Source organism: Oncorhynchus masou, chromosome 18, assembly GCF_036934945.1.
Source record: "Oncorhynchus masou masou isolate Uvic2021 chromosome 18, UVic_Omas_1.1, whole genome shotgun sequence".
In the NCBI taxonomy this organism is placed as follows: Eukaryota; Metazoa; Chordata; class Actinopteri; order Salmoniformes; family Salmonidae; genus Oncorhynchus; species Oncorhynchus masou.
Window position 1 is genome coordinate 70,172,018 of NC_088229.1, and position 63,620 is coordinate 70,235,637.

At 49.7% G+C, this 63,620-nt stretch overlaps 1 long non-coding RNA gene across 3 annotated transcripts; it reads right to left on the bottom strand.

The window, feature by feature from the left end:
* Positions 1-4,303: 4,303 nt before the first annotated feature.
* LOC135505213 (uncharacterized) lies at positions 4,304-45,373 on the bottom strand. Of its 3 annotated transcripts, none has more exons than XR_010450235.1 (4): positions 44,730-45,373; positions 37,111-37,330; positions 6,504-6,597; positions 4,304-5,257 (listed from the first exon to the last, which is right to left on the bottom strand). It is a non-coding gene; the product is annotated as an uncharacterized LOC135505213 (long non-coding RNA). The 3 variants fall into 3 exon arrangements; XR_010450234.1 differs by having other exon boundaries at positions 4,304-6,384; XR_010450233.1 differs by having other exon boundaries at positions 4,304-6,597; positions 44,730-45,371.
* Between the last annotated feature and the right edge of the window lie 18,247 nt (positions 45,374-63,620).

Below are 63,620 nucleotides of genomic sequence, written 5' to 3' on the forward strand. Positions count from 1 at the left end.
CAATTGAGATGTACAAACTATGGCATAAGGGGATGATGAGCGGATAAGAGGCAATCCGTAATTTCGATTAAGACATTAATGAGCAAGCTAGGATGGACGTAGTCAATATAACTATTTGTTTAGCACTTTTGAAATGTACAGCGACAGAATTCAGAACATTAGCCGTTCTTACAGTATTTTCCCTGTACAACAAGTCAGAACCGCAGGATAAATAAAGGGGGCATATAAGCAGACAATGAAATCTCTTAAAATATGATTTTCTTAATTTTTATTTAACCTTTATTTAACCAGGTAGGCTAGTTGAGAAATTATTATTCAATGATCACATTATAGTGCACCACCAAGTCAGAACTGTAGGCTAAGTTATGGGACCAAATTATTAGGGTGAGGCACAGGGACTACTAACTGCTTACTACACTACATAAACATAGTGTTACTTTCTTAGCTACAGTAAACATATCTCCCTGGCATATTACATCATTTATGCAGCACCATACAAGACATTTTTGGACTCACCTTGTTGTGCTGTGCTCATTTGAACAGGAAGGTGGCGGTGGCGGTCCTTGTGGGCAAATTCTGTCATCAAGCTTTGTCATCAAAGTCTGTCATTCTCTGGATTTATGGTGCTTTCAAAACCACTGGGAACTCTGGAAAATAAACAAGGTTGAATCATGACGTCAGTGATCTTCAGGTCAGAGCTCCAGAAACAAGTTCAAGTTTCCGACTTGGAATTCCGAGTTAGATGACCGTTCACAACTTATTTTCCTAATCGGAGCTTGTTTTTTTTCCAGAGTTTCTAGTTGTTTTGAACGCGGCAGAAGTCATGCTGGATTGACAGCATGGCCAATGTATTCAACCTTTTAAGCTTGGAAAAGAGACTTAAACACAGACATGGACCACACATCCACTCCACTGAATAGCAGGCTAGTGATTGCTTTGCAACGCTTGCAGTTAGCCACTGATTCCATCCAAACCAATCATTGTTGAATTTGCTATTTCCAACTTGTTGTGTAATGTTTATGTCCAATGTCCGATGAGCACCAATACATTTTTATCTGTAATTTCTCTTAAAATGACAAGGATTGAAAAGGACTTGCCAGAAGATTGTCGTCGTGATTCATGTTGATGACTGCTTGTCTAGCTTCCTAGCTAAGATTTTGAAAGTATGATGCTGACATGATCAGTCCAATCAAAGTTATGGGAGATATAACTTGATTTAACGTCATTTTATATGTGGCCAATGACCTTGAGACTTCTTGGATGGGCACTTCTAATGTAACTCTATGGCAGCACCCAAGGGGCTTGAATTTACGAGCTCTCCCCGTAGATTTTGCGGTGGTATAGTATTCCCATTAGTGACAGAACACTGAGCCAATCACAGCTCAACTAGAGTACATTACCAACCTCTACGCTGGCTGCCCCACCACCACTACAGAAAGCACTGAGCTTGGCTGAAATGGCTGCATTTTGGAGCTGCCTTACTCAAGAAAACAAAAAAGGAGACAATGTTTGTATGAGGCTTTATTAACAAAATGTTTTTTTAAATTGTTTTTTACAAAGTGATATGTGACACGTATTAATGACAAAATAACATGAAAACAGGCAAAACATTTCATGTTTTTTAATGTAAATTTTTTTGCTAAACAGGTCGGCCTCAGAACAAATCAAGTTCTTCCACACCGATCTCAACAAATAATTGCTTTGTGAAAGGGGGCATTGTCATGCTGAAACAGGAAAGGGCCTTCCCCAAACTGTTGCCATAAAGTTGGAAGCACAGAATTGTCTAGAATGTCAGTATTTGCTGTAGCATTAAGATTTCCCTTCACTGGAACTAAGAGCCTTGCCCGAACCATGAAAAACAGCCCCAGACCATTATTCCTCCTCCACCAAACTTTACAGTGGCACTATGCACTCGGGCAGGTAGTGTTCCCCTGGCATCCGCCAAACCAACATTTGTCCATCGGACTGCCAGCTGGTGAAGAGTGATTCATCACTCCAGAGAACCTGTTTCCACTGCTCCAGAATCTGAGGCTTGGAATTGCATACGGTGATCTTAGGCTTGTGTGCAGCTATTCGGCCAAGAAAACCCATTTCATGAAGCTCCAGACGAACAGTTCTTGTGCTGACGTTGCTTCCAGAGGAAGTTTGGATCTCAGTAGTGAGTGTTGCAACCGAGGACAGACGATTTTTACACGCTGCGTGCTTCAACACTCGGCGGTACCATTCTGTGAGCTTATGTGGCTAACTACTTTGCGGCTGAGCAGTTGTTGCTCCCAGACGTTTCCACTTCACAATAACAGCACTTACAGTTGACCGGGGCAGCTCTAGCAGGGCATACATTTGTTGGAAAGGTGGCATCCTATGACGGTGCCACTAATATTTAAGGAGTGTCCACATGCTTTTGTGTGTATATATAGTGTAATTTAGCTGTTTGAAAACCAAATGTACCAGAATTTTGCTTAAGATGTTGGAGATTGTCAGAAAATTGTTAAGAGCTGAAGATTCTGGATTACTTTCCGTCAGAAGGGGTTTCACCATAGCAGTTTTTAGTGCAGTGGGGCAAGTGCCTTAACAATATGCAATTAAAACTGTTTTGGAGAAGGTGGTGGGGATAGGATCGAGAAGGCAGGTAGGGGAAAGAAAATGGAGGATACCTAGTCAGTTGTATAGCTGAATGCCTTCAACTGGAATGAATCAGAGAGGTGTGGGGGGGGGGGGGGCTGCCTTAATCGACATCCATGTCTTTGCCGCCTGGGGAACAGCGGGTTAACTTCTTTGCTCGGGCAGAACGACAGATTTGTACCTTGTCAGCTCTAACCACTAGGCTACCTGCCGCCCCTGAGGTAGGCTTAAATTGTGATTTCACTTTCCTGAGCATGTCTGTGTCAACCAGGGAAAATAAATATTTTGTGCCTTCACGTGGTAGGCTAGGTCACATACAGTATTAGACTTCTCATCAGGTCTTGCTTGACTGATAACCAACATTATGCTGGGTATCTTATCTCTGAGACATGCCACAATCTTATCACATTTAGATGTGGAGGAAAGTTCACATACTGTAGGTTTGTCTGGGTAGGATTTAATCAGGCCATCAATGGCCGAGAAGAGCACTCTCAATCTAATCTGATTAATAGTGATCAAGTTGGTAAAATGAACCCATATAGCATTTCTTGGGCTCCCGCGTGGCGCTGCGGTCTAAGGCAATGCATCTCACTGCAAGAGGTGTCACTACAGTTCCGGGTTTGAATCCAGGCTGTATCACATCCGGCCGTGATTTGGAGTCCCATAGGGCGGCACACAATTGGCCCAGCGTCGTCGTCCGGGTTTGGCCGTCATTGTAAATAATAATCGGTTCTTAACTGACTTGCCTAGTTAAATAAAGAAGTTCTAATTGCCTCGTTATGTATGCCAAGTTTTATCTTTCAGAATATCATAATGGACCTTTAACTTTCTGCTCTTCAGATGTCAGATAGTGTTTCTTAATAATGTGTTCAGTATTACCCTGTGCTATGGGCAACAAGGTAGTAAAACACACAGTGGTGATCAGATAAAGCAACATCAACAATAGAGGATATATCAGTAGAAAGCCCCTTGGTAATAACCAGGTCCAGAGTATGGCCGCGGTTATGGGTGAGCCCAGTAGAAAGCCCCTTGGTAATAAGCAGGTTCATAGTATGGTTGCGGTTATGGGTGGGCCCAGTAACACGTTGGACAAAGTCCATAGAGCTCAAAAGATTAATACATTCAATGGCCTTGGTGTTGGTCTCTTTGTCAACATGAATATTGAAGTTGCCAAACACAATGATTTTTCATATTTCACAAGGACAATAGTTAAGAGAAATCATTAAAGAAAGTGGGTCAGTGCTTTGGTGGCCTTTACAGGGTTATGGCCAGCACTGGTGGCTGACATTTAAACAGTATAGCATGATGCTCCCAGGGGAGGCTGTAATAAGAGCGGCACTACAGTCTGAAGTCAGTCATGATTCAGTGAGAAACATGCAATCAACTTTGCGCTCAGTGATGAGGTCATTTACGAGACATAATTTACAAATGAAACATTTGTGTTTAGTGAGACAGCCAGACCAGAGGCAGTAGGGATGATCAGGGATGTTCTCTTGATAAGTGCATGGATTGGATCATTTTCCTGTCCTGCTAAGCATTCAAAATGTAACAAGTACCTTTAGGTGTCAGGGAAAATGTACACTATTTTCTTAAGGAATGTATTGAAGTAAATGTTGTCAAAAATAGAAATACTATAGTACAGATACACCCCCCCCAAAAAAAACTACTTTAGTACTTTAAAAGTATTTTTACTTAAGTACTTTTACACAACTGACAATTTGTCTCTGAAGACAATCCCAATGCGTAAGTTTTGGGTGAATAAAATTCTCTGCTCATTATCAGTCATATCAAATAGCTGCTGGAAACTTCAATAAAAACGACTACATTCTTTACCCTGTTGTCTTAAACAATTACTCTGAGTTGTTGACCAGGGTTACTTCTCCAGCCTTCATTGCTCGTGTACAGAGAGAGATTATCACCCAGCAGAGAGTTTAAATGTCAACACAGTACATGGGTGTGCCAGGGTTTGCCACACTGAACCAGTTATGTCACATACTAATGCACACGCAAGGTTTACTCTAGGTACATGGGAATCAAAATCAAATCCGTCCAGGAAATCATGTAAATATTTGATCAGAACAAGACAGAAAAATGTCCTTGTCATTGGGACTTGGTGGGATATTCCTTAGTTGCCTAATAAAAGGTAATTGGAAACAGTTCCTCCTTCTTCCATGACCCCATTGTTGTAAAGTGAGAGCATTCCCTGCCCCAGTGTAGGTGACATACCCAGTTTAACTGGTTTCTATTGTCTGGTGAAAGCAACTGAACACTCGGATTTCACAATAGGAAAATCACCAGTGGGGGAAAACAACTTATTTCAATGTAAAGTAACAGTGCTTTTTTTTGTTAACTCTAAAAAAGTCAAATGAGATTTGTACAATTCAAATCAGCACAATCTTTTTAAAAGTGTTGTAATATTCAAATTGTAATCAACCTTAAAAAAAACATCATAAATGTGATAAACACCCCCCAAAAATTCACAGCCTCAAAAACAAAACAGTATCGACGTTATAAAAAGCCAGGGTCCCAGAACACGCGACAGTCACATGTTTAGATGCAAGTCTTCAGTCTTGTTGAGGTGTAAACATCACTCAATGATCATCATGCAGTGATGTAGTTCCAGCAAAGAAGGAATCTGAAAGAGAATAGAATACAGCTAAATATGGAAGTATTTACCAAAACAAATGTTTATACACTTCAAGGTGTTTCAGAACATTTTAGCCTTAATTTAAACCATGAAGGCCTATCGAGATATGCAGTGGTTTTCAAGTGTTTTTTTTAACCTTTATTTAACTAGGCAAGTCAGTTAAGAACAAATTCTTATTTTCAATGACAGCCTAGGAACAGCAGGTGAACTGCCTGTTCAGGGGCAGAACGACAGATTTGTACCTTGTCAGCTTGGGGATTGGAACTTGCAACATTCCAGTTACTAGACCAACGCCCTAACCACTAGGCTACCCTGCGTTTGTTACAAAGTGGGCTTAAAATGGATTTAAATGTACATTTTTGTTTGTCAACAATCCACACAAAATACTTGGTACTTTCAAAGTGGAAGAAAAATCAACACTTTAAAAAAAAAAATCACACATTTTATAACTAAAATATAGTTATTGCATAAGTTCTCAGCCCACTGAGTCAATACATGTTAGAATAAACTTTGTCAGCGATTACAGCTGGGAGTTTTCTTGGGAGGCCTAAGAGTCATTACAGCTGGGAGTCTTCCTGGGTAAGTCTCAAAGAGCTTTACACACCTGGATTGTGCAATATTAGCCAATATTATTTTCATAATTCTTCAAGCTATGTCAAGTTGTTGGGGATCATGACTAGACAGCAATGTTGAAGTCTTGCCATAGATTTTCAAGCAGATTTAAGTCAACACTGTAACTTGGCCACTCAGGAACACTGACTGTCATCTTGGTAAGCAACTCCAGTGTAGATTTGGCCTTGTGTTGTAGGTTATTGTCCTGCTGAAAGGTGAATTCATCTCCCAGTGTCTAGTGTAAAGCTCCACCCCATTTCTTTGGTGTAAAGCGCCCAGTATTTGCCGATGTCAAGCATACTCATACTATGATGCAACAACTACTTTGCTTGAAAATAAGGAGGCAGTTGCTCAGTGATATGTTGTGTTGGATTTGCTCCAAGCATTAAAAAATTACAGGTAAGACTGTTGTTTAATGCAAGAGGCAAAAGTAGTGTAGTGTACACCTGGCTTTATCAACAGCTGGAACAAGTCCTCCAGTGTAGGAAATCCTCACTGGTACCCTAGATTATAGAAAGACACAATTGATGTCCAGGGTGGATCCTCTGTCTTCAAAACATTATGTTGTAATTACTACATTTTCACTCCATGCCCATCCTAGACCCACATCACCAGTCCTCACCTCTACCTCCGTATCTCTCTAAGCCCCAGAAGTAGAGGGTCACTTGGGCAGGAAGTCGTCCACCTTCAGGTTGCCCACGTACCAGAAGTTCAGGCTGAGAAACATAGATGCACTATTGTAAAGTGGCTGTTCCACTGATGTCAGAAGGTGAATTCACCAATTTGTAAGTCGCTCTGGATAAGAGCGTCTGCTAAATGACTTAAATGTAATGTAAATGTAAATGATGACGGTTCTGGAGAAAACCAAGAGGTCCCAGAAGCTGAAGGGAGCAAAGATACCCAGGAAGAACAGAATGAGGCCTGTAGCGTCCAGGAAGATGGATGTGAAGAAGAAGAGAAGGCAGCGACCCAGCTGAGTGTCGGTACAGGTGCTGAGTGTAGGTACAGGTACAGGTGCAGAGTGTCGGTACAGGTGCAGTGTCGGTACAGGTGCAGAGTGTCGGTACAGGTGCAGAGTGTCGGTACAGGTACAGGTGCTGAGTGTCGGTACAGGTACAGGTGCTGAGTGTCGGTACAGGTACAGGTGCTGAGTGTAGGTACAGGTACAGGTGCTGAGTGTCGGTACAGGTGCTGAGTGTCGGTACAGGTGCAGAGTGTCGGTACAGGTGCAGAGTGTCGGTACAGGTGCAGAGTGTCGGTACAGGTGCAGAGTGTCGGTACAGGTGCAGAGTGTCGGTACAGGTGCAGAGTGTCGGTACAGGTGCAGAGTGTCGGTACAGGTGCAGAGTGTCGGTACAGGTGCAGAGTGTCGGTACAGGTGCAGAGTGTCGGTACAGGTGCAGAGTGTCGGTACAGGTGCAGAGTGTCGGTACAGGTGCAGAGTGTCGGTACAGGTACAAGTGCTGAGTGTCGGTACAGGTGCCGAGAGTAGGTACAGGTACAGGTGCTGAGTGTCGGTACAGGTACAGGTGCTGAGTGTAGGTACAGGTACAGGTGCTGAGTGTCGGTACAGGTGCTGAGTGTCGGTACAGGTGCAGAGTGTCGGTACAGGTGCAGAGTGTCGGTACAGGTGCAGAGTGTCGGTACAGGTGCAGAGTGTCGGTACAGGTGCAGAGTGTCGGTACAGGTGCAGAGTGTCGGTACAGGTGCAGAGTGTCGGTACAGGTGCAGAGTGTCGGTACAGGTGCAGAGTGTCGGTACAGGTGCAGAGTGTCGGTACAGGTGCAGAGTGTCGGTACAGGTGCAGAGTGTCGGTACAGGTGCAGAGTGTCGGTACAGGTGCAGAGTGTCGGTACAGGTACAAGTGCTGAGTGTCGGTACAGGTGCCGAGAGTAGGTACAGGTACAGGTGCTGAGTGTCGGTACAGGTGCAGAGTGTCGGTACAGGTGCAGAGTGTCGGTACAGGTGCAGAGTGTCGGTACAGGTGCAGAGTGTCGGTACAGGTGCAGAGTGTCGGTACAGGTGCAGAGTGTCGGTACAGGTGCCGAGAGTAGGTACAGGTACAGGTGCAGAGTGTCGGTACAGGTGCAGAGTGTCGGTACAGGTGCAGAGTGTCGGTACAGGTGCAGAGTGTCGGTACAGGTGCAGAGTGTCGGTACAGGTGCAGAGTGTCGGTACAGGTGCAGAGTGTCGGTACAGGTGCAGAGTGTCGGTACAGGTGCAGAGTGTCGGTACAGGTGCCGAGAGTAGGTACAGGTACAGGTGCTGAGTGTCGGTACAGGTGCAGAGTGTCGGTACAGGTGCAGAGTGTCGGTACAGGTGCAGAGTGTCGGTACAGGTGCAGAGTGTCGGTACAGGTGCAGAGTGTCGGTACAGGTGCAGAGTGTCGGTACAGGTGCAGAGTGTCGGTACAGGTGCAGAGTGTCGGTACAGGTGCAGAGTGTCGGTACAGGTGCAGAGTGTCGGTACAGGTGCAGAGTGTAGGTACAGGTACAAGTGCTGAGTGTCGGTACAGGTGCCGAGAGTAGGTACAGGTACAGGTGCCGAGTGTCGGTACAGGTACAGGTGCCGAGTGTCGGCACAGGTGCCGAGTGTCGGCACAGGTGCAGAGTGTCGGCACAGGTGCAGAGTGTCGGCACAGGTGCAGAGTGTCGGCACAGGTGCAGAGTGTCGGCACAGGTGCAGAGTGTCGGCACAGGTGCAGAGTGTCGGCACAGGTGCAGAGTGTCGGCACAGGTGCAGAGTGTCGGCACAGGTGCAGAGTGTCGGCACAGGTGCAGAGTGTCGGCACAGGTGCAGAGTGTCGGCACAGGTGCAGAGTGTCGGCACAGGTGCAGAGTGTCGGCACAGGTGCAGAGTGTCGGCAGAGGTGCAGAGTGTCGGCAGAGGTGCAGAGTGTCGGTACCGGTACAGGTGCTGAGTGTCGGTACAGGTGCTGAGTGTCGGTACAGGTGCTGAGTGTCGGTACAGGTGCTGAGTGTCGGTACAGGTGCTGAGTGTCGGTACAGGTGCTGAGTGTCGGTACAGGTGCTGAGTGTCGGTACAGGTGCTGAGTGTCGGTACAGGTGCTGAGTGTCGGCACAGGTGCAGAGTGTCGGCACAGGTGCAGAGTGTCGGCACAGGTGCAGAGTGTCGGCACAGGTGCAGAGTGTCGGTACAGGTGCAGAGTGTCGGTACAGGTGCAGAGTGTCGGTACAGGTGCAGAGTGTCGGTACAGGTGCAGAGTGTCGGTACAGGTGCAGAGTGTCGGTACAGGTGCCGAGAGTAGGTACAGGTACAGGTGCTGAGTGTCGGTACAGGTGCAGAGTGTCGGTACAGGTGCAGAGTGTCGGTACAGGTGCAGAGTGTCGGTACAGGTGCAGAGTGTCGGTACAGGTGCAGAGTGTCGGTACAGGTGCAGAGTGTCGGTACAGGTGCAGAGTGTCGGTACAGGTGCAGAGTGTCGGTACAGGTGCAGAGTATAGGTACAGGTACAAGTGCTGAGTGTCGGTACAGGTGCCGAGAGTAGGTACAGGTACAGGTGCCGAGTGTCGGTACAGGTACAGGTGCCGAGTGTCGGCACAGGTGCCGAGTGTCGGCACAGGTGCAGAGTGTCGGCACAGGTGCAGAGTGTCGGCACAGGTGCAGAGTGTCGGCACAGGTGCAGAGTGTCGGCACAGGTGCAGAGTGTCGGCACAGGTGCAGAGTGTCGGCACAGGTGCAGAGTGTCGGCACAGGTGCAGAGTGTCGGTAGAGGTGCAGAGTGTCGGTAGAGGTGCAGAGTGTCGGTACCGGTACAGGTGCTGAGTGTCGGTACAGGTGCTGAGTGTCGGTACAGGTGCTGAGTGTCGGTACAGGTGCTGAGTGTCGGTACAGGTGCTGAGTGTCGGTACAGGTGCTGAGTGTCGGTACAGGTGCTGAGTGTCGGTACAGGTGCTGAGTGTCGGTACAGGTGCTGAGTGTCGGTACAGGTGCTGAGTGTCGGTACAGGTGCTGAGTGTCGGTACAGGTGCTGAGTGTCGGTACAGGTGCTGAGTGTCGGTACAGGTGCTGAGTGTCGGTACAGGTGCTGAGTGTCGGTACAGGTGCAGAGTGTCGGTACAGGTGCAGAGTGTCGGTACAGGTACAGGTGCTGATTGTCGGTACAGGTGCAGAGTGTCGGTACAGGGGCAGAGTGTCGGTACAGGTGCAGAGTGTCGGTACAGGTGCAGAGTGTCGGTACAGGTGCAGAGTGTCGGTACAGGTGCTGAGTGTCGGTACAGGTACAGGTGCTGAGTGTCGGTACAGGTGCAGAGTGTCGGTACAGGTACAGAGTGTCGGTACAGGTGCAGAGTGTCGGTACAGGTGCTGAGTGTCGGTACAGGTGCTGAGTGTCGGTACAGGTACAGGTGCTGAGTGTCGGTACAGGTGCAGAGTGTCGGTACAGGTACAGGTGCTGAGTGTCGGTACAGGTGCAGAGTGTCGGTACAGGTGCTGAGTGTCGGTACAGGTGCTGAGTGTCGGTACAGGTGCTGAGTGTCGGTACAGGTGCTGAGTGTCGGTACAGGTACAGGTGCTGAGTGTCGGTACAGGTGCTGAGTGTCGGTACAGGTGCTGAGTGTCGGTACAGGTGCTGAGTGTCGGTACAGGTACAGGTGCTGAGTGTCGGTACAGGTGCTGAGTGTCGGTACAGGTGCTGAGTGTCGGTACAGGTACAGGTGCTGAGTGTCGGTACAGGTGCAGAGTGTCGGTACAGGTGCAGAGTGTCGGTACAGGTGCAGAGTGTCGGTACAGGTGCTGAGTGTCGGTACAGGTACAGGTGCTGAGTGTCGGTACAGGTGCTGAGTGTCGGTACAGGTGCTGAGTGTCGGTACAGGTGCTGAGTGTCGGTACAGGTACAGGTGCTGAGTGTCGGTACAGGTGCAGAGTGTCGGTACAGGTGCAGAGTGTCGGTACAGGTGCAGAGTGTCGGTACAGGTGCTGAGTGTCGGTACAGGTGCTGAGTGTCGGTACAGGTGCTGAGTGTCGGTACAGGTGCTGAGTGTCGGTACAGGTGCTGAGTGTCGGTACAGGTGCTGAGTGTCGGTACAGGTGCTGAGTGTCGGTACAGGTGCTGAGTGTCGGTACAGGTGCTGAGTGTCGGTACAGGTGCTGAGTGTCGGTACAGGTGCTGAGTGTCGGTACAGGTGCTGAGTGTCGGTACAGGTGCTGAGTGTCGGTACAGGTGCTGAGTGTCGGTACAGGTGCTGAGTGTCGGTACAGGTGCTGAGTGTCGGTACAGGTGCTGAGTGTCGGTACAGGTACAGGTGCTGAGTGTCGGTACAGGTGCAGAGTGTCGGTACAGGTGCAGAGTGTCGGTACAGGTGCAGAGTGTCGGTACAGGTGCTGAGTGTCGGTACAGGTGCTGAGTGTCGGTACAGGTACAGGTGCTGAGTGTCGGTACAGGTGCTGAGTGTCGGTACAGGTGCTGAGTGTCGGTACAGGTGCTGAGTGTCGGTACAGGTACAGGTGCTGAGTGTCGGTACAGGTGCAGAGTGTCGGTACAGGTGCAGAGTGTCGGTACAGGTGCAGAGTGTCGGTACAGGTGCTGAGTGTCGGTACAGGTACAGGTGCTGAGTGTCGGTACAGGTGCTGAGTGTCGGTACAGGTGCTGAGTGTCGGTACAGGTGCTGAGTGTCGGTACAGGTGCTGAGTGTCGGTACAGGTGCTGAGTGTCGGTACAGGTGCTGAGTGTCGGTACAGGTGCTGAGTGTCGGTACAGGTGCTGAGTGTCGGTACAGGTGCTGAGTGTCGGTACAGGTCCTGAGTGTCGGTACAGGTACAGATGCTGAGTGTCGGTACAGGTGCAGAGTGTCGGTACAGGTGCTGAGTGTCGGTACAGGTGCTGAGTGTCGGTACAGGTGCTGAGTGTCGGTACAGGTACAGGTGCTGAGTGTCGGTACAGGTGCAGAGTGTCGGTACAGGTACAGGTGCTGAGTGTCGGTACAGGTGCAGAGTGTCGGTACAGGTGCTGAGTGTCGGTACAGGTGCTGAGTGTCGGTACAGGTGCTGAGTGTCGGTACAGGTGCTGAGTGTCGGTACAGGTGCTGAGTGTCGGTACAGGTGCTGAGTGTCGGTACAGGTACAGGTGCTGAGTGTCGGTACAGGTGCTGAGTGTCGGTACAGGTGCTGAGTGTCGGTACAGGTGCTGAGTGTCGGTACAGGTACAGGTGCTGAGTGTCGGTACAGGTGCAGAGTGTCGGTACAGGTGCAGAGTGTCGGTACAGGTGCAGAGTGTCGGTACAGGTGCTGAGTGTCGGTACAGGTGCTGAGTGTCGGTACAGGTACAGGTGCTGAGTGTCGGTACAGGTACAGGTGCTGAGTGTCGGTACAGGTGCTGAGTGTCGGTACAGGTGCTGAGTGTCGGTACAGGTACAGGTGCTGAGTGTCGGTACAGGTGCAGAGTGTCGGTACAGGTGCAGAGTGTCGGTACAGGTGCAGAGTGTCGGTACAGGTGCAGAGTGTCGGTACAGGTGCTGAGTGTCGGTACAGGTACAGGTGCTGAGTGTCGGTACAGGTGCTGAGTGTCGGTACAGGTACAGGTGCTGAGTGTCGGTACAGGTGCTGAGTGTCGGTACAGGTGCTGAGTGTCGGTACAGGTGCTGAGTGTCGGTACAGGTGCTGAGTGTCGGTACAGGTGCTGAGTGTCGGTACAGGTGCTGAGTGTCGGTACAGGTGCTGAGTGTCGGTACAGGTGCTGAGTGTCGGTACAGGTGCTGAGTGTCGGTACAGGTACAGGTGCTGAGTGTCGGTACAGGTGCAGAGTGTCGGTACAGGTGCAGAGTGTCGGTACAGGTGCAGAGTGTCGGTACAGGTGCTGAGTGTCGGTACAGGTACAGGTGCTGAGTGTCGGTACAGGTGCTGAGTGTCGGTACAGGTGCTGAGTGTCGGTACAGGTGCTGAGTGTCGGTACAGGTGCTGAGTGTCGGTACAGGTGCTGAGTGTCGGTACAGGTGCTGAGTGTCGGTACAGGTGCTGAGTGTCGGTACAGGTGCTGAGTGTCGGTACAGGTACAGGTGCTGAGTGTCGGTACAGGTACAGGTGCTGAGTGTCGGTACAGGTGCTGAGTGTCGGTACAGGTGCTGAGTGTCGGTACAGGTGCTGAGTGTCGGTACAGGTGCTGAGTGTCGGTACAGGTGCTGAGTGTCGGTACAGGTGCTGAGTGTCGGTACAGGTGCAGAGTGTCGGTACAGGTACAGGTGCAGAGTGTCGGTACAGGTACAGGTGCAGAGTGTCGGTACAGGTGCAGAGTGTCGGTACAGGTGCAGAGTGTCGGTACAGGTGCAGAGTGTCGGTACAGGTACAGGTGCTGAGTGTCGGTACAGGTGCTGAGTGTCGGTACAGGTACAGGTGCTGAGTGTCGGTACAGGTGCTGAGTGTCGGTACAGGTGCTGAGTGTCGGTACAGGTGCTGAGTGTCGGTACAGGTGCTGAGTGTCGGTACAGGTGCTGAGTGTCGGTACAGGTGCTGAGTGTCGGTACAGGTGCTGAGTGTCGGTACAGGTGCTGAGTGTCGGTACAGGTGCTGAGTGTCGGTACAGGTACAGGTGCCGAGTGTAGGTACAGCTACAGGTGCCGAGTGTCGGTACAGGTACAGGTGCAGAGTGTCGGTACAGGTGCAGAGTGTCGGTACAGGTGCAGAGTGTCGGTACAGGTGCAGAGTGTCGGTACAGGTGCAGAGTGTCGGTACAGGTGCAGAGTGTCGGTACAGGTACAGGTGCAGAGTGTAGGTACAGGTGCAGAGTGTCGGTACAGGTACAGGTGCAGAGTGTCGGTACAGGTGCAGAGTGTAGGTACAGGTGCAGAGAGTAGGTACAGGTGCAGAGAGTAGGTACAGGTGCAGAGTGTCGGTACAGGTGCAGAGTGTCGGTACAGGTGCAGAGTGTCGGTACAGGTACAGAGTGTCGGTACAGGTGCAGAGTGTAGGTACAGGTGCAGTGTGTAGGTACAGGTGCAGAGAGTAGGTACAGGTACAGGTGCAGAGTGTCGGTACAGGTGCAGAGTGTCGGTACAGGTGCAGAGTGTCGGTACAGGTGCAGAGTGTCGGTACAGGTGCAGAGTGTCGGTACAGGTGCTGAGTGTAGGTACAGGTGCAGTGTGTAGGTACAGGTGCAGAGAGTAGGTACAGGTGCAGAGAGTAGGTACAGGTGCAGAGTGTCGGTACAGGTACAGAGTGTCGGTACAGGTGCAGAGTGTAGGTACAGGTGCAGTGTGTAGGTACAGGTGCAGAGAGTAGGTACAGGTACAGGTGCAGAGTGTCGGTACAGGTGCAGAGTGTCGGTACAGGTGCAGAGTGTCGGTACAGGTGCTGAGTGTCGGTACAGGTGCTGAGTGTCGGTACAGGTGCTGAGTGTCGGTACAGGTGCTGAGTGTCGGTACAGGTGCTGTGTGTCGGTACAGGTGCTGAGTGCCGGTACAGGTACAGGTGCAGAGTGTCGGTACAGGTGCAGAGTGTAGGTACAGGTGCAGAGAGTAGGTACAGGTGCAGAGAGTAGGTACAGGTGCAGAGTGTCGGTACAGGTGCAGAGTGTCGGTACAGGTGCAGAGTGTCGGTACAGGTACAGAGTGTCGGTACAGGTACAGAGTGTCGGTACAGGTGCAGAGTGTAGGTACAGGTGCAGAGTGTAGGTACAGGTGCAGAGAGTAGGTACAGGTGCAGAGTGTCGGTACAGGTGCAGAGTGTCGGTACAGGTGCTGAGTGTCGGTACAGGTGCTGAGTGTCGGTACAGGTGCAGAGTGTCGGTACAGGTGCAGAGTGTCGGTACAGGTGCAGAGTGTCGGTACAGGTGCAGAGTGTCGGTACAGGTGCAGAGTGTCGGTACAGGTGCAGAGTGTCGGTACAGGTACAGGTGCAGAGTGTAGGTACAGGTGCAGAGTGTCGGTACAGGTACAGGTGCAGAGTGTCGGTACAGGTGCAGAGTGTAGGTACAGGTGCAGAGAGTAGGTACAGGTGCAGAGTGTCGGTACAGGTGCAGAGTGTCGGTACAGGTGCAGAGTGTCGGTACAGGTGCAGAGTGTCGGTACAGGTACAGAGTGTCGGTACAGGTGCAGAGTGTAGGTACAGGTGCAGTGTGTAGGTACAGGTGCAGAGAGTAGGTACAGGTACAGAGTGTCGGTACAGGTGCAGAGTGTCGGTACAGGTGCAGAGTGTCGGTACAGGTGCAGAGTGTCGGTACAGGTGCAGAGTGTCGGTACAGGTGCTGAGTGTAGGTACAGGTGCAGTGTGTAGGTACAGGTGCAGAGTAGTAGGTACAGGTGCAGAGAGTAGGTACAGGTGCAGAGTGTCGGTACAGGTACAGAGTGTCGGTACAGGTGCAGAGTGTAGGTACAGGTGCAGTGTGTAGGTACAGGTGCAGAGAGTAGGTACAGGTACAGGTGCAGAGTGTCGGTACAGGTGCAGAGTGTCGGTACAGGTGCAGAGTGTCGGTACAGGTGCTGAGTGTCGGTACAGGTGCTGAGTGTCGGTACAGGTGCTGAGTGTCGGTACAGGTGCTGAGTGTCGGTACAGGTGCTGTGTGTCGGTACAGGTGCTGAGTGCCGGTACAGGTACAGGTGCAGAGTGTCGGTACAGGTGCAGAGTGTAGGTACAGGTGCAGAGAGTAGGTACAGGTGCAGAGAGTAGGTACAGGTGCAGAGTGTCGGTACAGGTGCAGAGTGTCGGTACAGGTACAGAGTGTCGGTACAGGTACAGAGTGTCGGTACAGGTGCAGAGTGTAGGTACAGGTGCAGAGTGTAGGTACAGGTGCAGAGAGTAGGTACAGGTGCAGAGTGTCGGTACAGGTGCAGAGTGTCGGTACAGGTGCTGAGTGTCGGTACAGGTGCTGAGTGTCGGTACAGGTGCAGAGTGTCGGTACAGGTACAGGTGCAGAGTGTCGGTACAGGTGCAGAGAGTAGGTACAGGTGCAGAGAGTAGGTACAGGTGCAGAGTGTCGGTACAGGTGCAGAGTGTCGGTACAGGTGCAGAGTGTCGGTACAGGTGCAGTGTCGGTACAGGTACAGGTGCAGAGTGTCGGTACAGGTACAGGTGCAGAGTGTCGGTACAGGTGCAGAGTGTAGGTACAGGTGCAGAGTGTAGGTACAGGTGCAGAGAGTAGGTACAGGTGCAGAGTGTCGGTACAGGTGCTGAGTGTCGGTACAGGTGCTGAGTGTCGGTACAGGTGCTGAGTGTCGGTACAGGTGCTGAGTGTCGGTACAGGTGCTGAGTGTCGGTACAGGTGCTGAGTGTCGGTACAGGTGCTGAGTGTCGGTACAGGTGCTGAGTGTCGGTACAGGTGCTGAGTGTCGGTACAGGTGCTGAGTGTCGGTACAGGTGCTGAGTGTCGGTACAGGTGCTGAGTGTCGGTACAGGTGCTGAGTGTCGGTACAGGTGCAGAGTGTCGGTACAGGTGCTGAGTGTCGGTACAGGTGCTGAGTGTCGGTACAGGTGCTGAGTGTCGGTACAGGTGCTGAGTGTCGGTACAGGTGCTGAGTGTCGGTACAGGTGCTGAGTGTCGGTACAGGTACAGGTGCTGAGTGTCGGTACAGGTGCTGAGTGTCGGTACAGGTGCTGAGTGTCGGTACAGGTGCAGAGTGTCGGTACAGGTGCAGAGTGTCGGTACAGGTGCAGAGTGTCGGTACAGGTGCAGAGTGTCGGTACAGGTGCTGAGTGTCGGTACAGGTGCTGAGTGTCGGTACAGGTGCTGAGTGTCGGTACAGGTGCTGAGTGTCGGTACAGGTGCTGAGTGTCGGTACAGGTGCTGAGTGTCGGTACAGGTGCTGAGTGTCGGTACAGGTGCTGAGTGTCGGTACAGGTGCTGAGTGTCGGTACAGGTGCTGAGTGTCGGTACAGGTGCTGAGTGTCGGTACAGGTGCTGAGTGTCGGTACAGGTGCTGAGTGTCGGTACAGGTGCTGAGTGTCGGTACAGGTGCTGAGTGTCGGTACAGGTGCTGAGTGTCGGTACAGGTACAGGTGCTGAGTGTCGGTACAGGTGCAGAGTGTCGGTACAGGTGCAGAGTGTCGGTACAGGTGCAGAGTGTCGGTACAGGTGCAGAGTGTCGGTACAGGTGCTGAGTGTCGGTACAGGTGCTGAGTGTCGGTACAGGTGCTGAGTGTCGGTACAGGTGCTGAGTGTCGGTACAGGTGCTGAGTGTCGGTACAGGTGCTGAGTGTCGGTACAGGTACAGAGTGTCGGTACAGGTGCAGAGTGTCGGTACAGGTGCAGAGTGTCGGTACAGGTGCAGAGTGTCGGTACAGGTGCTGAGTGTCGGTACAGGTACAGGTGCTGAGTGTCGGTACAGGTGCTGAGTGTCGGTACAGGTGCTGAGTGTCGGTACAGGTGCTGAGTGTCGGTACAGGTGCTGAGTGTCGGTACAGGTGCTGAGTGTCGGTACAGGTGCTGAGTGTCGGTACAGGTGCTGAGTGTCGGTACAGGTACAGATGCTGAGTGTCGGTACAGGTGCAGAGTGTCGGTACAGGTGCTGAGTGTCGGTACAGGTGCTGAGTGTCGGTACAGGTGCTGAGTGTCGGTACAGGTACAGGTGCTGAGTGTCGGTACAGGTGCAGAGTGTCGGTACAGGTACAGGTGCTGAGTGTCGGTACAGGTGCAGAGTGTCGGTACAGGTGCTGAGTGTCGGTACAGGTGCTGAGTGTCGGTACAGGTGCTGAGTGTCGGTACAGGTGCTGAGTGTCGGTACAGGTGCTGAGTGTCGGTACAGGTGCTGAGTGTCGGTACAGGTACAGGTGCTGAGTGTCGGTACAGGTGCTGAGTGTCGGTACAGGTGCTGAGTGTCGGTACAGGTGCTGAGTGTCGGTACAGGTACAGGTGCTGAGTGTCGGTACAGGTGCAGAGTGTCGGTACAGGTGCAGAGTGTCGGTACAGGTGCAGAGTGTCGGTACAGGTGCTGAGTGTCGGTACAGGTGCTGAGTGTCGGTACAGGTACAGGTGCTGAGTGTCGGTACAGGTACAGGTGCTGAGTGTCGGTACAGGTGCTGAGTGTCGGTACAGGTGCTGAGTGTCGGTACAGGTACAGGTGCTGAGTGTCGGTACAGGTGCAGAGTGTCGGTACAGGTGCAGAGTGTCGGTACAGGTGCAGAGTGTCGGTACAGGTGCAGAGTGTCGGTACAGGTGCTGAGTGTCGGTACAGGTACAGGTGCTGAGTGTCGGTACAGGTGCTGAGTGTCGGTACAGGTACAGGTGCTGAGTGTCGGTACAGGTGCTGAGTGTCGGTACAGGTGCTGAGTGTCGGTACAGGTGCTGAGTGTCGGTACAGGTGCTGAGTGTCGGTACAGGTGCTGAGTGTCGGTACAGGTGCTGAGTGTCGGTACAGGTGCTGAGTGTCGGTACAGGTGCTGAGTGTCGGTACAGGTACAGGTGCTGAGTGTCGGTACAGGTGCAGAGTGTCGGTACAGGTGCAGAGTGTCGGTACAGGTGCAGAGTGTCGGTACAGGTGCTGAGTGTCGGTACAGGTACAGGTGCTGAGTGTCGGTACAGGCGCTGAGTGTCGGTACAGGTGCTGAGTGTCGGTACAGGCGCTGAGTGTCGGTACAGGTGCTGAGTGTCGGTACAGGTGCTGAGTGTCGGTACAGGTGCTGAGTGTCGGTACAGGTGCTGAGTGTCGGTACAGGTGCTGAGTGTCGGTACAGGTGCTGAGTGTCGGTACAGGTACAGGTGCTGAGTGTCGGTACAGGTACAGGTGCTGAGTGTCGGTACAGGTGCTGAGTGTCGGTACAGGTGCTGAGTGTCGGTACAGGTGCTGAGTGTCGGTACAGGTGCTGAGTGTCGGTACAGGTGCTGAGTGTCGGTACAGGTGCAGAGTGTCGGTACAGGTACAGGTGCAGAGTGTCGGTACAGGTACAGGTGCAGAGTGTCGGTACAGGTGCAGAGTGTCGGTACAGGTGCAGAGTGTCGGTACAGGTGCTGAGTGTCGGTACAGGTACAGGTGCTGAGTGTCGGTACAGGTGCTGAGTGTCGGTACAGGTGCTGAGTGTCGGTACAGGTGCTGAGTGTCGGTACAGGTGCTGAGTGTCGGTACAGGTGCTGAGTGTCGGTACAGGAGCTGAGTGTCGGTACAGGTGCTGAGTGTCGGTACAGGTGCTGAGTGTCGGTACAGGTGCTGAGTGTCGGTACAGGTACAGGTGCTGAGTGTCGGTACAGGTACAGGTGCTGAGTGTCGGTACAGGTGCTGAGTGTCGGTACAGGTGCTGAGTGTCGGTACAGGTGCTGAGTGTCGGTACAGGTGCTGAGTGTCGGTACAGGTGCTGAGTGTCGGTACAGGTGCTGAGTGTCGGTACAGGTGCAGAGTGTCGGTACAGGTACAGGTGCAGAGTGTCGGTACAGGTGCAGAGTGTCGGTACAGGTGCAGAGTGTCGGTACAGGTGCAGAGTGTCGGTACAGGTACAGGTGCTGAGTGTCGGTACAGGTGCTGAGTGTCGGTACAGGTACAGGTGCTGAGTGTCGGTACAGGTGCTGAGTGTCGGTACAGGTGCTGAGTGTCGGTACAGGTGCTGAGTGTCGGTACAGGTGCTGAGTGTCGGTACAGGTGCTGAGTGTCGGTACAGGTGCTGAGTGTCGGTACAGGTGCTGAGTGTCGGTACAGGTGCTGAGTGTCGGTACAGGTGCTGAGTGTCGGTACAGGTGCTGAGTGTCGGTACAGGTACAGGTGCCGAGTGTAGGTACAGCTACAGGTGCCGAGTGTCGGTACAGGTACAGGTGCAGAGTGTCGGTACAGGTGCAGAGTGTCGGTACAGGTGCAGAGTGTCGGTACAGGTGCAGAGTGTCGGTACAGGTGCAGAGTGTCGGTACAGGTGCAGAGTGTCGGTACAGGTACAGGTGCAGAGTGTAGGTACAGGTGCAGAGTGTCGGTACAGGTACAGGTGCAGAGTGTCGGTACAGGTGCAGAGTGTAGGTACAGGTGCAGAGAGTAGGTACAGGTGCAGAGAGTAGGTACAGGTGCAGAGTGTCGGTACAGGTGCAGAGTGTCGGTACAGGTGCAGAGTGTCGGTACAGGTACAGAGTGTCGGTACAGGTGCAGAGTGTAGGTACAGGTGCAGTGTGTAGGTACAGGTGCAGAGAGTAGGTACAGGTGCAGAGTGTCGGTACAGGTGCAGAGTGTCGGTACAGGTGCAGAGTGTCGGTACAGGTGCAGAGTGTCGGTACAGGTGCAGAGTGTCGGTACAGGTGCTGAGTGTAGGTACAGGTGCAGTGTGTAGGTACAGGTGCAGAGAGTAGGTACAGGTGCAGAGAGTAGGTACAGGTGCAGAGTGTCGGTACAGGTACAGAGTGTCGGTACAGGTGCAGAGTGTAGGTACAGGTGCAGTGTGTAGGTACAGGTGCAGAGAGTAGGTACAGGTACAGGTGCAGAGTGTCGGTACAGGTGCAGAGTGTCGGTACAGGTGCAGAGTGTCGGTACAGGTGCTGAGTGTCGGTACAGGTGCTGAGTGTCGGTACAGGTGCTGAGTGTCGGTACAGGTGCTGAGTGTCGGTACAGGTGCTGTGTGTCGGTACAGGTGCTGAGTGCCGGTACAGGTACAGGTGCAGAGTGTCGGTACAGGTGCAGAGTGTAGGTACAGGTGCAGAGAGTAGGTACAGGTGCAGAGAGTAGGTACAGGTGCAGAGTGTCGGTACAGGTGCAGAGTGTCGGTACAGGTGCAGAGTGTCGGTACAGGTACAGAGTGTCGGTACAGGTACAGAGTGTCGGTACAGGTGCAGAGTGTAGGTACAGGTGCAGAGTGTAGGTACAGGTGCAGAGAGTAGGTACAGGTGCAGAGTGTCGGTACAGGTGCAGAGTGTCGGTACAGGTGCTGAGTGTCGGTACAGGTGCTGAGTGTCGGTACAGGTGCAGAGTGTCGGTACAGGTACAGGTGCAGAGTGTCGGTACAGGTGCAGAGAGTAGGTACAGGTGCAGAGAGTAGGTACAGGTGCAGAGTGTCGGTACAGGTGCAGAGTGTCGGTACAGGTGCAGAGTGTCGGTACAGGTGCAGTGTCGGTACAGGTACAGGTGCAGAGTGTCGGTACAGGTACAGGTGCAGAGTGTCGGTACAGGTGCAGAGTGTAGGTACAGGTGCAGAGTGTAGGTACAGGTGCAGAGAGTAGGTACAGGTGCAGAGTGTCGGTACAGGTGCTGAGTGTCGGTACAGGTGCTGAGTGTCGGTACAGGTGCTGAGTGTCGGTACAGGTGCTGAGTGTCGGTACAGGTGCTGAGTGTCGGTACAGGTGCTGAGTGTCGGTACAGGTGCTGAGTGTCGGTACAGGTGCTGAGTGTCGGTACAGGTGCTGAGTGTCGGTACAGGTGCTGAGTGTCGGTACAGGTGCTGAGTGTCGGTACAGGTGCTGAGTGTCGGTACAGGTGCTGAGTGTCGGTACAGGTGCTGAGTGTCGGTACAGGTGCTGAGTGTCGGTACAGGTGCTGAGTGTCAGTACAGGTGCTGAGTGTCGGTACAGGTACAGGTGCCGAGTGTAGGTACAGCTACAGGTGCCGAGTGTCGGTACAGGTACAGGTGCAGAGTGTCGGTACAGGTGCAGAGTGTCAGTACAGGTGCAGAGTGTCGGTACAGGTGCAGAGTGTCGGTACAGGTGCAGAGTGTCGGTACAGGTGCAGAGTGTCGGTACAGGTACAGGTGCAGAGTGTCGGTACAGGTGCAGAGTGTAGGTACAGGTGCAGAGTGTAGGTACAGGTGCAGAGAGTAGGTACAGGTGCAGAGAGTAGGTACAGGTGCAGAGTGTCGGTACAGGTGCAGAGTGTCGGTACAGGTGCAGAGTGTCGGTACAGGTACAGAGTGTCGGTACAGGTGCAGAGTGTAGGTACAGGTGCAGTGTGTAGGTACAGGTGCAGAGAGTAGGTACAGGTACAGGTGCAGAGTGTCGGTACAGGTGCAGAGTGTCGGTACAGGTGCAGAGTGTCGGTACAGGTGCAGAGTGTCGGTACAGGTGCTGAGTGTCGGTACAGGTGCTGAGTGTCGGTACAGGTGCTGAGTGTCGGTACAGGTGCTGTGTGTCGGTACAGGTGCTGAGTGTCGGTACAGGTACAGGTGCAGAGTGTCGGTACAGGTGCAGAGTGTAGGTACAGGTGCAGAGAGTAGGTACAGGTGCAGAGTGTCGGTACAGGTGCAGAGTGTCGGTACAGGTGCAGAGTGTCGGTACAGGTGCAGAGTGTCGGTACAGGTGCAGAGTGTCGGTACAGGTACAGGTGCTGAGTGTCGGTACAGGTACAGGTGCTGAGTGTCGGTACAGGTGCTGAGTGTCGGTACAGGTGCTGAGTGTCGGTACAGGTGCTGAGTGTCGGTACAGGTGCTGAGTGTCGGTACAGGTGCTGAGTGTCGGTACAGGTGCTGAGTGTCGGTACAGGTGCTGAGTGTCAGTACAGGTGCTGAGTGTCGGTACAGGTACAGGTGCCGAGTGTAGGTACAGCTACAGGTGCCGAGTGTCGGTACAGGTACAGGTGCAGAGTGTCGGTACAGGTGCAGAGTGTCAGTACAGGTGCAGAGTGTCGGTACAGGTGCAGAGTGTCGGTACAGGTGCAGAGTGTCGGTACAGGTGCAGAGTGTCGGTACAGGTACAGGTGCAGAGTGTAGGTACAGGTGCAGAGTGTCGGTACAGGTACAGGTGCAGAGTGTCGGTACAGGTGCAGAGTGTAGGTACAGGTGCAGAGTGTAGGTACAGGTGCAGAGAGTAGGTACAGGTGCAGAGAGTAGGTACAGGTGCAGAGTGTCGGTACAGGTGCAGAGTGTCGGTACAGGTGCAGAGTGTCGGTACAGGTACAGAGTGTCGGTACAGGTGCAGAGTGTAGGTACAGGTGCAGTGTGTAGGTACAGGTGCAGAGAGTAGGTACAGGTACAGGTGCAGAGTGTCGGTACAGGTGCAGAGTGTCGGTACAGGTGCAGAGTGTCGGTACAGGTGCAGAGTGTCGGTACAGGTGCTGAGTGTCGGTACAGGTGCTGAGTGTCGGTACAGGTGCTGAGTGTCGGTACAGGTGCTGTGTGTCGGTACAGGTGCTGAGTGTCGGTACAGGTACAGGTGCAGAGTGTCGGTACAGGTGCAGAGTGTAGGTACAGGTGCAGAGAGTAGGTACAGGTGCAGAGTGTCGGTACAGGTGCTGAGTGTCGGTACAGGTGCTGAGTGTCGGTACAGGTACAGGTGCAGAGTGTCGGTACAGGTGCAGAGAGTAGGTACAGGTGCAGAGTGTCGGTACAGGTGCAGAGTGTCGGTACAGGTGCAGAGTGTCGGTACAGGTGCAGAGTGTCGGTACAGGTGCAGAGTGTCGGTACAGGTACAGGTGCAGAGTGTCGGTACAGGTACAGGTGCAGAGTGTCGGTACAGGTGCAGAGTGTAGGTACAGGTGCAGAGTGTAGGTACAGGTGCAGAGAGTAGGTACAGGTGCAGAGTGTCGGTACAGGTGCTGAGTGTCGGTACAGGTGCTGAGTGTCGGTACAGGTGCTGAGTGTCGGTACAGGTGCTGAGTGTCGGTACAGGTGCTGAGTGTCGGTACAGGTGCTGAGTGTCGGTACAGGTGCTGAGTGTCGGTACAGGTGCTGAGTGTCGGTACAGGTGCTGAGTGTCGGTACAGGTGCAGAGTGTCGGTACAGGTACAGGTGCAGAGTGTCGGTACAGGTGCAGAGTGTAGGTACAGGTGCAGAGAGTAGGTACAGGTGCAGAGTGTAGGTACAGGTGCAGAGAGTAGGTACAGGTGCAGAGTGTCGGTACAGGTGCAGAGTGTCGGTACAGGTGCAGAGTGTCGGTACAGGTGCTGAGTGTCGGTACAGGTGCTGAGTGTCGGTACAGGTGCTGAGTGTCGGTACAGGTGCTGAGTGTCGGTACAGGTGCTGAGTGTCGGTACAGGTGCTGAGTGTCGGTACAGGTGCTGAGTGTCGGTACAGGTGCTGAGTGTCGGTACAGGTACAGGTGCAGAGTGTCGGTACAGGTGCAGAGAGTAGGTACAGGTGCAGAGAGTAGGTACAGGTGCAGAGTGTCGGTACAGGTGCTGAGTGTCGGTACAGGTGCTGAGTGTCGGTACAGGTGCTGAGTGTCGGTACAGGTGCTGAGTGTCGGTACAGGTGCTGAGTGTCGGTACAGGTGCTGAGTGTCGGTACAGGTGCTGAGTGTCGGTACAGGTGCTGAGTGTCGGTACAGGTGCTGAGTGTCGGTACAGGTACAGGTGCCGAGTGTAGGTACACAGCTACAGGTGCCGAGTGTCGGTACAGGTACAGGTGCAGAGTGTCGGTACAGGTGCAGAGTGTCGGTACAGGTGCAGAGTGTCGGTACAGGTGCAGAATGTCGGTACAGGTACAGGTGCAGAGTGTAGGTACAGGTGCAGAGTGTCGGTACAGGTACAGGTGCAGAGTGTCGGTACAGGTGCAGAGTGTAGGTACAGGTGCAGAGTGTAGGTACAGGTGCAGAGAGTAGGTACAGGTGCAGAGAGTAGGTACAGGTGCAGAGAGTAGGTACAGGTGCAGAGTGTCGGTACAGGTGCAGAGTGTCGGTACAGGTGCAGAGTGTCGGTACAGGTACAGAGTGTCGGTACAGGTGCAGAGTGTAGGTACAGGTGCAGTGTGTAGGTACAGGTGCAGTGTGTAGGTACAGGTGCAGAGAGTAGGTACAGGTACAGGTGCAGAGTGTCGGTACAGGTGCAGAGTGTCGGTACAGGTGCAGAGTGTCGGTACAGGTGCAGAGTGTCGGTACAGGTGCTGAGTGTCGGTACAGGTGCTGAGTGTCGGTACAGGTGCTGAGTGTCGGTACAGGTGCTGTGTGTCGGTACAGGTGCTGAGTGTCGGTACAGGTACAGGTGCAGAGTGTCGGTACAGGTGCAGAGTGTAGGTACAGGTGCAGAGAGTAGGTACAGGTGCAGAGTGTCGGTACAGGTGCTGAGTGTCGGTACAGGTGCTGAGTGTCGGTACAGGTACAGGTGCAGAGTGTCGGTACAGGTGCAGAGAGTAGGTACAGGTGCAGAGTGTCGGTACAGGTGCAGAGTGTCGGTACAGGTGCAGAGTGTCGGTACAGGTGCAGAGTGTCGGTACAGGTGCAGAGTGTCGGTACAGGTACAGGTGCAGAGTGTCGGTACAGGTGCAGAGTGTAGGTACAGGTGCAGAGTGTAGGTACAGGTGCAGAGAGTAGGTACAGGTGCAGAGAGTAGGTACAGGTGCAGAGTGTCGGTACAGGTGCAGAGTGTCGGTACAGGTGCAGAGTGTCGGTACAGGTACAGAGTGTCGGTACAGGTGCAGAGTGTAGGTACAGGTGCAGTGTGTAGGTACAGGTGCAGAGAGTAGGTACAGGTACAGGTGCAGAGTGTCGGTACAGGTGCAGAGTGTCGGTACAGGTGCAGAGTGTCGGTACAGGTGCAGAGTGTCGGTACAGGTGCTGAGTGTCGGTACAGGTGCTGAGTGTCGGTACAGGTGCTGAGTGTCGGTACAGGTGCTGTGTGTCGGTACAGGTGCTGAGTGTCGGTACAGGTACAGGTGCAGAGTGTCGGTACAGGTGCAGAGTGTAGGTACAGGTGCAGAGAGTAGGTACAGGTGCAGAGTGTCGGTACAGGTGCAGAGTGTCGGTACAGGTGCAGAGTGTCGGTACAGGTGCAGAGTGTCGGTACAGGTGCAGAGTGTCGGTACAGGTACAGGTGCTGAGTGTCGGTACAGGTGCTGAGTGTCGGTACAGGTGCTGAGTGTCGGTACAGGTGCTGAGTGTCGGTACAGGTGCTGAGTGTCGGTACAGGTGCTGAGTGTCGGTACAGGTGCTGAGTGTCGGTACAGGTGCTGAGTGTCGGTACAGGTGCTGAGTGTCGGTACAGGTGCTGAGTGTCGGTACAGGTGCTGAGTGTCGGTACAGGTGCTGAGTGTCGGTACAGGTACAGGTGCCGAGTGTAGGTACAGCTACAGGTGCCGAGTGTCGGTACAGGTACAGGTGCAGAGTGTCGGTACAGGTGCAGAGTGTCGGTACAGGTGCAGAGTGTCGGTACAGGTGCAGAGTGTCGGTACAGGTGCAGAGTGTCGGTACAGGTGCAGAGTGTCGGTACAGGTACAGGTGCAGAGTGTAGGTACAGGTACAGGTGCAGAGTGTAGGTACAGGTGCAGAGTGTCGGTACAGGTACAGGTGCAGAGTGTCGGTACAGGTGCAGAGTGTAGGTACAGGTGCAGAGAGTAGGTACAGGTGCAGAGAGTAGGTACAGGTGCAGAGTGTCGGTACAGGTGCAGAGTGTCGGTACAGGTGCAGAGTGTCGGTACAGGTACAGAGTGTCGGTACAGGTGCAGAGTGTAGGTACAGGTGCAGTGTGTAGGTACAGGTGCAGAGAGTAGGTACAGGTACAGGTGCAGAGTGTCGGTACAGGTGCAGAGTGTCGGTACAGGTGCAGAGTGTCGGTACAGGTGCAGAGTGTCGGTACAGGTGCAGAGTGTCGGTACAGGTGCTGAGTGTAGGTACAGGTGCAGTGTGTAGGTACAGGTGCAGAGAGTAGGTACAGGTGCAGAGAGTAGGTACAGGTGCAGAGTGTCGGTACAGGTACAGAGTGTCGGTACAGGTGCAGAGTGTAGGTACAGGTGCAGTGTGTAGGTACAGGTGCAGAGAGTAGGTACAGGTACAGGTGCAGAGTGTCGGTACAGGTGCAGAGTGTCGGTACAGGTGCAGAGTGTCGGTACAGGTGCTGAGTGTCGGTACAGGTGCTGAGTGTCGGTACAGGTGCTGAGTGTCGGTACAGGTGCTGAGTGTCGGTACAGGTGCTGTGTGTCGGTACAGGTGCTGAGTGCCGGTACAGGTACAGGTGCAGAGTGTCGGTACAGGTGCAGAGTGTAGGTACAGGTGCAGAGAGTAGGTACAGGTGCAGAGAGTAGGTACAGGTGCAGAGTGTCGGTACAGGTGCAGAGTGTCGGTACAGGTGCAGAGTGTCGGTACAGGTACAGAGTGTCGGTACAGGTACAGAGTGTCGGTACAGGTGCAGAGTGTAGGTACAGGTGCAGAGTGTAGGTACAGGTGCAGAGAGTAGGTACAGGTGCAGAGTGTCGGTACAGGTGCAGAGTGTCGGTACAGGTGCTGAGTGTCGGTACAGGTGCTGAGTGTCGGTACAGGTGCAGAGTGTCGGTACAGGTACAGGTGCAGAGTGTCGGTACAGGTGCAGAGAGTAGGTACAGGTGCAGAGTGTCGGTACAGGTGCAGAGTGTCGGTACAGGTGCAGAGTGTCGGTACAGGTGCAGTGTCGGTACAGGTACAGGTGCAGAGTGTCGGTACAGGTACAGGTGCAGAGTGTCGGTACAGGTGCAGAGTGTAGGTACAGGTGCAGAGTGTAGGTACAGGTGCAGAGAGTAGGTACAGGTGCAGAGTGTCGGTACAGGTGCTGAGTGTCGGTACAGGTGCTGAGTGTCGGTACAGGTGCTGAGTGTCGGTACAGGTGCTGAGTGTCGGTACAGGTGCTGAGTGTCGGTACAGGTGCTGAGTGTCGGTACAGGTGCTGAGTGTCGGTACAGGTGCTGAGTGTCGGTACAGGTGCTGAGTGTCGGTACAGGTGCTGAGTGTCGGTACAGGTGCTGAGTGTCGGTACAGGTGCTGAGTGTCGGTACAGGTGCTGAGTGTCGGTACAGGTGCTGAGTGTCGGTACAGGTGCCGAGTGTCAGTACAGGTGCCGAGTGTCGGTACAGGTACAGGTGCCGAGTGTAGGTACAGCTACAGGTGCCGAGTGTCGGTACAGGTACAGGTGCAGAGTGTCGGTACAGGTGCAGAGTGTCAGTACAGGTGCAGAGTGTCGGTACAGGTGCAGAGTGTCGGTACAGGTGCAGAGTGTCGGTACAGGTGCAGAGTGTCGGTACAGGTACAGGTGCAGAGTGTCGGTACAGGTGCAGAGTGTAGGTACAGGTGCAGAGTGTAGGTACAGGTGCAGAGAGTAGGTACAGGTGCAGAGAGTAGGTACAGGTGCAGAGTGTCGGTACAGGTGCAGAGTGTCGGTACAGGTGCAGAGTGTCGGTACAGGTACAGAGTGTCGGTACAGGTGCAGAGTGTAGGTACAGGTGCAGTGTGTAGGTACAGGTGCAGAGAGTAGGTACAGGTACAGGTGCAGAGTGTCGGTACAGGTGCAGAGTGTCGGTACAGGTGCAGAGTGTCGGTACAGGTGCAGAGTGTCGGTACAGGTGCTGAGTGTCGGTACAGGTGCTGAGTGTCGGTACAGGTGCTGAGTGTCGGTACAGGTGCTGTGTGTCGGTACAGGTGCTGAGTGTCGGTACAGGTACAGGTGCAGAGTGTCGGTACAGGTGCAGAGTGTAGGTACAGGTGCAGAGAGTAGGTACAGGTGCAGAGTGTCGGTACAGGTGCAGAGTGTCGGTACAGGTGCAGAGTGTCGGTACAGGTGCAGAGTGTCGGTACAGGTGCAGAGTGTCGGTACAGGTGCAGAGTGTCGGTACAGGTACAGGTGCTGAGTGTCGGTACAGGTGCTGAGTGTCGGTACAGGTGCTGAGTGTCGGTACAGGTGCTGAGTGTCGGTACAGGTGCTGAGTGTCGGTACAGGTGCTGAGTGTCGGTACAGGTGCTGAGTGTCGGTACAGGTGCTGAGTGTCAGTACAGGTGCTGAGTGTCGGTACAGGTACAGGTGCCGAGTGTAGGTACAGCTACAGGTGCCGAGTGTCGGTACAGGTACAGGTGCAGAGTGTCGGTACAGGTGCAGAGTGTCAGTACAGGTGCAGAGTGTCGGTACAGGTGCAGAGTGTCGGTACAGGTGCAGAGTGTCGGTACAGGTGCAGAGTGTCGGTACAGGTACAGGTGCAGAGTGTAGGTACAGGTGCAGAGTGTCGGTACAGGTACAGGTGCAGAGTGTCGGTACAGGTGCAGAGTGTAGGTACAGGTGCAGAGTGTAGGTACAGGTGCAGAGAGTAGGTACAGGTGCAGAGAGTAGGTACAGGTGCAGAGTGTCGGTACAGGTGCAGAGTGTCGGTACAGGTGCAGAGTGTCGGTACAGGTACAGAGTGTCGGTACAGGTGCAGAGTGTAGGTACAGGTGCAGTGTGTAGGTACAGGTGCAGAGAGTAGGTACAGGTACAGGTGCAGAGTGTCGGTACAGGTGCAGAGTGTCGGTACAGGTGCAGAGTGTCGGTACAGGTGCAGAGTGTCGGTACAGGTGCTGAGTGTCGGTACAGGTGCTGAGTGTCGGTACAGGTACAGGTGCAGAGTGTCGGTACAGGTGCAGAGTGTAGGTACAGGTGCAGAGTGTAGGTACAGGTGCAGAGAGTAGGTACAGGTGCAGAGAGTAGGTACAGGTGCAGAGTGTCGGTACAGGTGCAGAGTGTCGGTACAGGTGCAGAGTGTCGGTACAGGTACAGAGTGTCGGTACAGGTGCAGAGTGTAGGTACAGGTGCAGTGTGTAGGTACAGGTGCAGAGAGTAGGTACAGGTACAGGTGCAGAGTGTCGGTACAGGTGCAGAGTGTCGGTACAGGTGCAGAGTGTCGGTACAGGTGCAGAGTGTCGGTACAGGTGCTGAGTGTCGGTACAGGTGCTGAGTGTCGGTACAGGTGCTGAGTGTCGGTACAGGTGCTGTGTGTCGGTACAGGTGCTGAGTGTCGGTACAGGTACAGGTGCAGAGTGTCGGTACAGGTGCAGAGTGTAGGTACAGGTGCAGAGAGTAGGTACAGGTGCAGAGTGTCGGTACAGGTGCTGAGTGTCGGTACAGGTGCTGAGTGTCGGTACAGGTACAGGTGCAGAGTGTCGGTACAGGTGCAGAGAGTAGGTACAGGTGCAGAGTGTCGGTACAGGTGCAGAGTGTCGGTACAGGTGCAGAGTGTCGGTACAGGTGCAGAGTGTCGGTACAGGTGCAGAGTGTCGGTACAGGTACAGGTGCAGAGTGTCGGTACAGGTACAGGTGCAGAGTGTCGGTACAGGTGCAGAGTGTAGGTACAGGTGCAGAGTGTAGGTACAGGTGCAGAGAGTAGGTACAGGTGCAGAGTGTCGGTACAGGTGCTGAGTGTCGGTACAGGTGCTGAGTGTCGGTACAGGTGCTGAGTGTCGGTACAGGTGCTGAGTGTCGGTACAGGTGCTGAGTGTCGGTACAGGTGCTGAGTGTCGGTACAGGTGCTGAGTGTCGGTACAGGTGCTGAGTGTCGGTACAGGTGCAGAGTGTCGGTACAGGTACAGGTGCAGAGTGTCGGTACAGGTGCAGAGTGTAGGTACAGGTGCAGAGAGTAGGTACAGGTGCAGAGTGTAGGTACAGGTGCAGAGAGTAGGTACAGGTGCAGAGTGTCGGTACAGGTGCAGAGTGTCGGTACAGGTGCAGAGTGTCGGTACAGGTGCTGAGTGTCGGTACAGGTGCTGAGTGTCGGTACAGGTGCTGAGTGTCGGTACAGGTGCTGAGTGTCGGTACAGGTGCTGAGTGTCGGTACAGGTGCTGAGTGTCGGTACAGGTGCTGAGTGTCGGTACAGGTGCTGAGTGTCGGTACAGGTACAGGTGCAGAGTGTCGGTACAGGTGCAGAGAGTAGGTACAGGTGCAGAGAGTAGGTACAGGTGCAGAGTGTCGGTACAGGTGCTGAGTGTCGGTACAGGTGCTGAGTGTCGGTACAGGTGCTGAGTGTCGGTACAGGTGCTGAGTGTCGGTACAGGTGCTGAGTGTCGGTACAGGTGCTGAGTGTCGGTACAGGTACAGGTGCCGAGTGTAGGTACAGCTACAGGTGCCGAGTGTCGGTACAGGTACAGGTGCAGAGTGTCGGTACAGGTGCAGAGTGTCGGTACAGGTGCAGAGTGTCGGTACAGGTGCAGAGTGTCGGTACAGGTACAGGTGCAGAGTGTAGGTACAGGTGCAGAGTGTCGGTACAGGTACAGGTGCAGAGTGTCGGTACAGGTGCAGAGTGTAGGTACAGGTGCAGAGTGTAGGTACAGGTGCAGAGAGTAGGTACAGGTGCAGAGAGTAGGTACAGGTGCAGAGTGTCGGTACAGGTGCAGAGTGTCGGTACAGGTGCAGAGTGTCGGTACAGGTACAGAGTGTCGGTACAGGTGCAGAGTGTAGGTACAGGTGCAGTGTGTAGGTACAGGTGCAGAGAGTAGGTACAGGTACAGGTGCAGAGTGTCGGTACAGGTGCAGAGTGTCGGTACAGGTGCAGAGTGTCGGTACAGGTGCAGAGTGTCGGTACAGGTGCTGAGTGTCGGTACAGGTGCTGAGTGTCGGTACAGGTGCTGAGTGTCGGTACAGGTGCTGTGTGTCGGTACAGGTGCTGAGTGTCGGTACAGGTACAGGTGCAGAGTGTCGGTACAGGTGCAGAGTGTAGGTACAGGTGCAGAGAGTAGGTACAGGTGCAGAGTGTCGGTACAGGTGCTGAGTGTCGGTACAGGTGCTGAGTGTCGGTACAGGTACAGGTGCAGAGTGTCGGTACAGGTGCAGAGAGTAGGTACAGGTGCAGAGTGTCGGTACAGGTGCAGAGTGTCGGTACAGGTGCAGAGTGTCGGTACAGGTGCAGAGTGTCGGTACAGGTGCAGAGTGTCGGTACAGGTACAGGTGCAGAGTGTCGGTACAGGTGCAGAGTGTAGGTACAGGTGCAGAGAGTAGGTACAGGTGCAGAGTGTAGGTACAGGTGCAGAGAGTAGGTACAGGTGCAGAGTGTCGGTACAGGTGCAGAGTGTCGGTACAGGTGCAGAGTGTCGGTACAGGTGCTGAGTGTCGGTACAGGTGCTGAGTGTCGGTACAGGTGCTGAGTGTCGGTACAGGTGCTGAGTGTCGGTACAGGTGCTGAGTGTCGGTACAGGTGCTGAGTGTCGGTACAGGTGCTGAGTGTCGGTACAGGTGCTGAGTGTCGGTACAGGTACAGGTGCAGAGTGTCGGTACAGGTGCAGAGAGTAGGTACAGGTGCAGAGAGTAGGTACAGGTGCAGAGTGTCGGTACAGGTGCAGAGTGTAGGTACAGGTGCAGAGTGTCGGTACAGGTGCAGAGTGTCGGTACAGGTGCAGAGTGTCGGTACAGGTACAGGTGCAGAGTGTCGGTACAGGTGCAGAGTGTAGGTACAGGTGCAGAGTGTCGGTACAGGTGCAGAGTGTCGGTACAGGTACAGGTGCAGAGTGTCGGTACAGGTACAGGTGCAGAGTGTCGGTACAGGTGCAGAGTGTAGGTACAGGTGCAGAGTGTAGGTACAGGTGCAGAGTGTAGGTACAGGTGCAGAGAGTAGGTACAGGTGCTGAGTGTCGGTACAGGTGCTGAGTGTCGGTACAAGTACAGGTGCTGAGTGTCGGTACAGGTACAGGTGCTGAGTGTCGGTACAGGTACAGGTGCTGAGTGTCGGTACAGGTACAGGTGCTGAGTGTCGGTACAAGTACAGGTGCTGAGTGTCGGTACAGGTACAGGTGCTGAGTGTCGGTACAGGTACAGGTGCTGAGTGTAGGTACAGGTGCTGAGTGTAGGTACAGGTGCAGAGTGTAGGTACAGGTACAGGTGCTGAGTGTCGGTACAGGTACAGGTGCTGAGTGTAGGTACAGGTGCTGAGTGTAGGTACAGGTGCTGAGTGTCGGTACAGGTGCTGAGTGTAGGTACAGGTGCTGAGTGTCGGTACAGGTGCTGAGTGTCGGTACAGGTGCTGAGTGTCGGTACAGGTGCTGAGTGTCGGTACAGGTGCTGAGTGTCGGTACAGGTGCTGAGTGTCGGTACAGGTGCTGAGTGTCGGTACAGTTGCTGAGTGTCGGTACAGGTACAGGTGCTGAGTGTCGGTACAAGTACAGGTGCTGAGTGTCGGTACAGGTACAGGTGCTGAGTGTCGGTACAGGTACAGGTGCTGAGTGTCGGTACAAGTACAGGTGCTGAGTGTCGGTACAGGTACAGGTGCTGAGTGTCGGTACAGGTACAGGTGCTGAGTGTAGGTACAGGTGCTGAGTGTAGGTACAGGTACAGGTGCTGAGTGTAGGTACAGGTACAGGTGCTGAGTGTAGGTACAGGTGCTGAGTGTAGGTACAGGTGCTGAGTGTAGGTACAGGTACAGGTGCTGAGTGTAGGTAGAGGTGCTGAGTGTCGGTACAGGTACAGGTGCTGAGTGTAGGTACAGGTGCTGAGTGTAGGTACAGGTACAGGTGCTGAGTGTAGGTACAGGTACAGGTGCTGAGTGTAGGTACAGGTACAGGTGCTGAGTGTAGGTACAGGTACAGGTGCTGAGTGTAGGTACAGGTACAGGTGCTGAGTGTAGGTACAGGTGCTGAGTGTAGGTACAGGTACAGGTGCTGAGTGTAGGTACAGGTACAGGTGCTGAGTGTAGGTACAGGTACAGGTGCTGAGTGTCGGTACAGGTGCTGAGTGTAGGTACAGGTGCTGAGTGTCGGTACAGGTGCTGAGTGTCGGTACAGGTGCTGAGTGTCGGTACAGGTGCTGAGTGTAGGTACAGGTGCTGAGTGTAGGTACAGGTGCTGAGTGTCGGTACAGGTGCTGAGTGTAGGTACAGGTACAGGTGCTGAGTGTAGGTACAGGTGCTGAGTGTAGGTACAGGTACAGGTGCTGAGTGTAGGTACAGGTACAGGTGCTGAGTGTAGGTACAGGTACAGGTGCTGAGTGTCGGTACAGGTGCTGAGTGTAGGTACAGGTGCTGAGTGTCGGTACAGGTGCTGAGTGTCGGTACAGGTGCTGAGTGTCGGTACAGGTGCAGAGTGTCGGTACAGGTACAGAGTGTCGGTACAGGTGCAGAGTGTAGGTACAGGTGCAGTGTGTAGGTACAGGTGCAGAGAGTAGGTACAGGTACAGGTGCAGAGTGTCGGTACAGGTGCAGAGTGTCGGTACAGGTGCAGAGTGTCGGTACAGGTGCAGAGTGTCGGTACAGGTGCAGAGTGTCGGTACAGGTGCTGAGTGTCGGTACAGGTGCTGAGTGTCGGTACAGGTGCTGAGTGTCGGTACAGGTGCTGTGTGTCGGTACAGGTGCTGAGTGTCGGTACAGGTACAGGTGCAGAGTGTCGGTACAGGTGCAGAGTGTAGGTACAGGTGCAGAGAGTAGGTACAGGTGCAGAGTGTCGGTACAGGTGCTGAGTGTCGGTACAGGTGCTGAGTGTCGGTACAGGTACAGGTGCAGAGTGTCGGTACAGGTGCAGAGAGTAGGTACAGGTGCAGAGTGTCGGTACAGGTGCAGAGTGTCGGTACAGGTGCAGAGTGTCGGTACAGGTGCAGAGTGTCGGTACAGGTGCAGAGTGTCGGTACAGGTGCAGAGTGTCGGTACAGGTACAGGTGCAGAGTGTCGGTACAGGTACAGGTGCAGAGTGTCGGTACAGGTGCAGAGTGTAGGTACAGGTGCAGAGTGTAGGTACAGGTGCAGAGAGTAGGTACAGGTGCAGAGAGTAGGTACAGGTGCAGAGTGTCGGTACAGGTGCTGAGTGTCGGTACAGGTGCTGAGTGTCGGTACAGGTGCTGAGTGTCGGTACAGGTGCTGAGTGTCGGTACAGGTGCTGAGTGTCGGTACAGGTGCTGAGTGTCGGTACAGGTGCTGAGTGTCGGTACAGGTGCTGAGTGTCGGTACAGGTGCTGAGTGTCGGTACAGGTACAGAGTGTCGGTACAGGTGCAGAGAGTAGGTACAGGTGCAGAGAGTAGGTACAGGTGCAGAGTGTCGGTACAGGTGCAGAGTGTAGGTACAGGTGCAGAGTGTCGGTACAGGTGCAGAGTGTCGGTACAGGTACAGGTGCAGAGTGTCGGTACAGGTGCAGAGTGTAGGTACAGGTGCAGAGTGTCGGTACAGGTGCAGAGTGTCGGTACAGGTGCAGAGTGTCGGTACAGGTACAGGTGCAGAGTGTCGGTACAGGTACAGGTGCAGAGTGTCGGTACAGGTACAGGTGCAGAGTGTCGGTACAGGTGCAGAGTGTAGGTACAGGTGCAGAGTGTAGGTACAGGTGCAGAGTGTAGGTACAGGTGCAGAGAGTAGGTACAGGTGCTGAGTGTCGGTACAGGTGCTGAGTGTCGGTACAAGTACAGGTGCTGAGTGTCGGTACAGGTACAGGTGCTGAGTGTCGGTACAGGTACAGGTGCTGAGTGTCGGTACAGGTACAGGTGCTGAGTGTCGGTACAAGTACAGGTGCTGAGTGTCGGTACAGGTACAGGTGCTGAGTGTCGGTACAGGTACAGGTGCTGAGTGTAGGTACAGGTGCTGAGTGTAGGTACAGGTGCAGAGTGTAGGTACAGGTACAGGTGCTGAGTGTCGGTACAGGTACAGGTGCTGAGTGTAGGTACAGGTGCTGAGTGTAGGTACAGGTGCTGAGTGTCGGTACAGGTGCTGAGTGTAGGTACAGGTGCTGAGTGTCGGTACAGGTGCTGAGTGTCGGTACAGGTGCTGAGTGTCGGTACAGGTGCTGAGTGTCGGTACAGGTGCTGAGTGTCGGTACAGGTGCTGAGTGTCGGTACAGTTGCTGAGTGTCGGTACAGGTACAGGTGCTGAGTGTCGGTACAGGTGCTGAGTGTCGGTACAAGTACAGGTGCTGAGTGTCGGTACAGGTACAGGTGCTGAGTGTCGGTACAGGTACAGGTGCTGAGTGTCGGTACAAGTACAGGTGCTGAGTGTCGGTACAGGTACAGGTGCTGAGTGTCGGTACAGGTACAGGTGCTGAGTGTAGGTACAGGTGCTGAGTGTAGGTACAGGTACAGGTGCTGAGTGTAGGTACAGGTACAGGTGCTGAGTGTAGGTACAGGTACAGGTGCTGAGTGTAGGTACAGGTACAGGTGCTGAGTGTAGGTACAGGTACAGGTGCTGAGTGTCGGTACAGGTACAGGTGCTGAGTGTAGGTACAGGTGCTGAGTGTAGGTACAGGTGCTGAGTGTAGGTACAGGTACAGGTGCTGAGTGTAGGTACAGGTGCTGAGTGTCGGTACAGGTACAGGTGCTGAGTGTAGGTACAGGTGCTGAGTGTAGGTACAGGTACAGGTGCTGAGTGTAGGTACAGGTACAGGTGCTGAGTGTAGGTACAGGTACAGGTGCTGAGTGTAGGTACAGGTGCTGAGTGTAGGTACAGGTACAGGTGCTGAGTGTAGGTACAGGTACAGGTGCTGAGTGTAGGTACAGGTACAGGTGCTGAGTGTCGGTACAGGTGCTGAGTGTAGGTACAGGTGCTGAGTGTCGGTACAGGTGCTGAGTGTCGGTACAGGTGCTGAGTGTAGGTACAGGTGCTGAGTGTAGGTACAGGTGCTGAGTGTCGGTACAGGTGCTGAGTGTAGGTACAGGTACAGGTGCTGAGTGTAGGTACAGGTACAGGTGCTGAGTGTCGGTACAGGTACAGGTGCTGAGTGTAGGTACAGGTGCTGAGTGTCGGTACAGGTGCTGAGTGTAGGTACAGGTGCTGAGTGTCGGTACAGGTACAGGTGCTGAGTGTCGGTACAGGTACAGAGTGTTGGTACAGGTGCTGAGTGTAGGTTGTTCAGGTAATCTACCATACACTACGCACTGTAGTGTATGGTAGATTAGACTGAATTAAGAGGAAGCAAGGAACAGGATGCGTTTTAAAGACCCTGGTACATTCCGATGAGCTGGAGCTATCAAACATCACATAGTTCCTATAGCAGGACTGCAGTCAAGGGGAGACGTGTTTATGTCTCACTAATGATGACAAGACAAGAAGTGAAACGTTCTTCTACCTCCTTACCGTGGGGTTTTGGACATCTGTCCTTAACATAACCACATTAGGTGTTTATCCTAGACCCTTACAGGTGGATTTAAATGTTGGCGAGTGTTCATGTTTGGTAGAGGCATGAGAATGTTTGTAAAGATGTATTTATTTATTTTTTACAGGTGACAAGGAAGTTTCTGGAATGGAGATAGTCCTTGTGTCGGTGTGTATTCAGCTAGGTTCAGGATGTTGCATATAGAAATATAATGAATAGAACAGACAATCTGTTCTACATGATACATTCTATACCGTCTCAGTGTGTGTGTGTAGGGAATATGTCATCAGTATAACCAGTGGCAGACAGACAGCTTAGTGCAATCAACACACCCCAAACAGACCAGTCAGATAGGTATGTAGCATTGATCTGCTAACCAGACACAAACACAAACATGAATAAAGGATCTGAGCTTTGGAAGTTGTTTTGATTTGTTGATGTCCCTCAAATGGATTTTGAATATTATATTTATCTAATTAATTATCTCTTTCTGGAACCTCAATTTGTTCGAATAACACCTACTTCTAGCAGAAGTGGAATCCAATATCTTTGTTGTTGTGTGAGCTATCCAGTCACAGATGTCTGATTAAGAACCCAGAGAAATGGCGTTATTATTTTCTAAAAAAACATCTTCAAAACAGACCATGTATAATTCAGGATATAAAATAATCTAGTTATTTATCCATTTACAAGTAAAATTCACAGACATTTCTATCCTTTGTGCAGGGCCCGGTGATTGCTTCAGCGCGGGGCCTCTCCCTGAATGAAAGTAGTCTTCTATATTTAAAGTGTCTTTAGTTCATATAGGCGAAAAGGTTTACAGTCTTGTATGGATTTAAAAAGCAGCTCTTGGGGAGGAACGAGGCATACTTTCTTCACAACCGGAGAACCAGAGATCACCTGCAACAGAGGAAAACCAGAGATCACCTGCAACAGAAGAAAAGAGCGAGTGAGAATGAGAACACCAAGAAGACAAAAACATCTGACAGAAAATGGTTTTAGTCACCTTTATTTCCTAGCACTGTGTTATTTCGCAACGTCCCTTCTGGGACAATAAAGATTTATTGATTCAAATGTTTCAGTCACCATGTTATATCACATGGACAGATGAGAGATGGTAGGAGTGTCTACATGTTCCTAAACGAGATGAAGAAATAGTATGTGCCTACATGACCCGTATCCTAAAGCTACTGTATGTAACGCTATAGAATGCCTCAAAAAGTGATGAGGTAACAGGACTCACTGTTCTTTTCTGTCTACATGACTCAGAGGATCGCATGAGAACATTTCAATACAATCTCACTGGACACATGCACAGGACAATGAATGATACAGACTGTCAAGTACACTGAAATAAATATAAAAATGCAACAATTTCAAAGATTTTACTGAGTTACAGTTCATATAAGGAAATCAGATAATTTAAATAAAATCTTTAAGCCCTAATCTATGTATTTCACATGACTGGGAATACAGCTATGCATGTTGGTCAAATACTGTATACCTTTTTTTTAAGATAAGGGCATGGATCAGAAAACCAGTCAGTTTCTGGTGTGACCAGCATTTGCCTCATGCAGTGTGACATCTCCTTCACGAAGAGCAGATCAGGCCATTGATTGTGACCTGTGGAATGTTGTCTCAACTCCTCTTCAATGGCTGTGAGAAGTTGCTGGATATTTGCGGAAACTGGAACACGCTGTCGTACACGTCGATCCGGAGCATCCCAAACATACTCAAATGGGTGACATGTCTGGTGAGTATGCAGGCCATGGAACAACTGGGACATTTTCAGCTTCCAGGAATTGTGTACAGATCCTTGCGACATGAGGCTGTGCATTATCATGTTGAAACATGAGGTGATGGAGGCGGATGAATGACACGACAATGGGCCTCAGGATCTTGTCACGGTATCTCTGCATTCAAATTGCCATCGATAAAATGCAATTGTGTTCATTTTCCGTAGCTTATGCCTGCCCATACCATAACTCCACCATCCCCGCGCTGTCTGCCATCAGCCCGGCACAGTTGAAACCCGTGATTAATCTGTGAAGAGCACACTTCTCCAGCGTGCCAGTGGCCATTGAAAGTGAGCATTTGCCCACTGAAGTTGGTTACGACGCCGAACTGCAGTCAGATCAAGACCCGGTGAGGACAACGAGCACAAAGATGAGCTTCCCTGAGACAGTTTGTGCTGAAATTCTTCAGTTGCGCAAACAAACAGTTTCATCATCTGTCCGGGTGGCTGATCTCAGATGATCCCGTAGGTGAAGAAGCTGGATGTGGAGGTCCTGGGCTGGCCTGCAAAATTTTCTAAAATGACTTTGCAAGTGGCTTATGGTGGAGAAATTAACATTCAATTCTCTGACAACAGCTCTTGTGGACATTCCTGCAGTCAACGTGCCAATTGCACGCTCCCTCAAAACTTGAGACATATATGGCATTGTGTTGTGTGACAAAACTGCACATTTTAAAGTGTCCTTTAAGTCCCAAGTACAAGGTGCACCTGTGTAATGATCATGCTGTTTAATCAGCTACTTGATAATCCATCCACCTGACAGGTGTGGCATATCTTGGCAAAGGAGAAATGCTCTATAACAGGGATGTAAACAAATTTGTGCACAAAATGTGAGAGAAATAAGCTTTTTGTGCATCTGGAATATTTCTGGGATCTTATTTCAGCTCATGAAACTTGGGACCAACTAATAGGCCCATTGGCAAACATTACATATTGGTTGATATTGTTCACTACTGTCTGGAATCACTGAACGTACACTGAGAAAAATGTTTGCTTAAAATATCAGCGCTCTTATGTTCTCCACAGCCATTATTTGCACTTGTCATTTGCTGCCAAACATTATCAATAAAGTCAAGCTATTAGTCATAACTGGGGTGCAACAGGTGGCTCGTACAATAGCCACGTTGTGCCTTGGTGGTGGCCTGTGTGTATACTGGCGGAATGAGAAAAACAGCTCACGTTCACAAGTTAAAAGCTTGGGTCAACAATTGCCACTTATACAGAATCATGTGACAATCACCAGTTCATGGCCTGTATGGGAGTGGTACTTTTAAATGAATGTTTTCCCTGTTCTGGCTGTTCCCTGCAATTCAGTTGAAATGCCCAGAAAGATGACAATAAAGACTTGAATCCATCTCAAAAAGTCCCTCGGCTTATCGTCGTTTTTACTCTAAAATCAATCCCCTATTATACCCACTGAGATAAAACTGCTACAGGTGACTTAAGGACTACCCAACTCCATCCAATAGAATCAATAGCAGCACTGAAGCCCATTAAGATGCATTGCAGACAGCATCCCAAGGGGGTCTGGACTGAAGCCCATTAAGATGCATTGCAGGCTACGTTCCAAGGGGGTCTGGACCTAAGCCTGAACCACCCGCCTGCCACCCTTGTTAGAAGCACTGCTTTAAACTAGTGGGTAAACAAGCCTGTACATGAAGAGTCGTGAAGCTGAATAGGAATGGCCAGACTTATTCATTAAAATCTGCCAAAGGCCACAGGCTCTTTTGACTGTAGCAGCCAGTAGAGAAAGAATATTAATTATGACAGATATTCATGAGCAAAGTGAAGTGTGCAATCAGGGCCTGCGGCATGGCGGATTCTGTGAGGTTAGCCAATACTAAATAAAACGAGTATCATTAGCTAATTCATTTAATTTACTTAGCCATTGATATGTTTCTGTTCAGCTAATTTTCTTCCAACGTTTACTTGGTAGTACTTAATTTGTTCTCGATTCGGGAAGGCACCGTTGTCTTATAAACTTCTCTGTCCAGTTGCAGGTGATACTCCAAGAAAACAGAATATTCCGAAAAATATTAGATCCACTTCTTGCACCGTACAGCTTGCATTTGACAACATATTTGCAGTGCGGCAGGTGGCTAGAGCGCTTGGCCAGTAACTGAAAGGTCTAATTTTCTCCAGGGGCACTGTACTAATATGGCTGACCCTATAAAACAAGTAGGGGTGGCAGGTAACCTCGTGGTTAGAGCGTTGGGCCAGTAACCGAAAGGTTGCTAGATCAAATCGCTGAGTTGACAAAGTACAAATCTGGCGTTCTGCACCTGAACAAGGCAGTTAACCCACTGTTCCTAGGCCGTCATTGTAAAATAAGAATTTGTTCTTTACTGATTTGCCAAGTTAAATAAAGGTTAAATGGGAATATCCTGTATACGGATGAACAGGATCTAATCTACAGCGCTGTTGGCTGGTCGTCATTGACCGTGCGTAGGCTTAAACACTGGTATACACTGATTTATAAGGCCATATTGGGTAAAATGCCAGTTTCTCTCTGTTCTTTTTTTTAGTCAGGTCAGTAAATAAATATAAATTAAAGTCCCATTGCTTCTAACAGTACCAAAAATTAGAACAGGTCATGGTAGAAATAGTTTTAGTTACTTAGCACCGTGGGTCCTGGAATTCTCTCCTGAACATTTTAAAATGTGATGATCTAGTTTCGTTGGTGGAGTTTAAACACTTGATCGATGTATAGATCATAGAAGAGCGTAATTGTTTTTTTAGGCCAGCTGTTTTTAGTCAAGATGTTTGTGTTTTTAATGTAATATGTAATTGTTGTACTGTATGTGTGTTTATAGTTTTGTTTAATGTTGTGTTAGTGTATGTAAGTTGTTTTGTCTGAAACGTTGCTATTGGACCAGGTCTCTCTTGGAAAATAGATATTATCTCAATGAGAAGAACCTGTATAAATAAAGGTTAATTATAATATATTTTTTTAAAGCTAACATATGAATTGTTTTAAGATGGTCATACCAAGGCTCATTCAGCTATTAGATTTGGAATTTTAAGACCACTTAAGGTATCAACAAAATATTGGATGAAACATTGAATTTGGCATTACTGCTATTAGCCAATAGAAACTCAATGAATAAAATTTTCAAGATTCACTACATGCAACAAATAGTGCCCCCCAAAAATGTAAAGGAAGTTTGTTCTGAAGTGTCTGTCTTGTATGAGATAAGAAAGATCAGGAAACTATGACAATTGTTTTGTTTACATGTATTTATCCCCTTATATTTAGGCACTAAACTATCTCCACATATACTTACATTCGTTTTTAAAACTAGTACCAGGGATCTTCAGATGAGTCTTGTGGGCGTCCCAGGACAACACCATTGTGTCCGTGAGAGTCTCAGCTTTTAAAGATAAAATGTCTGTAGTCTACAAACTAAATTCTTTTGCGAGAAGATCGATTTTTCAGAATGTCTCAGGGTCTGACAAATACCACTAACTCTGCTACCTTTCACCGCAGATGCTGAAGGGCGGCATCGGCAGATGAGGTGGATTGAGACCCGCGTAGAAATCTCTATTCCTTGAACAGATGGATTGTGGAGATGTTGTGTTATTATGTTCATTATATTTCCATGGGGGCCATTGTAGGCGAAGGGTTAAACACAAGCTTTCAAAAGCTATGCCGTTGACGTTTGCGTTCACTTGGCTGCTGTGAAGGGCATCTATTCTGAAGGTCTAGGCTTTATAACACTGGTTGTGTACAGTGCATTTGGAAAGTATTCAGACCCCTTGACTTTCTCCACATTTTGTTACATTACAGCCTTATTCTAAAATTGATTAATCAAAAAAAACACAATACCCCATAATGACAAAGCAAAAACAGGTTTAGAAATGTTAGCAAATTTATTAAAAATAAAAAACAAATATCTTATATATTATATAATCTTATCTAATATTCAGATCCTGCTATGTGACTTGAAATTGAGCTCAGGTGCATTCTGTTTCCATTGATCATTCTTTAGATGTTTCTACAACTTGGGAGTCCACCTGTGGTAAATTCAATTGATTGGGCATAATTTGGAAAGGCACACACACCTGTCTATATAAGGTCCCAAAGTTGACACTGCATGGTCAGAGCAAAAACCAAGCCATGAGGTCAAAGGAATTGTCCGTAGAGCCCCAAGACAGGATTGTGTCGAGGCACAGATCTGGGTACCAAAACATTTCTGCAGCATTGAGAATCCCCAAGAACACAGCGGCCTTTATCATTCTCAAATGGAAGAAGTTTAGAACCACCAAGAGTCTTCCTAGAGCTGGCCGCCCGGCCAAAGTGAGCAATCGGGGGAGAAGGGCCTTGGTCAGGGAGGTGACAAAGAACCCGATGGTCTCTCTGACTGAGCTCCAGAGTTCCTCAAGTGGAGATGGGAGAACCTTCCAGAAGGACAACCATCTCTGCAGCACTCCACCAATCAGGCCTTTATGGTAGAGTGGCCAGACAGAAGCCACTACTCAGTAAAAGGCACATGACAGCTCGCTTGGAGTTTGCCAAAAGGCATCTAAAGAATCTCAGACCATGAGAAACAAGATGCTCTGGTCTGATGAAACCAAGATTGAACTCTGTGGCCTGAAGGCCAAGTCTCACATCTGGAGGAAACCTGGCACCATCCCTATGGTGAAGCATGGTGGTGGCAGCAACATGCTGTGGGGATGTTTTTCAGTGGAAGGGACTGGGAGACTTGTCAGGATCGAGACAAAGATGAACAGAGCAAAGTACAGAGAGATCCTTGATAAAAAAACCTGCTCCAGAGCACTCAGGACCTCAGACTGGGGCGAAGGTTCACCTTCCAACAGGACAACGACCCTAAGCACACAGCCAAGACAGCGCAGGAGTGACTTCGGGACAAGCCTCAATGTCCTTGAGTGGCCCAGTCAGAGCCCAGACTTGAACCCGAGCGAACATCTCTGGAGAAACCTGAAAATAGCTGTGCAGCGGCGCTCCCCATCCGACCTGACAGAGCTTCAAAGGATCTGCAGAGAATAATGGGAGACACTCCCCAAATACAGATGTGCCAAACTTGTAGCGTCATACTCAAGAAGACTTAAGACTAATTGCTGCCAAAGGCACTTCAATAAATTACAGAGTAAAGGGTCTGAATACTTATGCAATTGTGATTTCGGTTTAAAACTTTAATGTGCACAAATTTCTAAAAAGCTGTTTTTGCTTTGTCATTGTGGGGTATGTGTTCAGATTGATGAGGCAATTTGTTTTGTTGATTTAATACATTTTAGAAAAAGGCTGTGATGTAACAAAATGTGGAAAGGGGTTTGAATACTTTCCGAACGCACTGTGTATTGCATCAATTAGATGTGATGATCCATAGTCCCCAAGACGAGCGAGGAGTGTCGTCATATGAACTGCCTCATGGATACGCATCTCTTTTGATACCCGATATTTATTCTATTCTAAGGAGTGGCACGACAGAAAAATGAGTCTGCGTTGCAATGTTGTTTTACCCTCTTAACGTCACTGTGTTTTATCCCAATGGATCATTAGATGTGACATGTAACCTACTGGTGTTTAGTCATTACTTCAAGGAAAGAGAACCGAGGGAATGTTGACACAGTCTACAGTACATGTTGCCAGAACAGATATTAGCCTTGCTGTTGTATTGAGTGGGAAGATAGTTGCAGGACTAGCCTAAGAAATGGGATTGTGTCAGAGTTGCAACATTAAACTCTTTGGGAGGATAGAGTTCCTAACCAGGGAAATTAAATGGATTTATGTACAGTCCAAACAACTACAAATGAGGCTTGGCCGCTGTTTTGGTGTCAAATGCAGAATAGTTAGAAATTGAGCCAAAAAAATAATGAAAATGTTTACCTTGAGTGGGTGAATCTCATATTTTCATGTAATATGTATTTTATAAAGAAATTGATCACCAAACATCAGGCTGAATCTAACAATAGAATGAGCCAAAAACTCACCAAGATCAAGGTTAGGCCACTGGCCCCCCTTTTGAAGGGCCTCGGATTAACCCTGGCCAAAAATAAAGTAATTTATAATTTTTTATGAAACTCAGGTCGGGGTCTCAAATTACTGTTGCGATTTAGAACAGTAAAATACACACGGTGCCATTTCTAAATGTGGTTGTGCATCAGCAGTTGATCTTGTTATGGAAGTCACCGATAGTCGTTCAATTAGCCCATGTATGTGAAGATTTTTTAGATTGCTAAATCAGCTATCTAAATGTATTATCATCGAATGTCCTACTGTGGGGCCTGCATTGATTTTGCTATTCTCACTCAGATATAATATTAAAAACGGCAGACATGTATCTACAGCCTATGGCATAATGTGTTATTGCAGGAAATTCGTTATAAAATTGCAACATCTTCTCAACATCCCATGGCAAAATATGGATGTGGGTACATAAACCCACGAGCAACTGCTGCCCCTAATGAGTTCAGGTTTTTTTGTGGCGCCCACTCCCATCCAAGTTCCCCCCCCCCGACCTAGAAAGAGCCACAGGTAATGAGTTGTTATTGTTTTGGATAATCACTTACCAACTGTATGTCAGAGAAGCCTAACCACTTTTCCATCCATAATGCTCTGCAACACCTCAGAATTATTCAGAATCCCCAACTCCACCGTTTTCTCTGGAGGCTGGTGGTCAAAACTTCGGTCATATCCTAGATTGTCGTGTCCCGTCAGGCTGCTGCCGTGTTCACACGTAATTCGTGATAGAGTTTGATCAGGAACCGTTCCGTTCACTGATTCCTTTCCATTCCACTTGCACTTCTCCCCAGCTTCCAGAGTTTTAATCTTGCTCTTCGAGAGCCTTTCCGAAAACGTTCTTGCCCAGTGCGCAAAATTGTCCAGGGTGCTTTTATCAAAGTCCTCGGAGTAAACCTTTATGTTGCCCGTGTACCACAAAATCCACCAAGCCAGACTGAGGAAAATGATGAGTGCACCCGTGTAGATTAGGAAATCACCGTAGAAGTGACCGTCCAACTTTAGATCGGCGAAAATACCAACTAAAATAACTATCAAACCGCAGACGTCAAAAGCGATGGCTAGTAAAAATAACGGCGCACAGTTCCCCACGCAGTTGTGAGCCATACCTAAACTGTATGAGTGATTGAGCTCAAATAACGGCAGGGAAGAGCTGAACTCGTTTTACAGGACGCACATTTCCTCACCATCCACCTGTGGTGAACACCTGTGCGCGTAGAGAGCCGCCAGAGAGCCGCCTTCCTGTGACGTCAATGTAAACTACAGGGTTCAAACTAGAGGGTTTGCACAGATCTGAGTCCAGTTTACGAACCCAAATTTAGAGCCTTTATCATTTGGGGGAGAAACGCAAAACTGATGTTAGATCAGTGCCTAAGTGTAACCCAAATGACAGGTGGTTGGTCATATGTAAAACAGGTAGACTTGTATCGAAACAAGCAAATACATTCAAAATGTGTTACATAAAGTGCTGCATTTTAGCATTCCCCCACACCCAATCAGGTTATGTCACACTTGTTTTGTTTGTTGAACCTGAGAAGTGGCTCAGAAACTCAGGCTAGTTCTGGGGGAAGCATCCATCTGGCAGTTTATTCTTTAGTTTTGAGATGATTGGACAATGGCTACCCATCACACAGGCTACCCATCACACAGGCTACCCATCACACAGGCTACCCATCACACAGGCTACCCATCACACAGGCTACCCATCACACAGGCTACCCATCACACAGGCTACCCATCACACAGGCTATCCATCACACAGGCTACCCATCACACAGGCTACCCATCACACAGGCTGGGGTGGGATAATCAAAGGTTGAATATGATCCTCGTATTTTAGACGCTATGATTGCAGGTTTTAATTGGTAAGAGTGAGGTTGGCCAGCCCTCCTCCTGGAGAATTGGCCTCTGCATAGTCTAGATTTCTAGTATTTGTTCTTTAACTGACTTGCCTAATTAAATAAAGGTTAAAAAAATAAAACAAAAATTCTCTGGCGAGAACCATGGAGCAACAAGTTGAGCAGAAACTATAGAGCAGTCTCTCCCAGAACTTGTTCTGTGATACCCATCAACCACACCAGTTTCTGGCCACATCAACTCAAAACTAATCAGTCAGAGCCAGTCCCGCCCAACAGTAAACACCTGCTTAATGCCACTATAAAGTTCTTATAAAAGGGTTTGGTTATAGTGGGACCATAATTAGTCCAACTGATGTAAATACTGTTTGTGCTTCTGCTTAGTATTCCTGAGCTAATGGGAAAGAGTCATTTGTCTGCAGCAATAATCATGCATATTTTTATTTATTTATTTACAGAATTTAAAAATGTAGAGCTGTTGTTTTTCCAATTCGGCTGCTGAGGGCGCCAAACCCCTTTGAACAGGCCCAAACCCTGCTTCAGCGACTCACTCACGCTGCCTGTATAACGCCTGAGTGGCCAAGTAAGTAACGCGCGTGTGTGTGTGTGTGTTATTCAGAGCAAGGAGGCCGATAACATCCTTTCCAACTGTGTGTTAGGGACTAAGTGTTTTCACAAAGACTGCGTTCATGAGCCAGCCCATTATGGACTTTGAGGTGAGGCCTGAGTTGAGTTTTCTGTCTTTCAACACAGTGCATTGTATTAATGGTAGGCGTTTGAATGACAACAAGTTCACCCCAATCATCACCTCAAAGTGAGGGTGATATCTGATACTATCTCTAGTGTTGGCAGCTGAAATGACATTCTAGTATACCTGTGTGTCACTGGGACACAAACACACACATATAGACTCTGTACACATACTGTATCTAAACTGTGCACCCAGTTAAGCCCCTGCATTCATATACGGTACACTGCATTGCAGGGTTCTTGCCTGTCCAGTAAATTCCCTTATGAAGAGGATTTTCTATAGACGACCTGGTAGATACCTCCAGTCAGGTTGAACAGGAGAGGGGAGGCGAGGCTGAGACAAGGTGAGGGAGGCGAGGGGAGTGGAGGAGAGGGGAGGGGAGGGGAGGAGAGGCTGAGACGAGTGGAGGTGAGGGGAGGCGAGGGGAGGTGAGGCTGAGACAAGGTGAGGGAGGCGAGGGGAGTGGAGGAGAGGGGAGGGGAGGGGAGGAGAGGCTGAGACGAGTGGAGGTGAGGGGAGGCGAGGAGAGGGGAGGGGAGGGGAGGAGAGGCTGAGACGAGTGGAGGTGAGGGGAGGCGAGGGGAGGTGAGGCTGAGACGAGGGGAGGAGAGACGAGGGGAGGTGAGGTGAAGGGAGGCGAGGGGAGGAGATGCTGAGACGAGGGGAGGAGAGGCTGAGACGAGGGGAGGAGAGACGAGGGGAGGTGAGGTGAGGGGAGGCGAGGGGAGGAGATGCTGAGACGAGGGGAGGAGAGGAGACGTTAGGCTGAGACGAGTGGAGGTGAGGGGAGGCGAGGCCAGGCTGAGATTAGGGGAGGTGAGAAGAGGAGACTATAGGCTGAGACGAAGGAATGAGAGGAGATGGTAGGCTGAGACATGGGGAGGCAAGGGGAGTGGAGGAGAGGGGAGGTGAGGCTGAGACGAGGGAGGAGAGGGAAGGTTAGGGGAGTGGAGGAGAGGGGAGGTGAGGCTGAGACGAGGGAGGAGAGGGAAGGTTAGGGGAGGGGAGGAGAGGGGAGGTGAGGCTGAGATGAGGGAGGAGAGGGAAGGTTAGGGGAGGGGAGGAGAGGGGAGGTGAGGCTGAGACGAGGGGAGGCTTAGACGAGGAGGGGAGGAGAGGTAAGACTGAGATGAGGGGAGGGGAGGAGAGGTAAGGCTGAGATGAGGGAGGAGAGGGAAGGTTAGGGGAGTGGAGGAGAGGGGAGGTGAGGCAAGGCAAGACTGAGTTGAGGGGAGGCAAACGGAGGGGAGGCAAGACTGAGATGAGGGGAGGAGAGGGGAGGAGAGGCTGAGACAATGGGACGGGAGGAGAGGCTGAGACGAGGGGAGGTGAGGTGAGGGGAGGCAATACTGAGTTGAGGGGAGGCGAGAGAAGGTGAGGGGAGGGGAGCCAAGACTGAGATGAGGAGAGGGGAGGAGAGGCTAAGGGGATGAGAGGCTGAGATGAGGGGAGGCTTAGACGAGGAGGGGAGGAGAGGTAAGACTGAGATGAGGGGAGGCGAGGGGAGGTGAGGCAAGGGAAGGCAAGACTGAGATGAGGGGAGGGGAGGTAGGGAAGTAGAGGGAGGGGAGGTGAGGGGAGGCAAGACTGAGATGAGGGGAGGTGAGGCAAGAGAAGGGGAGGTGAGGCAAGGGGAGGGGAGGCAAGACTGAGATGAGGGGAGGTGAGGGGAGGAGAGGGGAGGCTTAGATGAGGTAAGGCTGAGGCGAGGGGAGGCGTGGTTAGGAGAGGGGAGGTGTGGTTAGGTGAAGGGAGGCGAAGCTGAGATGAAGGGAGGAAAGAAGCTCAAGCCAAGTCAAGACTCACACTCTGTCCTATCATTACTCTGTCCTATCATTACTCTGTCCTATCATCACTCTGTCCTATCATCACTCTGTCCTATCATCACTCTGTCCTATCATCACTCTGTCCTATCATTACTCTGTCCTATCATTACTCTGTCCTATCATCACTCTGTCCTATCATCACTCTGTCCTATCATCACTCTGTCCTATCATTACTGTGACTATTACTGCTACGGCCAGGACATGCCCTAGCTGTATGGGGGACCTAAGCTAGATTTGGTTGTGGGCACCCCCACCATGCGGGAAAAAATGTTTAGTGGCCCACCACTTTACAGCAAAAATACAGGCTATTGGCCTACACGGAACACAACACGTACTTTAAATGTAGAGCTTTTGTTTTGTCAAGAAACGGAATAGAGCTAAGCACAGGCAAAATCCTAGAGGAGAACCTGCTTTAGTCTGCTTTCCAACAGACACAGAGACAAATTCACTTTTCAGCAGTACAATAACCTAAAACACAAGGCCAAATATACACTGGAGTTGCTTAACAATACAACATTGAATGTACCCGAGTGGCCTAGTTACAGTTTTGACTAAAATCGTATTTAAAAACTACGTTAAGACTTTAAAATGGCTGTCTAGCAATGATCAACAACCAATTTGACAGCCTTAAAAACTTTAAAAAGAATAATCTGCAAATATTGTACAATCCAGGTGTGGAAATCTCTTAGAGATTTACTCAGACTCACAGCGGTAATCCCTGCCAAATGGGATTGTAACATGTATTGACTCAGGGGGTTGAATACTTATGTAGTCAATATATATTAGTGTTTTATTTTTCATATATATATATTTTTTTACTAATGTTTGAATTTTTCTTCCACTTTGACGTTAGAGTATTTTGTGTAGATCGTTGACAAAAAATGAAAATGAAATCCAATTTAATTCCAATTTGTAACACAACAAAATGTTTGAGAAACAACATGTTTCCTCATGGTTCTCTTTAGAGTCATGTTCTCAGAACATTAAGGAATCTTTCTATAAAAAAAACACAAGAAAACATGAGTAACGTTCAAAGAACGTTCGTTCTCAGTGTCAACGAAGTGTGTTCAGGTGCGTTGGCCGCGCCCACTAATTGGCCAACGCCTGATCTTATAATGAGTGCTTGATTCCTTTGAAATGGGGTCTGTTTTGAATAGACTAAAATGAACAGCTTTGTATGTGTTAAAAAACATGGAAGGCTGCATCCTGGTGGCGCAGTGGACTAATTCCATGGATAGAGAACAGAAGATCATAGGTTTACATGTCACTGATGGCATGCCACAATAAATAAATACGTGTTTGCCTGATTGATAATGCCTGAGCAAATGAATGTCCATATGGACATCATTGAAAATAAGAATTTGTTCTTAACTGACTTGCCTGGTTAAATAAAGGTAAAATAAAAAAATAAAAATAAATATATATATATTCTATACTTGTACTTCTAAACAACCAAAACTAAGCTAGCAGTGTTGTTAGAAGTCTTATTGAAACATTCAGAAAAGGTAAAAAAAAAAAAAACTCCAAATAACATAGAATTGTTGTTCCCGGAACGTTAATAAAACGTCACAGGAAATTGTTCAGGGTCTCATACTAAAACATTCTCAGAACCTCCTTACAACCTAAAGATTTTAGTTTCCAGAACAGACAAAATGTTAAATTCCGTTCTCAGAACGTGAAAAACAACAACAACAACAAAACGTTTGGTTTCACCGGTCGGGAAACGTGTGGCTTCTTTCCCAAAACCAATGGGAAACCAAAAACGCTCCCACAACTTCCAAGGAACCACATGTGCTTGCTGGGATAGCGCCATCTGTATATTTTTGAGTGGTGACTTTTCTCCAGCCCCTCCCTCAGATTTTTACAGAAACAGTGGTGGTGGTACGCTTCGTTATTGTTTCAACTGCTGATTGGTCCTTTAAGATTCTCTTATGGAGTGCTGTCCATTCCAACGCCATAGATTTTAGATTTTAGGTATCGACAATCCAGCAGCAGTCCGGCACCATTTTAGAATAATTAGTTGGGTATATTATTTCATTGCATATAGTATGAAATCAAACCTGTCACGCCCTTACTTAGAGATTTTTAGGTCTCTATTTTGGTTTGGTCAGGGTGTGATTTGGGTGGGCATTCTATGTTCTTTTTTCTATGTTTTTGTATTTCTTTGTTTTGGCCGGGTATGGTTCTCAATCAGGGACAGCTGTCTATTGTTGTCGCTGATTGGGAACCATACTTAGGTAGCTTTTTCACACATGGTTTATGTGGGTAGTTAATTTCTGTTTAGTGTTTTGCACCTTACAGGACTGTTTCGGTTATTCTCTTTGTTATTTTTGTTGTGGTGGGTAGTTACAGAACTACCCACCACAAGTGGACCAAGCAGTGTGGTACTGAGGAGCAGAGGGTTCAGGACTCCTGGACATGGGAGGAGATATTGGACGGACAGGGACCCTGGAGACAGGCTGGGGAATATCGCCTCCCGAAAGAAGAACTGGAGGCAGCTAAAGCTGAGCTAAAGCTGAGGCTCAGGTGATAGACCTGAGCCAACTCCCCGTGCTTACCGGAAGCAGCGTGGTACTGGTCAGGCACTGTGTTATGCGGTAAAGCGCACGGTGTCTCCAGTGTGCGCTCATAGCCCGGAGCGCTATATGCCAGCCCCCCTCAAGTGCCGTGCGAGAGTGGGCATCCAGCCAGGGCGGATTGTGCCAGCTCAGCGCATTTGGTCTCCAGGGCGCAGGCTCTGCGTACTGTGTCTCCGGGGCACTGGGACGGTTCAGATCGTCCTATGCCTGCGCTCTGCCCGTGCCGGGTTAAAGTGGGCATTGAGCCAAATGGAGGGGTGCGAGTGGTAAGCACCAGCTCTACAGTGCCCCCCCACAGCCGATGATTCCTCTTCCTCTTCCTTAGACGATGGATACCGTTACAAATCCAAAGTACTTTGGCACAGAAACAATTGTCTTGCAAAGCTCCACTTAAGATCAATCTGAGTGAGAGAGTTCAGAGTTCAACCTTCTTTTCTCTTTGAGCAACTTCTAGAGCGATAAATAGATTCCTTATTAAATAATTGAACCTCGGAAGGTAATTGAAGACATTGATAAATAATATCCATTCTCATTACAGTCTTCCTAGGACACTTCCAGAGTTATAGGTCAATGGGTAAAGTTGGCAAGAGATCTAAAAACTGAAGAAATGATCTCACTTCTCTGTCCTGTCTCTCTCATCAGGGCTGTATGAAGCTTGGATGCAGCAGGTGGTTTGGCTGCACTAAGTTTCAGTAGGATGTCAGATCTCGGTGCGTTAGAAGTCGGGGATGTTTTGGAGAGGCCGACATTTTCCGGCCCCTGATTTCCCAGAGGGTCAGTGGGTCACAGGGTCTCGACATGCATGAACGTCCTGAGCATTTAAGCAGGCAGACCACACCTCCCTTAAAAGTGTGTGTGTACTGTCTGTGTGTATTGTGTTTGCACTGAGTGTGTGTGTGTGTGTGTGTGTGTGTGTGTGTGTGTGTGTGTGTGTGTGTGTGTGTGTGTGTGTGTGTGTGTGTGTGTGTGTGTAGACCAATCAGACTCCACCACTCCCCCCTCACTTTTCCCTTATTTTATTCAGTGCAGTTAATTTCTGTCACTGGTTAGAAGTGCAGAGAGATTTGCTAACTTTCTCAAGTTACTCTTAGATGTTACTCAAAACTGAAAACATGCACCATCACATTTAATCATGGTACCATAGCATTTCATCATGGCACCATCACATTTAATCATGGTACCGTAGCATTTAATCATGGTACCGTAGCATTTAATCATGGTACCGTAGCATTTAATCATGGCAAGGTGACTGGAAACATGGCCGAATACAAACATTGCAGTTATTCCCTCCGTAAGGCAATCAAACAAGCAAAGCGTCAGTATAGAGACAAAGTGGAGTCGCAATTCAACGGCTCAAACAAGAGATGCATGTGGCAGGGTCTACAGACGATCACGGATTACAAAAAGAAAACCAGCCCCGTTGCGGAGATCAACATCTTGCTCCCAGACAAATTAAACCACTTCTTTGAGTGCTTTGAGGACAATACAGGGCCACCGACATGGCCCGCTACCAAAGACTGTGGGCTCTCCTTCTCCATTGCCGAATTGAGTAAAACATTTAAACGTGTTAACCCTTGCAAGGCTACCGGCCCAGACGCCATCTCTAGCCGAGTCCTCAGAGCGCAGACCAGCTGGCTGGTGTGTTAACGGACATATTCAATCAATCCCTATCCCAGTCTGCTGTTCCCACATGCTTCAAGATGGCCACCATTGTTCCTGTTCCCAAGAAAGCAAAGGTAACTGAACTAAATGACTATCGCCCCATTGCACTCACTTCTGTCCTCATGAAGTGCTTTGAGAAACTCGTCAAGGATCATACCACCACCACCCTACCTGATACCCTAGACCCATTTAAATTTGCTTAACGCCACAATAGGTCCACAGACTATGCAAATGGCATCACGCTGCCCTATCCCATCTGGACGATAGAAATACCTATGTAAGAATGCTGTTCATTGACTACAGCTCAGCATTCAACACCATAGTACCCTCCAAACTCATCATTAAGCTTGAGACCCTGGGCCTCGACCCCGCCCTGTGCAACTGGGTCCTGGACTTCCTGATGGGCCGCCCCCCTGGTGGTGACGGTAGGAAACATCCTCTCCACCCCGCTGATCCTCAACACTGGGGCCCCCACAAGGGTGCGTTCTCAGCCCTGTCCTGTACTCCCTGTTCACCTACGACTGTGTGGCCTACCACACCTCCAATTCAATCATCAAGTTTGCAGACGACCCTACAGTGGTAGGCTTGATTACCAACAACGACGAGATGGCCTACAGGGAGGAGGTGAGGGCTCAAGGAGTGTGGTGCCATGAAAATAACAACTCACTCAATGTCAGCAAAACAAAAGAGATGATCGTGGACTTCAGGAAACAACAAAGGGAGCTACCCCCCTATCCACATCGACGGGACTGCAGTGGAGAAGGTGGACATTTTTAAGTTCCTCTGTGTACATATCACAGACGAACTGAAATGGTCCACGCACACAGACAGTGTGGTGAAGAAGGCGCAACAGCGTCTCTTCAACCTCAGGAGGCTGGAAAAATGTGGCTTGTCACCGAAAACCCTCAATAACTTTTACAGGTGCACAATTGAGAGCATCCTGTCGGGCTGTACCACCGCCCACAACTGCAGGGCTCTCCAGAGCCAGGGGCAAACTACCTGCCCTCCAGGACACCTACAACACTCGATGTCACAGGAAGGCAAAAAAGATCATCAAGGACAATAACCACCCGGGCATCATAACTGAAGTTCTGTAATTTAAGAGAGCCAGTGTTTATCCCAAAGAGGTGGAGACACAGACACAGAGTGTGTGAGGTTTCTTGAAAAACGAAACAGGGTCTTCAATAGACAGCTTATCTGTGTATCTACGTACAGAAATGAGGGCTTGGCCAGGGGGTTGGAGTTTGGTGTGTGTCAGGGTACATTAGTCTCACCTTGACCTGATGGGTTCAGTGACAGCACCATCCTCCCATTGTTCCACAGGCCGATCATATCCACAGAACCAGCCCAGACCTAGATTACACACACACACACACACACACACACACACACACACACACACACACACACACACACACACACACACACACACACACACACACACACACACACACACACACACACACACACACACACACACACACACTCTTCTTGGTGGAGGTCAAAGGGCAGACCCCATCAGCTAATGTCTAGAGAGAGATTGTCCCTCCAAGGACACTGGCAGTTATTTATAGTATTAAATCATGACGTTCCGACTCCCCCCAGCTATAACAGGGGTGGGGGACAGACAGAGGGAAGCATGACGCCAATTAAATCTCTCCTCTATCCTCTTCTCCCACCCTCCCTCCTCTAAGTAGCCATTGTCTTCTACCCTGGGCATATAAGTCAGGAAGGAGAGAGAGAGAAATGGATGTGGGGAGAGAGAGAGGAGTGGATATAGAGACAGGATATATATATAAATTTGTAGCGAGAGAGAGTAAAAGGGAGAGAGAGAGATGGATACAGAGACAGAGAGAGAGAGAGCGAGAGGGAGGAATGGATATATATACATATATATGAGAGAGAGGAATGGATATATATATATATATATATACAGTTGAAGTCTGAAGTTTATATACACTAAGTTGACTGTGCCTTTAAACAGCTTAGAAAATTCTAGAAAATGATGTCATGGCTGACTAATTGACATAATTTGAGTCAATCGTTGGTATACGGTGGATGTATTTCAAGGCCCAACCTTCAAACTCAGTGCCTCTTTGCTTGATGTCATGGGAAAATCTAAAGAACAGCCAAGAACAAAAATAGAACTGTTTGGCCATAATGACCATAGTATTTTTTTTAGGAAAAAGAGGAAGGCTTGCAACCCGAATAACACCATCCCAACCGTGAAACACTGGGGTGGCAGCATCATGATGTGGGGGTGCATTGCTGCAAGAGGGACTGGTGCACTTCATAAAATAGATGGCTTATGAGGAATGAAAATTATGTGGATATATTGAAGCATCATCTCAAGACATCAGTCAGGAAGTTAAAGCTTGGTTGTAAATGGGTCTTCCAAATAGACAATGACCCCAAGCATACTTCCAAAGTTGTGGCAAAATGGCTTAAGGACAACAAAGTCAAGGTATTTGAGTGGCCATCACAAAGCCCTGACCTCAATCCTATAGAAAATTTGTGGGCAGAACTGAAAAAGTGTGTGCAAGCAAGGAGGCCTACAAACCTAACTCAGTTACACCAGCTCTGTCAGGAGGGATGGGCTAAAATTCACCCAACTTATTGAGGGAAGCTTGTGAAACCCGAAACATTTGACCGAAGTTAAACAATTTAAAGGCAATGCTACCAAATACTAATTGAGTGTATTGAAACTTCTGAGAATTTGATTTTATTTATTTTATTTTTTACCTTTATTTATCTAGGCAAGTCAGTTAAGAACACATTCTTATTTTCAATGACGGCCTAGGAACAGTAGGTTAACTGCCTGTTCAGGGGCAGAACGACAGATTTGTACCTTGTCAGCTCAGGGGTTTGAACTTTCAACCTTCCAGTTGCTAGTCCACCACTCTAACCACTAGGCTACCCTGCCGTGATGAAAGAAATAAAAGCTGAAATAAATCATTCTCTCTACTATTATTCTGACATTTCACATTCTTAAAATAAAGTGGTGATCCTAACTGACCTAAAACAGGGAATTTTTACTAGGATTATATGTCAGGTATTGTGAAAAACTGAGTTGAAATGTATTTGGCTAAGGTGTATGTAAACTTCCGACTTCAACTGTATATAGAGAGAGGAATGGATGGAGACAGAGGGGGAGGGATGTAAAGAAAACAGGCATTGTTGCTAAGGTGTTTTATTCAAGGTTGTCATGGTGAATGGGAAACTAAGTGGAAGATGCAACCCAGTGGATTAGAAGACGGCGCTGTGATGTGTGTGTGTGTTCCAACATGTGAGCATGTGGGTAACAGGCTGGTATTAGGCTAGAGGGCCAACGTTTTCTTCTCAGCTCCTGAACCTAGCTGTGTCAATGTGTCATTCTGTATGTACAGTACAGTGCGTTTTTATGTATGTAGTGTGTGTGTTCTTGCACGTATGTAGGGTGTGTCCTTGCACGTATGTAGTGTGTGTGTGTGTCTATATGGGTGATTGATTGTAAGTGACGGCTAGCTCTTTCACTCCCTCTCACTGTCACTAGTGTTTGAGGAGGTGTGATGTCATAATAGTGTGAACATACATGTGTGATGTATTCACTGTTTGACCCAGCCAGACCGCAGGGTAAATATACACCACATTACTGACACTATTGGATACCACAAATTTATTTATATATTTTTAATTGTTAGTAGCTACTATCTTGTCTAAACTCCCGTACGGGCTCGGGAGAGACGAAGGTTGAAAGTCATGCATCCTCCGATACACAACCCAACCAAGCCGCACTGCTTCTTAACACAGCTCGCATCCAACCCAGAAGCACCAATGTGTCGGAGGAGACACTGTGCGCCTGGCCCGCCACAGGGGCCACTGTGAGACAGGGACATCCCTACCGGACAGGCCCTCCCCAACCCAGGCGACACTAGGCCGCCCCACAGACTTCCCGGTCATGACAGAGCCTGGGCGTGAACCCAGAGTCTCTGGTGGCACAGCTGGCGCTGCAATACAGTGCAGCTGGCGCTGCAGCCCTTAACCACTGCGCCACCTGGGAGGCCTCCAGCATGACTAGACCCAGCCTCAGCTACCCCACCATCCATAGCATGACTAGACCCAGCCTCAGCTGCCCCACCATCCATAGCATGACTAGGCCCCACTTCAGCTACCCCACCATCTCTGGCCTGACTAGACCCAGCCTCAGCTACCCCACCATCTCTAGCCTGACTAGACCCAGCCTCAGCTACCCCACCATCTCTGGCCTGACTAGACCCAGCCTCAGCTACCCCGCCATCTCTGGCCTGACTAGACCCAGCCTCAGCTGCCCCACCATCCATAGCATGACTAGACCCAGCCTCAGCTATCCCACCATCTCTGGCCTGACTAGACCCAGCCTCAGCTGCCCCACCATCCATAGCATGACTAGACCCAGCCTCAGCTACCCCACCATCCATAGCATGACTAGACCCAGCCTCAGCTACCCCACCATCCATAGCATGACTAGACCCAGCCTCAGCTACCCCACCATCTCTGGCCTGACTAGTTCCAGCTTCAGCTACCCCACCATCTCTGGCCTGACTAGACCCAGCCTCAGCTACCCCACCATCCATAGCATGACTAGACCCAGCCTCAGCTACCCCACCATCTCTGGCCTGACTAGACCCAGCCTCAGCTACCCCACCATCTCTGGCCTGACTAGACCCAGCCTCAGCTACCCCACCATCTCTGGCCTGACTAAGCCCAGCCTCAGCTACCCCACCATCCATAGCATGACTAGACCCAGCCTCAGCTACCCCACCATCTCTGGCCTGACTAGTACCAGCTTCAGCTACCCCACCATCTCTGGCCTGACTAGACCCAGCCTCAGCTACCCCACCATCCATAGCATGACTAGACCCAGCCTCAGCTACCCCACCATCTCTGGCCTGACTAGACCCAGCCTCAGCTACCCCACCATCTCTGGCCTGACTAGACCCAGCCTCAGCTACCCCACCATCTCTGGCCTGACTAAGCCCAGCCTCAGCTACCCCACCATCTCTAGCCTGACTAGACCCAGCCTCAGCTACCCCACCATCTCTGGCCTGACTAAGCCCAGCCTCAGCTACCCCACCATCTCTAGCCTGACTAGACCCAGCTTCAGCTACCCCACCATCTCTGGCCTGACTAAGCCCAGCTTCAGCTACCCCACCATCTCTGGCCTGACTAAGCCCAGCTTCAGCTACCCCACCATCTCTGGCCTGACTAAGCCCAGCCTCAGCTACCCCACCATCTCTGGCCTGACTAAGCCCAGGTTCAGCTACCCCACCATCTCTGGCATGACTAGACCCAGCCTCAGCTACCCCACCATCCATAGCATGACTAGACCCAGCCTCTGCTGTCTGCGTCTCATTGCCCGTTGACCTCGATTTCCCCCACCGGTGCTTGTACCCTCACCTTGTCTACGGCCTTGATGTAGGCAAGTAAAGCTCTTATGCCCCAAATCCACACACTCAAAACACTGTAGCAAACCCTGCGTAGAGCCCCTCCCCATGACTCACTTTAAAATGCACATTTAGCTGTTGCTCATTGTTGTTCAGAAACATGAACTCTTGCCTCCAGAACGAAACAACGTGCTTAACGGCATCTGCCTAAAAGCCTGCTGACAGTACACGAAAACCGCTAGCAGACTTACCAAAATGACTCAGCTCTTTCCTGATTTGATCATCCATAATAAACAAAGGCAAATTAGCGACTACCACCCTGGTCAAAGTGGTAGAAAGAGGCAAAATTGGCACCAACACACCCCTTACAAATGTTCCACCAGCAATTAACATACCAACCACAGCTTTGTTCATTCTGAAAGCGGAATATATAAATTCAGCTCCTACCTATTCAGGAACACACCTGAATCCATGTCATATCGACAGCGTCTCCTCTGCTCTGGGCTGAGAAGCCATCGCCCACACCACACCTTCCAAACCCTAGGAAACTAACTCTGTCCTCTTCCACCCTAACTTTGAAAAAACCTGTGGACACCGCTAAAACAAATAATGCATTAACCCTCCACTATAGATAATAAAATTGAAAGAAAAGACCAAGGACAGAATCAAGAAAATAAGTTAGGACAGAGCCCTCCACACCACTCCAAAACACTCCCAGCATGCACTGCAAGAGAGAGAGAGAGAGAGAGAGAGAGAGAGAGAGAGAGAGAGAGAGAGAGAGAGAGAGAGAGAGGAGAGAGAGAGAGAGAGCAAGAGAGAGAGAAAGAGAGGAGAGAGAGAGCAAGTGAGAGAGAGTGAGAGAGAGAGAGCAAGAGAGAGAGAGAGAGAAAGAGAGAGAGCAAGAGAGAGAGAGAGAGAGAGAAAGAGAGAGAGAGCAAGTGAGAGAGAGAGAAAGAGACACACAGAAGGCCTAGAGCTGAAGAGCTGTGGAGGAATAAGAGAAATATAGATTATTTTCATCAGCTACTCGGTGGTGATTTTTATCTTGGCCAACAGTTTAATTAACCTTCTCTTCAGCTATTAGTCAACATCTCGGACCAGTCCTTATTTCTAAAGGCCAGGGGCTCCTATTCCTACTTCAACCTAAAACGATTTAAGCCACCCCCTTCCCCCACCAAAGCTAAAGATGCCTCTCGAGCTTCAAGCGTTTTTGGTTTTAAATCAGGGTAGGGATTGATGTGGTGTTTACCCGCTGTCTCTTACACTAAAACCCTCAGGGGATGTAGCTATGCTCTTACACTAAAACCCTTAGGGGATGTAGCTATGCTATTCATCTTTTCCTGCAGTGGACTGAATCAGGGTCACACACAGGGCTGTTGCGGTGACCGTATCACCGCCACAAATCCGGCGGTGCCGAGTCATGAAGGCAGTCAAATACCACGTGACCTTTTACTCACGGTTATTAGGCTTCTCCAAGCTCTGATGCTGCCGATGGTCATTAGTAGCCAACCAAACTCGCTAACTGCCTGGTACTCAGCACTCTATTGTCCCTCTAATCACCCTGACATCAATGCAAATGTATCCGAAAATCTTATCAAACAATTCATGAGCTCATTTTGCTTAATATTTCTATAGGCAATGAGAAAACAGAGTGACGGCCTCGGTTTTGTACACACTTAAAAAGTCTCTCATTCACAATTTGACAAGCACTTAATGATGCCTAGAATTTCACAGCTGTATCCCCTTTATGGCTGTAATGCCGACTAAAGAAATCCATGCCCTTTGTGGCCTTGAGTGCTGATGTGGTGCCCTTCTCCCTGTGTACAGTGATACTGGTCTTTCTCACAGGCTACAAGTGAAGACAGACACATCGGGGACCTAAATGCATGCGTCCTTATCCAATTCCGAGGTGCGTATTGAAGATATTGGAAGAACTATCCACATTTACTTTTCGTCAGGCAACAAAATGAGTAGGCCTAACGAACAGCAAAAGCACTAGCCTATGTCAATCTACTATCCCCCATAGTACGAAAGTCAACTTATTCTACTCTATGTGAGCAATAAATACTCCAAACATAGTCTGGGACAGTTATGGGATGCGTTAGATCCCAAATTAATACAACCACAAGCATAAAAAAAACAACGTTTTGACCTAATGTGGCTGACGCAACAGATCAGAACGTTTAGCTTACAATGTTGATAAACTATTAGGCTATTTCTTCACATTATAGGCGCAGCTATAAGTGGGAATGTTCCAATAGCGGAAAACACCATGCGATTATGCATGTAATGCTTTCTTATAAAGGTTTATTATTATGGTGAAAATGATCTTCCCCAAACATGAAAATCAAGCGCTGCTTATATATGCCAGGTAGGCGCTACACCCCTTGTAAGGCGGATAAATGTGCCTAATTTATTAAGTCAAGTTTTTAAGTTATTTGGCCGCTTAGTTGTGATACAAACCTTATTTCTTAATATAGGCCTATGTTTTAGGCTACATGAGGTGTGTTATTATGATTCGAACAAGTCACACAAAAAAAGGCATTCTTTCTTTTGCTGGGCATCATTCACAAGTGGTATATAATTCACATGTGATAGGCTAATATTGTCACCCATGAGACAATTCTTGATTTAATCTAAATAAAATATGTGTGTGACATTTGTTTAGAACGGACAATTATCATGCACCTCTATCAAAACCGGCAGCGGAAGAAATAGATACAGTTGAAGTCGGATGTTTACATACACTTAGGTTGGAGTCATTAAAACTCATTGTTCAACCACTCCAACCACTCCACAAATGTCGTTAACAAACTACAGTTTTGGCAAGTCGGTTAGAACATCTACTTTGTGCATGACAAGGGTAATTTTTCCAACAATTGTTTACCTACAGATTATTTCACCTATAATTCACTGCATCACAATTCCAGTGGGTCAGAAGTTTACATACACTAAGTTGACTGTGCCTTTAAACAGCCTGGAAAATTCCAGAAAATGATGTCATGGCTTTAGAAGCTTCTGATAGGCTAATTGACATAATTTGAGTCAATTGGAGGTGTACCTGTGGATGTATTTGAAGGCCAACCTTCAAACTCAGTGCCTCTTTGCTTGACATCATGGGAAAATCAAAAGAAATCAGCCAAGACCACAGAAAGAAAATTGTAGACCTCCACAAGTCTGGTTCATCCTTGGGAGCAATTTCCAAACTTCGGAAGGTACCACGTTCATGTCTACATGCAATAGTACGCAAGTATAAACACCATGGGACCACGCAGCCGTCATACCGCTCAGGAAGGAGACGTGTTCTGTCTCCTAGAGATGAACGCACTTTGGTGCGAAAAGTGCAAATCAATCCTAGAACAACAGCAAAGGACCATGTGAAGATGCTGGAGGAAACCGGTACAAAAGTATCTATATCCACAGTAAAATGAGTCCTATATCGACATAACCTGAAAGGCCGCTCAGCAAGGAAGAAGCCACTGCTCCAAAACCGCCATAAAAAAGCCAGACTACAGTTGGCAACTGCACATGGGGACAAAGATCATACTTTTTGGAGAAATGTCCTCTGGTCTTATGAAACAAAAATAGAACTGCTACCAAATACTAATTGAGTGTATGTGAACTTCTGACCCACTGAGAATGTGATGAAAGAAATAAAAGCTGAAATAAATCCTTCTCTCTACTATGATTCTGACATTTCACATTCTTAAAATAAAAGTAGTGATCCTAACTGACTCAAGACGTAATTTTTTACGAGGATTAAATGTCAGGGATTGTGAAAAATGGAGTTTAAATGTATTTGTTTAAGGTGTATGTAAACTTCTGACTTCAACTCTATGCACTTAAATAGTGGAGGCTTTTCCCCCATGGTTCATCTTCATGCCAGCCAGGGAGGCTGTACTCCTGGTGTAAATATAAGCAATGTGCTTAATATTAGGAAGGTTGAGAAATAAATATAGTAGGCCTAGTCTATAGAAAGCTGATCGGCTCCTCCTCGTCATTAAAGTCTCCTCATTCAGCCTGACAATGTATTAAAAATCTAACCATGTCGCCCAACTAAAGTTACATTAATAACTCTAAATGAAGCATGTAGGAATACCCATTTATTTGTTAACCCCTCAACACAGAATAGCCCCAAGTCCCTGAAATCGTTTGGAGAAAATATTCATATTTTATTAAGCTTTGTTCAATTGTATTGTTCGTACTATAAAATTATATAAAATAATGGCACGGAATTCTAAGCAAATCTGGTCTGGTAAATGAACTAGTGTAGCCCACAGCCATATGGCATAAGACACATCAGGACCTAACATAAGGGCAACTTAGAGTATGCTATTATTTTCTTCTGAAATAGACTACGTTTTCTTCTAAAAAAAATCATGGATTTATTGTGAAGGTGTAGGCTATATTACATGTATTATTAGACTTTTTAAAATGGCTTGTAGGCTGTGTGTGGAATTCAGGAAATGCTAAATGTGTTTATGATAATTAATTGTCAATTTCCGTGAGACCGACAGTTTTTCTTCAACGGCTGAAGAAACACTGTGACCGCCACAGCCCTAGTCACACAGAGTGTTTCTGGGTAGTTTTAAACAAATCTACTTTGAAACAAAAGTATACACCTCACACACATGGTTATGGGTACCCCAAAAATAAGCCTGTACCATGTCAGATACATTTACATTTACATTTAAGTCATTTAGCAGACGCTCTTATCCAGAGCGACTTACAAATTGGTGAATTCACCTTCTGACATCCAGTGGAACAGCCACTTTACAATAGTGCATCTAAATCATTTAAGGGGGGGTGAGAAGGATTACTTATCCTATCCTAGGTATTCCTTGAAGAGGTGGGGTTTCAGGTGTCTCCGGAAGGTGGTGATTGACTCCGCTGTCCTGGCGTCGTGAGGGAGTTTGTTCCACCATTGGGGGGCCAGAGCAGCGAACAGTTTTGACTGGGCTGAGCGGGAACTGTACTTCCTCAGTGGTAGGGAGGCGAGCAGGCCAGAGGTGGATGAACGCAGTGCCCTTGTTTGGGTGTAGGGCCTGATCAGAGCCTGGAGGTACTGCGGTGCCGTTCCCCTCACAGCTCCGTAGGCAAGCACCAGGGTCTTGTAGCGGATGCGAGCTTCAACTGGAAGCCAGTGGAGAGAGCGGAGGAGCGGGGTGACGTGAGAGAACTTGGGAAGGTTGAACACCAGACGGGCTGCGGCGTTCTGGATGAGTTGTAGGGGTTTAATGGCACAGGCAGGGAGCCCAGCCAACAGCGAGTTGCAGTAATCCAGACGGGAGATGACAAGTGCCTGGATTAGGACCTGCGCCGCTTCCTGTGTGAGGCAGGGTCGTACTCAGCGGATGTTGTAGAGC